General features: G+C 42.2%; 2 protein-coding genes across 2 annotated transcripts; one reads left to right on the forward strand and one right to left on the reverse strand.

Annotated features, from left to right (window-relative positions):
• Nucleotides 1-21823: 21823 nt before the first annotated feature.
• Nucleotides 21824-23005, reverse strand: LOC128740344 (uncharacterized). The gene has a single exon (XM_053835883.1). The coding sequence runs from the start codon at nucleotides 23003-23005 to the stop codon at nucleotides 21824-21826; it is 1182 nt and encodes a 393-aa protein (XP_053691858.1).
• Nucleotides 23006-24418: 1413 nt separating this feature from the next.
• LOC128740345 (uncharacterized) lies at nucleotides 24419-25507 on the forward strand. Its single transcript, XM_053835884.1, has one exon. It carries the CDS (start codon nucleotides 24419-24421, stop codon nucleotides 25505-25507), a length of 1089 nt encoding a protein of 362 aa, XP_053691859.1.
• The last annotated feature ends 46582 nt before the right edge of the window (nucleotides 25508-72089 follow it).

Genomic DNA, 72089 nt, shown 5'->3' on the forward strand with positions numbered 1-72089 from the left:
CCAGGCCGGGGATATGCTCAAAAAGGACCCAAAGGTCCAGAGCTCGAACTACAGGGAACTGGTTGAGCAGTACCTGGGCGAAGCTGTAAGTTTGTGAAAGCTCATACTGCCCTGCTGGCTCACTCTATCTTCTCAGGGTCGTAGCGTGTTCGGGGGACTCAGCACATTCGATTACTTACCGTCTCAATCAACCAAAGCGGAACAACGAAAGAGGGTTCAGAGGAAAAGGGATCGGCTCTTTAAACTTAAAATCTAGAACTCCATTTTACTTATTTATTAATCCGAGTTTAGAGTTGAAAATCACGTTGCGGTACCGGTCACGACGCGTTGGGGCCCATCGGCGACATGCAGGAAAACGGATGAAAGAGAGAGTACATACCTCGACCGCTTCACGGTCGATTTACAAGATGCTGGCACGATGACGTACTAGATCGAGGTTAAGGTTGACAGGAACTGTGCTTCCGGTGACTTCCGGGAATCAGGATGAGTAGTGTTGCACTTCGTTTTCCACCCTTCAGGAACACTAACGTTGCCTTAAGCTGTTTGCCGTCCAGAATGGCAACGGGGTCACACGTGGTTCCACGTAACACCTGCTATACGATGGCTGATTCCGCAGTTGAAATGGCTATGGGTCACTACGTCCGACTGCTTCTGGCCGCTGTCTGTCACATCCAATACGTTGGTACACGGACAGCCACACTGTCTTAGCCGAATGAATATGAATCCAGCTCTTCGGCTTTAAGAAAGACTACGCTTCGGATGACTAGGTAGTTTTGCACAGCTTTAAATTTTTAGCTCTCTGGCGTTGGGTGTAGTTCACCGTATGGTTCGAGCTCGACTGTCTCCTCCTTTTTGGGCCTTTCAACCTTCGACCTACCTTTATCCTATATCTCCCTCTCGTCGACTATCTCTCTTCTCCCTTCTCTCTATCCGGACACAGTGGGTTCGCTATCGAATTTCCCTTCGTTTGCTGCTAGGCGAACCGGTTGAGAGTTCCCAGGGTTGTGCCAGGATCAAAGGGTTAGATTATCATTTGAAAAGTTTAGTGCGGACTATTTTGCCGTCTTTTGCCGTTGCGGTTTTCCGGTACATGCCTTTAATTAAATTTGTGACCGTTTACAAGTTTTGGCTGCCCTCTGGGAAATAAATAACGGCTCGTTGTGAAGCACGTCCAACGCCCCAACGTCTGGTCTGCACGTTCCGGGGTGTGCTCAGAAGGCCTCTTTTGTTATCCCAGATTATCATGCGGCAGGGATCCCACGGACTTGTAAGCGGCCACAATACAATATTCATTTTTTCGCAATTTGTCGTTGCTTAATTATAGGGTTTTCTTTTATGTTAGTGTGTTAGTAAGGACTTAAACCTAGGTTAAACAAAAATAACAAATTTTAATAAGCAAAAGAAATTAACAAACTAAAGACAATAATTCAGAGCCAATCAAAACAAAACAAAATAATTACAAACTTAAAACTAAAACGCTAAACTGAACCAACTACTTCATTGTGCCGATCAATTTAAAAGTGATCGGTAACAAAGCGGGCCAGGTCAAGGCGCTGTCGCAGAGTGTTCTTGTCGAGTGTAAAAATCTCGACGAGATTACGACGGCAGTTGACCTGAATGATGCTCTGCGGGATCAGGATCAATTGATGTGGCACCCGCAGACATCCGGTTGCGGAAGGCATATGGCGATATGCAAACCGCAACCTTAAATGTGCCAGAGGTCATCGCGAACAAAATGTTGGCGTCTGGCAAAATTAAGGTAGGCTGGTCAGTCTGTACACTTGCGTCCAAACGGCGTATTGAACGCTGTTTCAGGTGTATGGGTTTCGTTTGCTGCGATGGGTAGATACCCCATCCAGCAGGTTGGTTCGTCCGACGTGGGATCCGTCAGTACCTTTTGTAGGGGGTACAATAATCGATATCACCTTCCGCAGCCCAACGTTGCTTGCCAACATGGGCTGGAGGGTGTCAGATGAGTACACGCATAGCAACCACTAAGCTATACGGTATACGATTGAACGATGGATGCCACGGCCACGCGGGTTGAAGTCGACAGGGAGGAGGTGGAAAGTGAAGTCCTTCGACAAAGACCTGTTCGTTGAAGCACTCAGCGCAAAGAGCAACCGCTCGAACCTGAGTGCCCGTGAGCTGACCAACGTTCTAGTACGGGCATGTGATACCACGATGCCTGTCCCGGGGCAGGCAGTGAACGGTCGTCGCTCGGTGTACTGGTAGAGCGAAACCATCGCTCTGCTCCGTTCCGGATGCCACAGGGCGAGAAGGCTTGCGCAGAGGGTCAGAACCGATGCTGATGTCGAAGCTAGGGGGACCGAACTTAGAGCGGTCAGGCTGGCGCTCAACAAGGAGGTTAGGCGTAGCAAGAAATTCTGTTTTCAGGAGTTATACCGCAATGCGGATTCGAACCCCTGGGTTGGTGCATACCAGGGATTCCGAACGAGGCACTCAAAGTGGCAATCCAAATATATCCCGATATGTTTAGAGAGACTCTTCAGAACTGTCTAGAGGTATGCGAATCTCCAGACAACTGGAAAGTCCAAAGATTGGTACTGCTGCCAGAGCCGGGGAAACCACCTGGTGATCCTTCGTCGTACAGGCTAATTTGCCTATTGGACACGTTAGGCAAATTGCTAGAGTGGGTAATCCTAAACAGACTGACGCCTGTGGTGGAGAGCGATGTCGGGCTGGCAAGCACGCAGTTTGGCTTCCGTAAAAGGAAGTCCACCGTAGACGCCATAAAGTCTGTGGTAGAGAGGACCGAGAAGCCTATGAGACGGAAAAGACGAGGCGACAGGTATTGTGCTATAGTCACAATCGATGTCAAAAACGCCTTTAACAGCGCGCATGGGGTGCCGTCGATAGGGCGGCAACGGACGTGATAACGGAGTTGCAACGGCTAGAACGTTTGCAACGACAGGGCCTGACATAGCTTAGCTAGGGTCAGTAATGGGCTGATTGGGCAGCCCTGGGCCCTAGGTGAAGGGTAGTGGCGGTATGAAGTGACAAGGGTGTTGTGTGAACCCGTACGGGATAAGACGGAGTGCTTATGCACGTCCTCCCTCCTGGAGTAAAACCTAACGGTAGTTACGGGAGGGGATCAGGAAATGGGGAGCAGGAGAGCACAGACTAACAGACGTAACACTGAAGCCTCATTCCATCGTCAATAAAAACGATCATTTCAAATTTTCGTTTAAGCCAAGACTCAACCAACAGTCGCTATGCGAGAACGCCGGTCGCCTGCGCTGGCTGATGTCAGATATTATACAAGTAAATTTAAAGCATTGCTAAATTTATAGTAACCTACTCTGCGTAGCGCGAAGACTGCACCAGGTGATGCTAGTGTTTATTCCAAATCTTAGGGGTGTCAATGAAACGATGTTTTGTTAGAAAATTTGTTCGAAGTGTTACGTCTGTTACGGAGAGTTTTTAGTAGGTAGGCGCATGTTGGCACCTTGCGAATCCTATTCGACACCGTGAAGGTGCTGTCTATGAAGATTTTCTCCCTGCACAATATAAAGAAAAAGACTATGCAGCCGGTTATTAGAGTACAGTACAATTACGGGACTGTTAAAGCCAGCATCGTACTCCGAAGCTAACTGGGCGGACTGAGATTCATGAGTAGAGAAAAGGTAAAATATACCGGATACCGGTCTACCGGAGAGAGCGATTAATACAGGTTCCGGTCAACGATATGCCTAACGGGAGAGGGCTGTTAAACGATCTTGTAGCTTACATGACGAAGCCTGGACTACATGCCTGGGTAAAAATGGAGAAACACGGCTATAAACTTGATGGCAGAGCATGAATTCAAATAGGTCGCCTAGGCTACATTGTATTTCAGCTGAGATGCTTAAAACTGACCCAAACATTTCAGCTCAGATGTACCCGCAATTCAGCAATATCTGGAAAATTGCAATATTTCCAGTGAACTGGAAGGGCGTCCTAATACTCCTAATCAGGGCCTTTAATTATCACCGAATTTCAAACAAAACAGAAAATCTTTTTTCTTAGCATACATTGTTTTTTATGCCTCTGAGTTTCGTATGTACAACTGCACAGTGATTTTCATCATAGTATACAAGTTCAATATATCGTGAAAATAGAACAGGAGAAAGTGATTTTCAAATCCAGAAGGTGATATTCACTTCAGGAAAAAAAACAATTTTAAATGCAGTAAATGAAAAGAAAAATCTTATGTCCAACAGCTGAACGCAATAGATGCTAAATAACAACATAAATTTTTTTTATTGATTTTCACTGCTCAAACGTGAATATCAGTTTGTTACAATATCACAGGGTGCTGATATTGTATATTCTCGTGCATGAAGTTCATGCTTGCTGCATTTAGTTATTATGTACGTTTGATCAAAGCAAGCAGATTTTCAATGCAAGGTAGACTGATAATCCAGAAGTTTGAACGCTATGCTGATGAATATTAACAGCACTGCTCCTAATCAATGCCCTTAAGAAAGAAGTTCCAACTAAATGCAGAAACTGACACGTCAGCACGTTGCTAAAGCTTGAGTTATTTAATATCTGGACGCATTGTTTATTTTAGGAGAACTGCACTTAGTGGTCGGATCTGGAATGTTTTGAAAGAAGTTTGTTATGAAATGTTTCCCCTTTAAGTGCTAAGTGGAACTAATAATCTGAAGCTGCATTTAAAGACGTTGAGAACGATCAGGGCAAACCCAGGACTGTCAGGTTGTAAAATCGCCAAGAAATTCAATGCCAGCCAAAGCACTGTCAGAAAGATTCGTGTGTGAGAAGGATTTCGTTCATTTCGGGTCAATAAGCAGCCAAATAGAAACACTAAAGCTGCATCTAGAGCTTAAAAGACGTGCCCGGAAATGGCACAATGAGGTTCTTATGAAATAGGAAGTATGCATTCTCGGAGGATGCATTCGGAGTATTTTTCTACCTGGATCAGGAAGGCTTGACCAACATCTAAATTGTTAACTCAAACGTTAAATCAGTATTATTGTATTCCTGCGAAACTATGTTTGTTTCAATGGAGTCATGGCAAAAATTGCAGGTATTCCCTAATCGCTGTCTACGATATATGCCGGCGCCCGCTTCAATGTCATCTACAAGTCCGCGACTGCTAGTAAGAGAAACCAGCCCCATCGATAGGCGAAGTCAAGGGGCCATCAAGCAGCTAACGAACAATAAATCGGCTGGGAAGAACAGCATCGGAGTGGAGTTTATTAAAATGAGACCGGATTAGCTGACCTGTTTTTACTGGAAAAGCGGAAGGAAGGGGTTATCTGCCCGATATACTAGAAAAGCGACAAACTGAACTGTGAGAGCTATCGTGCGACCACCGTTTTCAACACCACCTACAAAGTGTTGTCCCAAATCATTTTACGCCGATTATCATAAATTGTGAATAGATTAGTGGGGATTTATCAAGCCGGCTTCGTTGATGGAATGTCAACGACGTATCAAATCAAATCAAATTTACGCTGTGGAAGATCCTCCAAAAAGGCCTTGAATACAGACTTCCCACGCACCATTTGTTCGTTGACTTTAAAGCTCCATATGATTCCATCGACCGAACAGAATTATGGAAAACCATGGACGTGGATGGCTTCTCGGGGAAGCTGATCATACTGGGTAAATCTACGATGGATAGTACCAAAATCTGTCCTAAAATTAAATAAAAAAAGAAAACTTATTCAATTTATTTCTACTATGTATATTTTATTCACGACAGATACGTATTTCGCCTACGACTTGCAGGCTTCCTCAATGTCTGTTTTCGACACTGGCTTCAACCAAGATCTGTGTTTGGATTTCGGGTGTATTGTGGAGTTCATTCGAATCTTACAGAGGGCTTTACCGACGACATGGAAACGACACGATATTGTTGGCAGATCATTTGTGTCTGTTTAGGTTAGGCGGTAATGTATCGTTCGACGGCAATGATTTCAAGGTTGTTGACGATTTTGTCGAAGCTCGCGTACAAAGACGCTCATTACACCGGTTGTTCTTTACGAGCATGAAACGTGGAGAATTTGTGAGTCCTCGAAGATTTCGAGAAACGAACGACAGACAATCGCCCTGCGAATATGGGGTTTGCTTCAAATCTGGTAGGAACAAGACGACCAGGATAGCAGCGGGCAAGATGGTCAGACCAGGTAGACACACGATGTCCAAGAATTGGCAGCTCATAACCGAGTTGATTGGAGAAATTTCGTTCATCTGGCTATGTTTAAAGATAGAAAACCAATTAAATAACGAATAAAGAAGGTGAAAGCAAATAAGAGAGAGGCTAACTTTATCTTCAGAGAAGTAGTCGACTTAAAACTACAAGGAAAAGATAGAAGTGGCAAATCCCAAGGCTAATGGCGACGTAGCTTAGTCAATGACTTGCAGACATGACTGTGGTTTTACTTGTTAGATCTTTTCGGTTTTTTTCTTTCAAATAGGTCCATAGAACGCAGTATTTCTGAAAGAAATCGTTGCACAATTTTTCCCTAAACGGTATCGAAAAAAAATATAAAATACCTGCTTCGAAGTCTAAGCAATTAATTTTCAATGAAAGCATTATTTATTCGAATTTGCATGGTTGAAGCTTTCGGGCATAAAAAAGCACGAATCAACTTCGAAAGCACATATTCACTTGTTCGAATCAATTCGTTCCCCTGAAAGTATACTCCGTCGTAACGTTTCTCCTCCGTAGTAAACTGCTGCGAACCCACACAAGTGTGATACCGCAGTGGCCACGCCTGCTCCGTCAGAGCACACTAATACATACAGCGCTCCGGAATGCCCCTAGTGGCCTTTACACTTGCGGGGAATTTATTTATCGTCAATTCCCCCGCCACATCGCGCCCGACAGTCAGTCAGTCAGCCATTGTGCACCGTTCGAAGGCTGGTCTGGTTGGTTCGGAATCGTCGGAAGGGTATCGTTGGCATACTTTATCCTCTTCGCGTTCTTAGAAGTGATTGGATTCATTAAGGAAATCTATAAGGATAACGCATAATAATAGAGCCAACATAGTTGTGTTAGTTCAGGGTGGTTGCATCCCCTTTCTCCGATGTGGGCTTTGGGCTGGCTGCCGTAGATACAAGGGCGATGGCTAAGGCAAGGCGCTTCGTAATGGAATAAATGGAAGGCATATTAAGGCAAAGCATAAGAAAAATGAGAAAAGTAATTGTTTGATTGTGGCTTTCCCCGTAGCGGGTGGGTTATTTGCCTGGGGATATAAACGACTGACGATGAAGAAGGCTGCCACCCAAGAGAGGACGAAGAAGGGTGCATTGTTGTGTGTGATTGCCCAGTCCACTTGGGAGGCCAGGAGTTGTTCGTTGCGCGAAGACCGAGGCATAGCAGAGAAATGGAGAAATAAAATAAACCTAATTCAACGTTATAAATGATTGTAATTTATCTGAGTGGAAATGGGCTTCCTCCCGCTATTCTAACCGGTTAGTGCCGCATCTAGAAAGGCTAATAAATTTTGCGGATATTTTTTTACAGCTTGTTATTGAATTTCGCAATGGACGCTTCGCATTGGATGGATTGGATCGATGTTTACGGGGTTGAGTTGTTTTTCATTTCGAGATTAGGGCGTTCTTCACAGAAGTTGTCCATCGAACAGGAGGATTGGGGGTTTGGAACGATGGACATTATAGTTTGTATGAGGATAAAAGAAGACGATTGAGAGGGGCGTTGGTTGGGAATCGAAAAATACCGGACGTCCTTTGTGAACGACGCCTAGACATAAAATTGATATCCGACAGTTTATTTTTTGTTGCAAAGTAGGCATACTTACACAAAATTATGGTATTCAGAGAAAGAGTTATCTGTTTTATTTTGGTAGAATTGGCCGTGTTTCAATGTTCATTTTTTAGTAGAAATCTACTTTATTCATCAATATTATATGAAAATTGATTCCACCATTAATCAAAGTTCAATACATTTTCGTTGCCTTCCAGAACAATAACTCCAAAAATCAGTTGCCTGTCACATTAGATTTGAGCTTCTAAACTGACCGTAATCACCAGTGATTCCGTAAAGCATAGCGAGGCTCCAACCACCTTCTATCCTTCGGCACTGAGGCTGCTTTGTGACAATTTTATCTCCACCGTCTGGCGATCTTTTATTTATATTGTATTGAACGAATGGCTGAGTATAATAATCTGGTAACTAAAATAAAGCGCTACGGGTTTGAATCCAGGCTCGACAGAGGAGTCAACTTCGTGGAAGAGAAGAATGCAATAAAAGAAACGACCTCGTTTACCGGAAGAAGCATAGAAGACAAAAACCGGTCCCTTCTGCGGTCCCTGCGACCGCGACGGTAGAAACAACGAACGTCGAACTTTTCCTTGGCCATCTCTTTATCTCTTAGTTGGCGAAATATGTTTTAAATCCCTGACAAATTGACACGTAATTTCAGGCTAAACAAAATAAATGTGTCTTGGATTGCGTTTCATTGGCTTTTTTCATTAGATGGAAAAGTTTCGGTGATAAGTTGAGATGCTGGATTATGGAACGGAGGAATGAACTTGCTAAATCTAGACGTTATACGAACTGCGAACTGGATACGCTGCCTCAAATCTTCGAAAATTTTGAATTAAACGTTTCCTAATACTTAAGACAGTGTTAATATGAAGTGTACGGAAAAAATCTTCATTGTTGTTTTTATGCTAACAGTTTTCAATACCGTATCCTGTTTCACGATTAAAATAGAGTTCAATTCGGTTGTTAACAATGTCAAGAATAGACAAACACACAGCATTTCAATTTTTGATGATGTTCGATAATTTATATACTCATAAGCATACTCGATAATGTTTTGTAAAGGTTGAACACGAAAAAATCTGGACGCAAGAAAATTACTGCCATTTGTTTATTTTATAAAGAAAATTTACAAAAAAATATGCTAAGATGAGATAAATATCGAGCAACATGTGAAACATGTACAAATGAGAAATTCTCGTCGTGTCTCCTCTATTACGTTTATCACGGCGACATAAATGCATTCCAATGCAATTTTTCTTAACCAACAGCTAATTAATAATCCAGCAACCGTTTTATGCAAAATTAATCCGTTCAAGTGTGGAACGTCGAATCCGTTGCTTCGACGTGATAGCGGAAGGGCAGCGACGCGAGTAGAATCTATCATTTGCACATAGACCCTTTTCACATGTTGCTCTAGAAATACCAAGATGTCACATCCTCCTCCTGCATGAAATGAACAATTCAATATGATTTTATTTCAGGTTATTCAGGTTACTATAGATTATTTTTATTGCTGGTCAGTCGTGAAAATATTCTTGTTTGTTATATATATTCGTTGATCTCATACATAGCTTTGCCTCTTTGCCTTCATAGTCTCCGGTTTGTAATGTGATAACCTAAAATAGAAAATACTACTTGAACTTATGAACCTACTATGAACCGTACCATCCTGAAGTCGATGGTCATGATAGTCTATCTATCCTATGTTTGACGGTCAGGTATTAAAAAGGGTCGATTGCGTTAACGATCTTGATGTCACACTTGACTCGAAAATGACTTTTGATCGTCATCGTGTACAGATAATCTCAAAAGTTACGCGCCAGCTTGGATTTATAGTCAAAATTGGCCAAAATTCAATGATCTATTGACGCTTATGAATTTCTGCGCACCTGAAAGGACTTAGAGGCCGTCATCGTTCGTCGTTGTCATCACACTGAGTAGTGCAATTCGACTGCATCTTGAGCCACTCGTCGCCAATTTCGCAGTCTCAGAAGTCGCAAGTCACTTTCGACCTGGTCGAGCCATCTTGCACGTGGAGTCTGTTCCTGATGCTGGTGGAGTTGTTGAAGAGAACTGTTTTCGTCGCACAATAGCATACTGACTTTCGCAGATGACGATGGCAATCTCTCCAAATAGTGCTTGTAGCTCGTGATTCATACGTCTCCACCACTCTCCGCTTTAAGTTTGTACTCCGCCAAATATCGGCGTAGTAGCGTATGCTTCTGGATCGTAGTATTTTGCGACGGGCAAAGTAGGCCCGATTTCCAGCTTAAATGCGCCACTGGATCCCCTTACTAGTGTTGTTGTCCGTGGTCTCCAGCGTTCCCAAATACGCGAACTTATCTGCCACTGCTAGTTCGTCGCCGTCAAAGAGTTACTGTCCGCGGTAGGCACGCGTTTGTTTCCTTGGAGTCTGTTTCTTTTATGTATTTGGTCTTCGATGCATTTATGTTTAGCCCACTCTTCTTGACTCCGCTTTCGTCGGGTCACCCCCTCAAGGGCGTTGTAGAACAACATGCAAAATAAGGCGTCACCGCGTCTCAACCTTCGCCGCGTCTCAAAGAAACTCGAAAGTGTCACCGAGATGCACACGTAACATATCACTCAAACCAATGTAGCTCTGATCAGTTGAGGAAAACCGTGTTCCTGCATTATCTGCCATAGCTAGTCTCGATCGACTGTATCGTCTGTTGCTTTGAAATCAATAAAGATGTGATGCGTGGACCACGGGCGTAGCCAGAAAAGTTCCTTGGGGGGGGGGGGGGTTTACAAAACAAATCTGACATAGCCTAACCGCAAGCAGCTTATTCAGGAAATGGAGAAATATTTTCAGTTAAAAACTATTTTGGTTGAAATTGAGTATTCTTCATGAGACAAATGCCGTTTAGTTGGTTTCGAGGTACGATGCTGATCTAACAGGTAGGTAGTCGTCGCATGTTCGAATTTCGGCTAGGCGGTGCTGTTAGATAGAGTCAGTAGGATTTTTCACTAGCCCCGTAACTGTCCTGTACTCTAGTAGCCGACTGCGAAATCTGTCGATGAAAAAGGGTCAAGTCTTAGAAAGGACGTTTAATCCCATGGCTTTGCTTTGCTCATCAGACAAAAAATCAAATTGAAATAACAGAGTTAAAGTTATGGCTTCCCAGCCGGCATTGAGGTACGTTGTATGTTTGAATCTCGGCTGGGAGAGTCTGTTTAAGTCCATAGAACTGAGTCTCTTCGAGACGCAGCGAGGGTGCTGAAGAACAACTTATCCTGTATGATTCTCAACATCGCTATTAACCCGAATCATCCCAATGATGCCATATGGCATCATTTGACAAATTTTATATTTTTCGCTATAAAATGAAAACAAATCGCTATTTCCATAATTTGGTAACACCATTTCGAATGAAATAGATATAGTTCGACAAGAAATATCACATTAAGTATATAAACTCTGTACCATGATGCAATAGCATTTCAAAGTTGAAAATTTGCCTGATTTTGCGGGGTAATTCTGGGCTGATTCGGGTTAAGGTGATCCGATGATCAGATTTCGAAAAGGGAGGTTTGATTCTCAGTAAATGTAGCAAACTTCTTGGCTAATCAGATGACTTTGCCAGGTGGTAGAGATGGTCGGGTTTCATATTTTCCAAGCCCGAACCCGACCCGGGCCCGAAAATTTTTTTGCTGTCGAACCCGGACCCGACCCGAACCCGAATTTTTATTTTCTTTCAAACCCGAGCCCGACCCGAACCCGATATTTTATTTTCAGTCAAACCCGAACCCGACCCGAGCCCGGATTTATTTTTTTCGCTAAGCCCGAACCCGACCCGACCCGAACTTGAATTTTTTTTCGGCCAAACCAAAACCCGATCCGAACCCCAATTTTTATATTATGTTAAATTTGATCCCGCCCTGAACTTGAACTTTATATTAATTTTCATAAAACTCACACCTCGATTTAAACTCGGCAGTTTTCTTTTCGTATTCTCTATAACGTTCGAGCTCTAAAATTCATTTAAAATTTTAGGTTTTTTCACCTTTCTTTTGGAACTGAATTGAAAATTCTAAAAAATTAAAGTATACACTAGTATCGTTTATTTTACTTTTCGCAGGAATATCTCTTAAGTTTTCTATGAAACCTGCAAAAAACGAAAAAAAAAAATTTACATGAAAAAATATTTTGAAATGCTTGGATCTTGTTTCAATATGTTATACCGGTATCTAATAGCTGAAAGCTAGTTCTTAGTCTAAAGCACTAGCATCTTAGTTTAAAGGTAGCAAACATAAAAGGGATTGATTTTAACACTAAACATATCGACTTCACTCTATAAATATTTTTCGCGAGAAGACCGGAAAAGAAATGGGTCAAATGACCCCTTCACGACGATATGTTTAGTGTTAAAGACAGCTAAACTACAACTATTCCGAGGCACGAAACTTTTTGGAAATCGAAATAGAAACCAATAATTTATGATAGCAGACAACTGTAGTCTTCTGTCAGTCCACCCAATCACTAGTTTGGGCGCAGTTATGACATGAACCAACTAACGAATTCTGGATTATATAACTTTTGGTCTAAACTCGATCTAAATCTGAAAACACTAAACCGTCTAAAAAGCAACCAGTCCAGTGAAGCTGATATCTGAGTCATACTAAATATCATTGAAGTACTGTTTATTTTATTATGTTAAAATAATACTTTTACAAGAACTGAATGTGGATATGGTTCGGTTTCTCATTACCCAAACCCGAAACCCGGACTTATTTTGTTCGCTAAACCCGAACCCGACCCGAACCCGAATATTTTTTTTTGGCCAAACCCGAGCCCGACCCGAACCCGATACCTTGTAAAGGTGTCAAGCCCGTATCCGACCCGCGGTTTTTTTCGGGTTTCGGGTCTGAAAACCCGAGACCCGACCATCTCTACCAGGTGGCTAAGCAGGTGACAGAAGCTTTGCCACGACGAAGGCCGTCTGTGCTAGACTGAAAGCGGAGCCTAGCAGGATTAGGCTTTAAATCAATGCGTCGAAGACCAAATACATGAATGATAATAGCTCAAATGGTCGCTATTAAGTCAGACCGATCCAAGTGACAAAAATCTTATTTCGAGAAAAACGCGTCCAAAGTTTGCTGCTCTGTATAGTTTGTAGATATCAATTGTTCGAAATCATCTCATAACACTGGCTGTTTGCAACATTTATGTAGTCTTATTAGAGTAAAATGTAACTTAGAAAATTCTTGATCGTTTGCTGTCATTAACTCATTCTTTTAAAATTTTGCAATTTGGTCTGGTCTGATTTAACGCGGACCAAATGAAACGAACGTGCTTTTTTCGCGGACGGTAATCGTTGACGGCGACGAACCACAAGTGGTAGATGAGCCCGTGTATGTGGGATCGCTGGTAGCCGCGGACAACAACAACAATAAGGAGATCCAGCGGCATATTCAAGCAGGAAAAAACTGCGACTTCAGAGATGCCTGGAAAATGGGCGACAAGTAACCCAAGATCGAATTTAATGGGGCTCTAAACAGCACAAACCACCCCGGCTCTAAGTTCACGACGCCGACGGGGATCGTACAGTCAGCCCCATACATTTTCCTGTACTTTAAACAACAGCTGGCTGTGAAATTTCAAGCTTGAAAGTCTATAACAAATTTTCTCCTGGGGGGGTTTGAATCCCCAAACCCCTCCCCCCCCCCCCCCGTCGCTACGCCCATGGCGTGGACACGTTGTACCCGCCTGGTATTTCTCTACAAAACTTTATGCTATCGGTGACAGCCGGAGTAACAAGATCATAATGAAAATTTTTTGAAAGGCACCCCCTCCAGGGAAATTTTCTAGCTACGCCAATGTTTATCATCTTGACTCAGAAAACATACCTCATTTGGCAACTTAATCGAAGTTAACTGTTCCAGCATATTTATGGTCGCTACAGCTCTCGTCCATTTTCTGCTGCGAAACGTTTCAAATGAGCAGCACGTTAATATTGCGACGAGCAATCGAGTCGAGCGGGCGAATCGAGCAATCGAGACTAGCAGTCGAGTCTAGCAGTTGAGTCGAGCAGTCAAGCCGAACAGTCCAGTCGAGCAGTTGAATCAAGTTGTTGTCAAGCAGTCCAGTCGAGCAGTTGAATCGAGCTGTCAAGTCGAGTAGGTAAATCGAGTAGTCTAGTAAAGCAGTTGAATCGAGCAGTCCGGCCGAGTAGTAACTCGAGCTTGTCAAATCAAGCTTTTCAGTCAAGCAGTCCAGTCGAGCTGTCCAGTCGAGCAGTTGAGTTGAGCAGTCCAGTCGATCAGTTAATCGAATAGTGGAATCAAGGAGTCCAGTCGAGCAGTCGAATCGAACAGTTTAGTCATGCAGTCGGGTCGAGCGGATAAGTAGAGCAGCCGATTCGAATAGTCGAATTGAGCAGTTGAGTCAAGTTCAGTCGAGTATTTGAATAGTTTAATTGCAGTCGAGTCGATCAGTTCAGTCGAGAAGTCGAGTCCAGCGGTTGAATCGAGCATTCGAGTCGAGTAGTCCAGTCGAGCAGTTGCATCGAGTAGTTGAATCGAGCTGTCCAGTCGAGCAGATGAGTAGAACAGTCGACTCGAGTAGAGCAATGAAATCGAGCATTCTAGTCGAGCAGTTGAGTCGATCGGTCAAGTCGAGCTGTCGAACCGAACAGTCCAGTCGAGTAATAAGTCGAGCAGTCGAGTCAAATAACTAAGTCTTACAGTTAAATCGAGCAGTTGAGTCGAGTAGGTCAGTCGAGTAATTCAATCGAGTAGTCTAGTCGAGCAGTCGTATCGAACAGTCCAGTCAAGCTATTCAATCGACCAGTTGAGTCGAGCAATCAAATCGAGCAGTTGAATCTAGCTGTCCGGATCGAACCAATGTGCTGAGCAGTCGAATCAAGCAGTTAAGGCAAGTAAACCAGTCCTGCAGTTGAACGGACACGAAATTCGACGCGAAAATAAGGATTGGCATATTTTGTTTTACTCTCTCAAACGTTCTATCTCTGTTCTATTTCTTTTTGTTCTCTTCTCCAGTCCCGTTTTTCCTCTTATTGTTACAGTTTTTATCTTTTCTGTAGACCAACCACGTGTTTTTTGTTTTGACCTTGAAATGAGGTCAGGCATATTAACTTAATATTTTTTGGAACGGTAGTTCTTTTACAATTTGACGAAGGGACGGTAGAAGAAAGTTATGAAAATTGTTTCATAGTGAAGGAGAAAAAGCGGAAAGCTGAGAGTAAGAGAGAGAGAGGGTTATTAATAGCTACGCTTAAGTCGTTGTGACTCCTACCCTTTGTCCAATGCTGGGGGGTGCATGGGTCAAACCAAGCTATAATCAGAGATTATAACTGTGCGATATTTAATTACACTAGCACTAAGAATCGCTAAAGACTTACCACCTCCCCTCTTCTTACAAGGTAAAATGTGATGAAAAAAAATCTGAGGAGTTTTCCAAGCTGGTCAATCAGTTGGCGTCTGCCAAGCGAATGAAAACTTGGAGATGGCTTGGAGTTCTCCTCGTCTTGGAACTCCTTCGAACCGGGTTTTCATCCCTGTGATCTTCCTGCGGACTCACATGGGTAGCTGATTGACCACGCCATTTGAAGACTTGTTTGGTCTGGGAAACATGGCACTTAACAGTTCATCTGTCGTCATCTACCAGTACCAAACTCCCATTTTCCTCTTCCATGACCGCATACCGCTGAGTACCGAACCATTCCATTCTAAGCCATACAGAACTATTTTATTTACCTAAAGTCGTACCGAACCATTACAAAATGGTGGTCTATTTGTGGTGGGCTATTTGTGGTCATACCGAGCCACTTCATTTACTAATGATCCTGTCAAACAATTATTTCTTTTCATTTAACTATGGTCGTACCGAACCATATACTTTTTCGAGCAATGACCGTACCGAATCATTTCATTTGTCAATGGTCGTACCGAACCATTTTGTCTATCTGTGGTCGTACCGAGCCACTTCAATTACTAATGATCATGTCAAACACCAATTCGTATCCTTTCACCCAACTATGACCGCACCGGCCCACACACTTCCACTCTGCCCGAATCATGTCACTCTGTCAATGGTCGCACCGAAATACTCAATTCCAAACCTTACAGGACCATTGCATTTACCAATGTTTGTACCGCACCTTTTTTTTTATCCAACGATGACCGCATCGAATTGTTAAACCTATATTCGGAGCTCGGCGTATCGAGACCTCCCTTTATAATCCATGTTGATCATGTGGACCAAAGGAAAAAAAGAAAGGAAACAAAGTAACAAACAAGCACTATAAAAACAGTCATTCAAGTCAAAGTTCCTATCCATTCTGTAATAATAGAACATGGATAAAATCATTTTCCCACAATGCACCCATGCATTCAAAACAAACAGCATCTGAAACAACAAGCAATGATATGTACGAATTGTATATGGAACACTCCCCACACTCGCAGTTTAAGACGGCCGAATTCAGCCCTGACCCCTGCAATCTCTGATAATGATAACCTATTTAGTATCACTGCACTAATAATACTATTAGCTACATTTTGTTTCGTTTCCCCCATGTTATCAGCATAAGAGCAAAAACGAATTTGTGTAAAGAAAACGGACACCTAGATATATTACCACGCTATGCAGCTTTTGCTTAAAAAAATAATCCAACCACTTGCGCTCGCCAGCTGCGCAACTGCCACTCGCGCCTGCCCGTCGGTTTGTGAGTATGCACAAACTTTGCAAGTATCACATACTCACCATTAAGCGGCCGGCCTGTACCAGCACACAAAGTGTGCAATACTCTCCTTTTTTGCTCCCAGAGTAGAAGCAAAGTCATAAGAAGATAACTCATTTCAACATTGACCAAGATAACAAAGACCTGACTTACCTACTTCGGCAACGTTGTGAGATTCGCGATCAAGTCCACTCTCCGACGCTTCACCAAGATGCAAAGCAGAAAGAACGACGATGGGCACCAGATTCGCTCCGCTCCACAATCACACACGGCTAGCAGCTTGCTTACCGAGGGACAGCAAAAAAAAACCCGAATTAATCCACCTAGCGGCGTGACCTAGCCTTTCTACTGCCACAATAATCATTATTTAATTTCTCAGGAACATCTATTTATAATTAACTTGACTATATTTTTAAATATCCGTTCCGTATTCCTCAAAATCCTTATTTGCCAGTAAAATTCCCAACGTATTGCGTAGAATAATTAAATTTTCTTTCCTTGGGTGCGTAAATACTTGTAACACCTTATTTAGTTTTATAATCGGTCGGCGTTAACTTTCGGGCTTCAGAGCCACATATGAAACTTGTTTTGAATTGACTATATAAAATATGTGTTCACAGCAGATTTTTTGATATTTTGATATTAATACCATGCGTTCAAAAGCTAGCATCTTTGAAAAACAAGAGTTCAGAAAAATTATTATTATACTTCGCTTTTGAAGAAAAAGGATATCGACAACAAAATGATTAATCTAAAAATTTTACTATTAGTTTGCTTCGCTTCAATTTTGCAATATATCTGAATTAGAAAAAATAACTGAATAGAGCATTAGATATGAAAAAGAGAAATTGAACTTTTTCTTAGCTGTCGCTCATTCAGATAATTATTTTTGCACGAAAATCAAAACTTAAGCTTCTTTTGAATGTACTTTCATGCAAAGATAATCATTAGCTTGATCGCATCGTTTTTACAATGTTTGAGGGTTAGGAAAACAAGATGAGGTCGAAAAATAGTGCAAAAGCTGCGTCACAAACATGCTTGAGAATGGGAAATATGATCGATATGGTTTCCAGTGCTTGTCATTTTTGATTTATTTATTAAAACATGATACATGACATAAGGCATCTGTCCTTTACAATGTCACTAACGAAAACAAATCTTACAAAATTACTACCGTGCAACGTTTACTTCTTATTTTTCATATAACATTTCTAAGCTCTAGTATCTATTGATTAAAAAGAGCATCTATTGATGCGCAAAATTTGTTTGAAATTTGTATAAATTTATTTGGAAAAATCAACTCACTAGTATTTTTAATCCTATATACCACTATACCTACATGCTTAATTTAACTTCTTTTCTTCGCTTTTTGCTTTTCTTGTACAATTGTGAGTAACAGCAAGTGAACAAAATGACAATTGAAATCTGAAATCAAAGAAAAGAAAAAACTTTTCGATTGAATCCCACTATTTAATATTTATTTGCAACAGATACGTAGTTCGCCTACGACGTGCAGGCTTCATCAGTGTCTTATTTCAAAGCGTATACGTATCTGTCGCGAATAAATATTAAATAGTGGAATTTAGTCGGTAAAAGTTTTTTCTTTTCTTTAATTTCAAAGTTCGTATTCCACTAAGAGGCTTCAAAAACTTCAGACAATTGACATGTTTCTTACTTTTCTTGAATTTAAATGCAAATTTAAAAATTGCGAATTGTCACCCATACACACACACATACATACATACATACATACATACATACATACATACATACATACATACATACATACATACATACATACATACATACATACATACATACATACATACATACACACATACATACATACATACATGCATACATACATACATACATACAGACATACATACATACATACACACATACACACACACATTGAATACTATCAACATTTGTTTTGATTTCACACGTTTTAACGGTTTAATATACGGTGCTTAAATGTTAAAGTTTAAATAACTTTTGAATGAACCGTCCGATTTTCAATAACTTGGTTTTGTTTGATAGATCTCAGCAGTAATTTTCAAATAATAATAAAATGTGTGATGTTTTTCATTGAATTAATGCTTATATGTTACAAAAATATGTTTTAAATACTATTTTTTCACATTTCTTTATGTAACTTTCAAACTACAAGTCCAATCATCATGAAATTTGGAAGTTAAGGGTTTGCAAGGCTCCTCTTTCATATGCAATCAATTTTGTTCAAATCGGTTAAGGGACCTATGAGATAATGAAGTCCCATATTTTTCGTATTTTTATACATAACTTTTGAACTAAAAGTCCGATCAGTATGAAATTCAATAGCGACCAATGGGACACCTAGACCTTTCATTTGACACTAAGAACATTAAAATCGGTCCAGCCATCTCCGAGAAAAGTGAGTGAGATTAAAAGCGTCACATACACACACACACACACATACACACACACACACACACACACACACACACACACACACACACACACACACACACACACACACACACACACACACACACACACACACACACACACACACACACACACACACACACACACACACACACACACACACACACACACACACACACACACACACACACACACACACACACACACACACACACACACACACACACACACACACACACACACACATACATACACACACACAGAAAATGCTCAGTTTTCGAAACTGAGTCGAATGGTATATGACATTCGGCCCGCAGGACCTTCTTTCCATTTCCGGTTTTCCAAGTGATTTCTATACCTTTATCTATACCTATAAAGAAGGGTTTCTGTCTGTCTGTCTGTCTGTCTGTCTGTCTGTCTGTCTGTCTGTCTGTCTGTCTGTCTGTCTGTCTGTCTGTCTGTCTGTCTGTCTGTCTGTCTGTCTGTCTGTCTGTCTGTCTGTCTGTCTGTCTGTCTGTCTGTCTGTCTGTCTGTCTGTCTGTCTGTCTGTCTGTCTGTCTGTCTGTCTGTCTGTCTGTCTGTCTGTCTGTCTGTCTGTCTGTCTGTCTGTCTGTCTGTCTGTCTGTCTGTCTGTCTGTCTGTCTGTCTGTCTGTCTGTCTGTCTGTCTGTCTGTCTGTCTGTCTGTCTGTCTGTCTGTCTGTCTGTCTGTCTGTCTGTCTGTCTGTCTGTCTGTCTGTCTGTCTGTCTGTCTGTCTGTCTGTCTGTCTGTCTGTCTGTCTGTCTGTCTGTCTGTCTGTCTGTCTGTCTGTCTGTCTGTCTGTCTGTCTGTCTGTCTGTCTGTCTGTCTGTCTGTCTGTCTGTCTGTCTGTCTGTCTGTCTGTCTGTCTGTCTGTCTGTCTGTCTGTCTGTCTGTCTGTCTGTCTGTCTGTCTGTCTGTCTGTCTGTCTGTCTGTCTGTCTGTCTGTCTGTCTGTCTGTCTGTCTGTCTGTCTGTCTGTCTGTCTGTCTGTCTGTCTGTCTGTCTGTCTGTCTGTCTGTCTGTCTGTCTGTCTGTCTGTCTGTCTGTCTGTCTGTCTGTCTGTCTGTCTGTCTGTCTGTCTGTCTGTCTGTCTGTCTGTCTGTCTGTCTGTCTGTCTGTCTGTCTGTCTGTCTGTCTGTCTGTCTGTCTGTCTGTCTGTCTGTCTGTCTGTCTGTCTGTCTGTCTGTCTGTCTGTCTGTCTGTCTGTCTGTCTGTCTGTCTGTCTGTCTGTCTGTCTGTCTGTCTGTCTGTCTGTCTGTCTGTCTGTCTGTCTGTCTGTCTGTCTGTCTGTCTGTCTGTCTGTCTGTCTGTCTGTCTGTCTGTCTGTCTGTCTGTCTGTCTGTCTGTCTGTCTGTCTGTCTGTCTGTCTGTCTGTCTGTCTGTCTGTCTGTCTGTCTGTCTGTCTGTCTGTCTGTCTGTCTGTCTGTCTGTCTGTCTGTCTGTCTGTCTGTCTGTCTGTCTGTCTGTCTGTCTGTCTGTCTGTCTGTCTGTCTGTCTGTCTGTCTGTCTGTCTGTCTGTCTGTCTGTCTGTCTGTCTGTCTGTCTGTCTGTCTGTCTGTCTGTCTGTCTGTCTGTCTGTCTGTCTGTCTGTCTGTCTACTTTTTATTTTCCGTCACCGTAACAATTTTAATAATATGTTTCATTGATATTTTTCGGTGAAATAAAACCCTTCTTTTCTCGATCTGCGTAACGTTTCTGGCTACTATGCTTCGCCTATCGTCAGACGCCTGGAAAATTTTATTTTTGGTCAACTAATTTATACAAATTTTAAACACATTTTTCTTTTCACAAATTTACATTACAACAACAAATAAAAAGCTTACATTTTCGTCACTCTATTTTCTTAGCACATTGCTAATGCTGCGTCCGCTGCCGACGAGTACATTACAACAACAAATAAAAAGCTTACATTTTCGTCACTCTATTTTCTTAGCACATTGCTAATGCTGCGTCCGCTGCCGACGAGTAACCATTGCCTGCTTACTTTGTTCACACTGCCGTAGCTTAGTGACCAGACCGTTATACATTGCATTGAATGTTCCACATTCACGCTGTAGGTTTACAGTTTTTTCTTCCCCCAGTATCTTTATGTGGAACATCTCCGCGGTTTCTCTGCTCTCCTGGTTCTCGACTCTTTCTAGTATGCGTGTATTATCAAAGTCGAATATGTGTCCGCTCTGGATAGTGTGCTGTGCTAGTCCGGATTTTGCTTCTTTTTTCTTTGCGTCGTTCTTATGTTCAGCTATTCTCGTCTCCAACCGTCTTCCCGTTTGTCCAATGTACACTTTGCCGTCATCTGTACCACATGGTATAGAGTACACTACATTTTTCTGTTTACTTGGTGGGATCGGGTCTTTCAGCTTACTAAACACACGATGCTTGATCTTATCTAGTGGTTTGAAAGCTAGCTCTACATTATGTTTCCTTAGGATTTTGTGCAGTTTCTCACTCAGACCCGGTATATACGCAGAAGAAGCAAACTTAATGTTTTCTTCTGTTTGCTTAGTAATTTCGAGCGTGTTATAAAACTTGTGAACTCTAGCTTTTAGTATTTTTTGAACAAACCACTCGGGATAATGGTTAATTTTTAATATGCTTTTTACAGTTTTAATGGCGCATGGCCGATTTTTTGGATCCGATAATTTAATCGCTCGATCGATTAGCGCTATTGCCGTATTGCATTTGTGTGCGTACGGGCTTTGCGAATGGAAGTCGAGATATTTGCCATCGACTTGTTTCGGCAACCATGACTTTTCCAGCTTACCGTTGTTTCTAGTCAGCATCATGTCCAGGAATTTTATGCTGTTATTCGCCTCCATTTCTATGGTGAATTGCAGCCTGTCGTGAAAACTGTTGAATGTCGCCAGTATTTCGTTGATTTGTTCCTCAGTAGAAGCAGTCGTCCACGTACCGGCGGTATGTTGTTAGATTGATGTTTTTCTTCTCTAATTCAGCTATGCAGTGTTGTTCCAGTTTTTCCATTACCAGGTTTGCAATTACAGGTGATAAAGGTGAACCCATTGGGACCCCGAAACATTGAGAGTATGTAGTACCTTGGTAGACGAAGAAGGTTGAATCTAATACGAGCCTGACTGCTGCTATGAAGCTGCCTTGATCGATGTTGGTATGTTTCCCAATTTCGTTCCATCTTTCATTGATACAAATGATTGCATCTTCGATTGGAATGTTTGTGTACAGCGACGTTACATCCAGCGAAAAGAGTACAGCACCTTCAGCAATCTGCGTCCCTGTTATTTCTTCTGCAAACTCGAAGCTATTTCGTACGTGGAAAGTGGTTTTTCCAACGACTTTTCCTAGGATTTCTGCCAAAAATTGTGCCAAGTTGTACGTAGCTGATCCGATTGTTGATACCACTGGTCGCATAGGTCTATCTTGTTTATGTATTTTCGGCAGTCCGTAGATCCGTGGTGGGTTGCAGCTAGTCACTTTTAGTTTTCTGTGTACCTTAGTTTCTATGTACTTTTTATCACGCCATGCATCTACTATCACGCCGATTTTCTTAATTATTTTTGTTGTTGGATCCCCCTTTAGCTTTTTGTATGTATTTTCATCATCGATAAGATTTTGCATCTTTTCCTTGTATTCGTTTGCAGACAGGACTACCGTTTTGTTGCCTTTTAAAAACCTTTGGCTTTTTTTCACATCTTTCGTGATCCACTCGTGCTCATGATGTCTTGGCTGTTTTTTGAAATTAATGTGGTTTATTATTGCCGTTGCTACATCGGCTCTAATATCATCCGCTGCTACTTGGTATTTAATAGCTTTCTCTATTTCAGCGACAACCGCAACATACGGTATTTTCTCGTTGTTTTGTACGTTAAAGTTTGGTCCGAGTTTTAGCGTTCTTTCTAGATAGTCTGGTATGGGTGTGGTTGTGGTGTTCTCAACACACTGTTGTCCGCTAGTGAGAGCGTTAATTCGTCTGTTTTTAAGTACTTCGATTTTTCGTTGCTCTCTCTTTTTCACGGAGAAATGTACCACTACAGCCTTATGTTCCGCTATATCTTTCACTCGTTTTGTGTCTTCTTCTTCCCAGCTCTCGTTCATTTGCTTTTCAAGAAAAACATGGCGTTGCTTTAAATCTACTAGCGATCTATTAGCGTCACTGATCATTACACTAATTATGCGGATTTTTTGTTTCAGCAAAACTTTCTCCAACTCCCTTTGCGATCGCTCACAGTTTAAATTTATTCGGACTTTGTAATTTAAGCACTTTGGTATTATCTTGCATTTTCGGCAGTTCAGCAAAAACTTAATGCGGTTATTTGTTTTTGCGATTTTGATGGATACTTTCACATATTTGTGCAACAATTCCTTGCCACCGAAGCCATATTTGGCGGCTAATTCTTTGGCAATTAACATTTTGCCTTTGTTGGATCAACTGGTATTTACTTTTTATTTTCCGTCACCGTAACAATTTTAATAATATGTTTCATTGATATTTTTCGGTGAAATAAAACCCTTCTTTTCTCGATCTGCGTAACGTTTCTGGCTACTATGCTTCGCCTATCGTCAGACGCCTGGAAAATTTTATTTTTGGTCAACTAATTTATACAAATTTTAAACACATTTTTCTTTTCACAAATTTACATTACAACAACAAATAAAAAGCTTACATTTTCGTCACTCTATTTTCTTAGCACATTGCTAATGCTGCGTCCGCTGCCGACGAGTAACCATTGCCTGCTTACTTTGTTCACACTGCCGTAGCTTAGTGACCAGACCGTTATACATTGCATTGAATGTTCCACATTCACGCTGTAGGTTTACAGTTTTTTCTTCCCCCAGTATCTTTATGTGGAACATCTCCGCGGTTTCTCTGCTCTCCTGGTTCTCGACTCTTTCTAGTATGCGTGTATTATCAAAGTCGAATATGTGTCCGCTCTGGATAGTGTGCTGTGCTAGTCCGGATTTTGCTTCTTTTTTCTTTGCGTCGTTCTTATGTTCAGCTATTCTCGTCTCCAACCGTCTTCCCGTTTGTCCAATGTACACTTTGCCGTCATCTGTACCACATGGTATAGAGTACACTACATTTTTCTGTTTACTTGGTGGGATCGGATCTACGGACTGCCGAAAATACATAAACAAGATAGACCTATGCGACCAGTGGTATCAACAATCGGATCAGCTACGTACAACTTGGCACAATTTTTGGCAGAAATCCTAGGAAAAGTCGTTGGAAAAACCACTTTCCACGTACGAAATAGCTTCGAGTTTGCAGAAGAAATAACAGGGACGCAGATTGCTGAAGGTGCTGTACTCTTTTCGCTGGATGTAACGTCGCTGTACACAAACATTCCAATCGAAGATGCAATCATTTGTATCAATGAAAGATGGAACGAAATTGGGAAACATACCAACATCGATCAAGGCAGCTTCATAGCAGCAGTCAGGCTCGTATTAGATTCAACCTTCTTCGTCTACCAAGGTACTACATACTCTCAATGTTTCGGGGTCCCAATGGGTTCACCTTTATCACCTGTAATTGCAAACCTGGTAATGGAAAAACTGGAACAACACTGCATAGCTGAATTAGAGAAGAAAAACATCAATCTAACAACATACCGCCGGTACGTGGACGACTGCTTCTGTGTGGCTACTGAGGAACAAATCAACGAAATACTGGCGACATTCAACAGTTTTCACGACAGGCTGCAATTCACCATAGAAATGGAGGCGAATAACAGCATAAAATTCCTGGACATGATGCTGACTAGAAACAACGGTAAGCTGGAAAAGTCATGGTTGCCGAAACAAGTCGATGGCAAATATCTCGACTTCCATTCGCAAAGCCCGTACGCACACAAATGCAATACGGCAATAGCGCTAATCGATCGAGCGATTAAATTATCGGATCCAAAAAATCGGCCATGCGCCATTAAAACTGTAAAAAGCATATTAAAAATTAACCATTATCCCGAGTGGTTTGTTCAAAAAATACTAAAAGCTAGAGTTCACAAGTTTTATAACACGCTCGAAATTACTAAGCAAACAGAAGAAAACATTAAGTTTGCTTCTTCTGCGTATATACCGGGTCTGAGTGAGAAACTGCACAAAATCCTAAGGAAACATAATGTAGAGCTAGCTTTCAAACCACTAGATAAGATCAAGCATCGTGTGTTTAGTAAGCTGAAAGACCCGATCCCACCAAGTAAACAGAAAAATGTAGTGTACTCTATACCATGTGGTACAGATGACGGCAAAGTGTACATTGGACAAACGGGAAGACGGTTGGAGACGAGAATAGCTGAACATAAGAACGACGCAAAGAAAAAAGAAGCAAAATCCGGACTAGCACAGCACACTATCCAGAGCGGACACATATTCGACTTTGATAATACACGCATACTAGAAAGAGTCGAGAACCAGGAGAGCAGAGAAACCGCGGAGATGTTCCACATAAAGATACTGGGGGAAGAAAAAACTGTAAACCTACAGCGTGAATGTGGAACATTCAATGCAATGTATAACGGTCTGGTCACTAAGCTACGGCAGTGTGAACAAAGTAAGCAGGCAATGGTTACTCGTCGGCAGCGGACGCAGCATTAGCAATGTGCTAAGAAAATAGAGTGACGAAAATGTAAGCTTTTTATTTGTTGTTGTAATGTAAATTTGTGAAAAGAAAAATGTGTTTAAAATTTGTATAAATTAGTTGACCAAAAATAAAATTTTCCAGGCGTCTGACGATAGGCGAAGCATAGTAGCCAGAAACGTTACGCAGATCGAGAAAAGAAGGGTTTTATTTCACCGAAAAATATCAATGAAACATATTATTGTCTGTCTGTCTGTCTGTCTGTCTGTCTGTCTGTCTGTCTGTCTGTCTGTCTGTCTGTCTGTCTGTCTGTCTGTCTGTCTGTCTGTCTGTCTGTCTGTCTGTCTGTCTGTCTGTCTGTCTGTCTGTCTGTCTGTCTGTCTGTCTGTCTGTCTGTCTGTCTGTCTGTCTGTCTGTCTGTCTGTCTGTCTGTCTGTCTGTCTGTCTGTCTGTCTGTCTGTCTGTCTGTCTGTCTGTCTGTCTGTCTGTCTGTCTGTCTGTCTGTCTGTCTGTCTGTCTGTCTGTCTGTCTGTCTGTCTGTCTGTCTGTCTGTCTGTCTGTCTGTCTGTCTGTCTGTCTGTCTGTCTGTCTGTCTGTCTGTCTGTCTGTCTGTCTGTCTGTCTGTCTGTCTGTCTGTCTGTCTGTCTGTCTGTCTGTCTGTCTGTCTGTCTGTCTGTCTGTCTGTCTGTCTGTCTGTCTGTCTGTCTGTCTGTCTGTCTGTCTGTCTGTCTGTCTGTCTGTCTGTCTGTCTGTCTGTCTGTCTGTCTGTCTGTCTGTCTGTCTGTCTGTCTGTCTGTCTGTCTGTCTGTCTGTCTGTCTGTCTGTCTGTCTGTCTGTCTGTCTGTCTGTCTGTCTGTCTGTCTGTCTGTCTGTCTGTCTGTCTGTCTGTCTGTCTGTCTGTCTGTCTGTCTGTCTGTCTGTCTGTCTGTCTGTCTGTCTGTCTGTCTGTCTGTCTGTCTGTCTGTCTGTCTGTCTGTCTGTCTGTCTGTCTGTCTGTCTGTCTGTCTGTCTGTCTGTCTGTCTGTCTGTCTGTCTGTCTGTCTGTCTGTCTGTCTGTCTGTCTGTCTGTCTGTCTGTCTGTCTGTCTGTCTGTCTGTCTGTCTGTCTGTCTGTCTGTCTGTCTGTCTGTCTGTCTGTCTGTCTGTCTGTCTGTCTGTCTGTCTGTCTGTCTGTCTGTCTGTCTGTCTGTCTGTCTGTCTGTCTGTCTGTCTGTCTGTCTGTCTGTCTGTCTGTCTGTCTGTCTGTCTGTCTGTCTGTCTGTCTGTCTGTCTGTCTGTCTGTCTGTCTGTCTGTCTGTCTGTCTGTCTGTCTGTCTGTCTGTCTGTCTGTCTGTCTGTCTGTCTGTCTGTCTGTCTGTCTGTCTGTCTGTCTGTCTGTCTGTCTGTCTGTCTGTCTGTCTGTCTGTCTGTCTGTCTGTCTGTCTGTCTGTCTGTCTGTCTGTCTGTCTGTCTGTCTGTCTGTCTGTCTGTCTGTCTGTCTGTCTGTCTGTCTGTCTGTCTGTCTGTCTGTCTGTCTGTCTGTCTGTCTGTCTGTCTGTCTGTCTGTCTGTCTGTCTGTCTGTCTGTCTGTCTGTCTGTCTGTCTGTCTGTCTGTCTGTCTGTCTGTCTGTCTGTCTGTCTGTCTGTCTGTCTGTCTGTCTGTCTGTCTGTCTGTCTGTCTGTCTGTCTGTCTGTCTGTCTGTCTGTCTGTCTGTCTGTCTGTCTGTCTGTCTGTCTGTCTGTCTGTCTGTCTGTCTGTCTGTCTGTCTGTCTGTCTGTCTGTCTGTCTGTCTGTCTGTCTGTCTGTCTGTCTGTCTGTCTGTCTGTCTGTCTGTCTGTCTGTCTGTCTGTCTGTCTGTCTGTCTGTCTGTCTGTCTGTCTGTCTGTCTGTCTGTCTGTCTGTCTGTCTGTCTGTCTGTCTGTCTGTCTGTCTGTCTGTCTGTCTGTCTGTCTGTCTGTCTGTCTGTCTGTCTGTCTGTCTGTCTGTCTGTCTGTCTGTCTGTCTGTCTGTCTGTCTGTCTGTCTGTCTGTCTGTCTGTCTGTCTGTCTGTCTGTCTGTCTGTCTGTCTGTCTGTCTGTCTGTCTGTCTGTCTGTCTGTCTGTCTGTCTGTCTGTCTGTCTGTCTGTCTGTCTGTCTGTCTGTCTGTCTGTCTGTCTGTCTGTCTGTCTGTCTGTCTGTCTGTCTGTCTGTCTGTCTGTCTGTCTGTCTGTCTGTCTGTCTGTCTGTCTGTCTGTCTGTCTGTCTGTCTGTCTGTCTGTCTGTCTGTCTGTCTGTCTGTCTGTCTGTCTGTCTGTCTGTCTGTCTGTCTGTCTGTCTGTCTGTCTGTCTGTCTGTCTGTCTGTCTGTCTGTCTGTCTGTCTGTCTGTCTGTCTGTCTGTCTGTCTGTCTGTCTGTCTGTCTGTCTGTCTGTCTGTCTGTCTGTCTGTCTGTCTGTCTGTCTGTCTGTCTGTCTGTCTGTCTGTCTGTCTGTCTGTCTGTCTGTCTGTCTGTCTGTCTGTCTGTCTGTCTGTCTGTCTGTCTGTCTGTCTGTCTGTCTGTCTGTCTGTCTGTCTGTCTGTCTGTCTGTCTGTCTGTCTGTCTGTCTGTCTGTCTGTCTGTCTGTCTGTCTGTCTGTCTGTCTGTCTGTCTGTCTGTCTGTCTGTCTGTCTGTCTGTCTGTCTGTCTGTCTGTCTGTCTGTCTGTCTGTCTGTCTGTCTGTCTGTCTGTCTGTCTGTCTGTCTGTCTGTCTGTCTGTCTGTCTGTCTGTCTGTCTGTCTGTCTGTCTGTCTGTCTGTCTGTCTGTCTGTCTGTCTGTCTGTCTGTCTGTCTGTCTGTCTGTCTGTCTGTCTGTCTGTCTGTCTGTCTGTCTGTCTGTCTGTCTGTCTGTCTGTCTGTCTGTCTGTCTGTCTGTCTGTCTGTCTGTCTGTCTGTCTGTCTGTCTGTCTGTCTGTCTGTCTGTCTGTCTGTCTGTCTGTCTGTCTGTCTGTCTGTCTGTCTGTCTGTCTGTCTGTCTGTCTGTCTGTCTGTCTGTCTGTCTGTCTGTCTGTCTGTCTGTCTGTCTGTCTGTCTGTCTGTCTGTCTGTCTGTCTGTCTGTCTGTCTGTCTGTCTGTCTGTCTGTCTGTCTGTCTGTCTGTCTGTCTGTCTGTCTGTCTGTCTGTCTGTCTGTCTGTCTGTCTGTCTGTCTGTCTGTCTGTCTGTCTGTCTGTCTGTCTGTCTGTCTGTCTGTCTGTCTGTCTGTCTGTCTGTCTGTCTGTCTGTCTGTCTGTCTGTCTGTCTGTCTGTCTGTCTGTCTGTCTGTCTGTCTGTCTGTCTGTCTGTCTGTCTGTCTGTCTGTCTGTCTGTCTGTCTGTCTGTCTGTCTGTCTGTCTGTCTGTCTGTCTGTCTGTCTGTCTGTCTGTCTGTCTGTCTGTCTGTCTGTCTGTCTGTCTGTCTGTCTGTCTGTCTGTCTGTCTGTCTGTCTGTCTGTCTGTCTGTCTGTCTGTCTGTCTGTCTGTCTGTCTGTCTGTCTGTCTGTCTGTCTGTCTGTCTGTCTGTCTGTCTGTCTGTCTGTCTGTCTGTCTGTCTGTCTGTCTGTCTGTCTGTCTGTCTGTCTGTCTGTCTGTCTGTCTGTCTGTCTGTCTGTCTGTCTGTCTGTCTGTCTGTCTGTCTGTCTGTCTGTCCTGTGTTCCTTATAGAATCAAAAACTACTGAACCAATCGGCGTGAAAATTTGCATGTAGAGGTTTTTGGGGCCAGGAAAAGTTTTAGTGATGGTTAGAGACCCCTCCCCTCACTAAGAGGGGGGGCTCCCATACAAATGAAACACAAATTTCTGCATAACTCGAGAACTAATCAAGCAAATAGAACCAAATTTGGCATGTGGGTGTTTTCGGTGACAAGAATTTATTCTAGGGTAATTTGAGACCCCTCCCCTCTTTATAAGGGGAATTATAACTCCTCTCCCCTTTAAGAGGGGGGGTTTCCATACAAATTTCCTCATAACTCGAGAACTAATCAAGCAAATGGAACCAAATTTGGCATGTGAAGGTTTTCGAGGGCAAGAAAATTTTCTATGTTGAATTAGGACCCCTCCTCACTTTAAGACGGGGGGCTCCTGTACAAATGAAATACCAATTTCCTCATAACTCGAGAACTAATCAAGCAAATAGAACCAAATTTGGCATGTGGGTGTTTTCGGTGACAAGAATTTATTCTAGGGTAATTTGAGACCCCTCCCCTCTTTATAAGGGGAATTATAACTCCTCTCCCCTTTAAGAGGGGGGGTTTCCATACAAATTTCCTCATAACTCGAGAACTAATCAAGCAAATGGAACCAAATTTGGCATGTGAAGGTTTTCGAGGGCAAGAAAATTTTCTATGTTGAATTAGGACCCCTCCTCACTTTAAGACGGGGGGCTCCTGTACAAATGAAATACCAATTTCCTCATAACTCGAGAACTAATCAAGCAAATGGAACCAAATTTGGCATGTGTGTGTTTTTGAAGACAAAATTTTTTTCTATGATAAATTGGGACCCCTCCCTACTTTAAGAGGGGGGGGGCTCCTATACAAACGAAATACAAATTTCCTTATAACTCGAGAGCTAATCCAGCAAATGGAACCAAATTTGGCATGTAGGTGTTTTTGGAGGCAAGAATGTTTTCTATGATGAATAAGAACCTCTCCCCACTTTAGGAGGGGGGGCTCCTATACAAATGAAATACAAATTTCCTCATAACTCGAGAACTAATCAAGCAAATAGAACCAAATTTGGCAGGTGGGTGTTTTCGGTGACAAGAATTTATTCTATGGTAAATTGAGACCCCTCCCTCTTTATAAGGGGAATTGTAACTCCTCTCCCCTTTAAGAGGGGGGGCTTCCATACAAATTTCCTCATAACTCGAGAACTAATCAAGCAAATGGAACCAACTTTGGCATGTGAAGGTTTTCGAGGGCAAGAAAATTTTCTTCGGTGAATTAGGACCCCTCCCCACTCTAAGAGGGGGGGCTCCTGTACAAATGAAATACAAATTTCCTCCTAACTCGAGAACTAATCAAGCAAATAGAACAACATTTGGCATGTGGGTGTTTATTTTGGTGACAAGAATTTATTCTATGGTGAATTGAGACCCCTCCCCTCTTTATAAGAGGAATTATAACTCCTCTCCCCTTTAAGAGGGGGGACTTCCATACAAATTTCCTCATAACTCGAGAACTAATCAAGCAAATGCAACCAAATTTGGCATGTGAAGGTTTTCGAGAGCAAGAAAATTTTCTATGGTGAATTAGGACCCCTCCCCACTTTAAGAGGAGGGGCTCCTGTACAAATGAAATACAAATTTCCTCATAACTCGAGAACTAATCAAGCGAATTGAACCAAATTTGGCATGTGTGTGTTTTTGGAGACAATTTTTTTTTCAATGATGAATTGGGACCCCTCCCCACTTTAGGAGGGGGGGTCCTATACAAACGAAATACAAATTTCCTCATAACTCGAGAACTAATCCAGCAAATGGAACCAAATTTGGCGTGTAGGTGTTTTTGGAGGCAAGAATTTTTTCTGTGATGAATTAGGACCTCTTCCCACATTAGGAGGGGGGGCTCCAATACAAATGAAATACAAATTTCCCCATAACTCGAGAACTAATCAAGCAAATAGAACCAAATTCGGCATGTGAAGGTTTTTGGAGGCAAAAATATTTTCTACGGTGAATTAGGATCCTTCCACACTTCAAGAGGGGGGGCTTCTACACAAATGAAATACAAATTTCCTCATAATTCGAGAACTAATCAAGCAAATGGAACCATATTTGGCATGTGGGTGGTTTTGGAGGCAACCATTTTTCCCATGATGAATTAGGACTTCTTACCTTTTTAGGAGGGGGGGGGGCTCCCATTCAAACGAAATACAAATTTGCTCATAACTTTAGAACTAATCAAGCAAATGGAACCAAATTTGGCATGTGAGAGTTTTAGATGGCAGAATTTTTTTTCTGTGGTGTATTACGACCCCTTTCCCTTTTAAGAGGGTGGGCATACAAATGAAATACAAATTTCCTTATAATTTGAGTACTAATCAAGCAAATGGAACCAAATTTAGCATGTAGGAGATTTTTGAGTCTTGAATTTATTTTATGATAGTTAGAGACCTCTCACCCCTGTGGTAGGGGGATATGGACTCTCATACAAATAAAATAGAAATTTTAGTGAAACTCAAAAACTAATCCAACTCGAGAAATTCGAGACTCTTCCATAAAACATTAGTCAATAACAAGACCACAAAAACTATCTATAGTAACACTAGATCATTCAGGACGAGCCGGTCGCGAGTGTTGCCGGTGACCCGCCGTCGGAAGCGCCGCCCACTGGGGGGCTTGCAAAACTCGAGAAGTGACAATGATCATCCGAGATTCATGATTTATGTACAACACAGGTTAATTTGTGGCAATACGAAGTTTGTCGGGTCAGCTAGTACTATATATTTATATAGTAGAAAGGCAAAACATCATACGGCGATCATACAAAAACTTTTTTTTGCCTCTCTGTAGAATCACGATCGGTCTCTCTCGAAGGTTTCACTCTATCTCAAAACGGCGCACAAGATTCACTGGATATGGCGCTATAACATGAATTCAGAAAAGCACAATAACTGGAAAAAAGCACCACCTCAAAAACTATCACAAACGTAGTATTTGTTCACCCGGTGTTCCGAGATACCAACCGAGATACAGATTCTATTAGGTAAAGAACTGTCCTGTCACTGTCGCCATTTGTGCGATGTATAATTACACTAGCACTAAGAATCGGCCAAGACTTACCAGTTACCACCTCGGATGGTTGCGCACGACTGCCGGCTGCTTAGCAATCAGCACTATCGACGCGAGTGGAAATGCCGGCGATACCGATGGCTGCTGACACGATAGCGAACCGAACGCATGGTATTCGTCGCGATGTTAGCCCGGGGTATCACTGCAAAGAGCTGTATGATGCTCGCTCCGACTACGATAATTCAATGTGATATTCTATTCCAGGTACTCAACCCCCACAATAACCAGAAAAAAAATTTTCTTTTCCATACAATTTTTTTGGCTTTTACACTCAATTTTCGTCGTTTTTCGTTCCTGTTTTCCTTTCCATTTTTGTTTCCTCCATTTTTCTTCGTTTCCAGCCCCTTTTTTATTTTTAGTTTTGTTTTTCTTCTTGTTTTCAGTAATTTTTTGTAATTATCTCTCCCATTTTCTGTTTTTTCTCTTCCTTTTGTTCGTTCCCAGTTTTCGTCTTTCTCTTCCTTTTTACCTTTGTTTTCTTCTCGTTTTGATCTTCGCATGTTCTGTTTTTCCTCTATTAATGCCTCTTTTCTGTCACGTTTCTTCTGTTTTAGAATCTTTTTATTTTAGCATTGGTTCGCAGTGGTTTTCCTTCCTTCTCTCCCATTTTTCTATTTGTTTTTCAGTCTAGTTCTATTTTTATTATAGATCCGTTTTTCCTGTTTTTCTTTTCTTCTTTTTCTGTTTCCTTTACCCCTTCCATTCCCATTTGGTCCCATCCTTTTCCTTTTATATCCCGTTTGCCTTTTTTCCATTTTGTATTTCAGTGTCAATTGATATCACAACTAAAGTTCCGCAAGGCTTCATTCTTAGACCAAAACACTTACACACAGGAACGCGTTAAGCAATGTTGCCTGGGTTGTAAGTTTTGACGCCATAAGATACCGGAATGTCTCTTTTTAAGCGATATACTCCATCCCAAAAAACGATGAAGCGAGAGTATTTTAAAAGTGAATATGTTTTTCAAAGTGACTGACTGCGAACTTTTCCAAAAACATACAACTTATAATTTTTCAGTCACAAAGTATTAGTTTCTGGAATTGCTAGCTTTTACAAATTTAACTATTTTTACCTTATCAGTAAATATTTTGGAAAATGCAACTAAGAATGAACCGATAAATAAATAATTAACATAAAATAAATCCGTAATGGTGATAAATAAGGGTGTGCAACATGTTTGACATAGGGTTTTGAATGATGAGATGTGTAATTTAATGCAAATGATGGTTAATATATAAACTTCTGTTGAAGAATAATACATCCAATAAACGCACACAGGAATTTCTCTCAATCATCCCTTATCAACCCGGCGTGGAATGGATTGAAACGAGCTCGATTGCTTCGCCCCTGGAACGACCAACGGATTCGGAAGCTGGAGCACACTTAATAGGAGAAAGGGCGGAAAGAAACCATCGTCAATGACTTCCGTGCAAAGTAAGTGCGAGAAAGTAAGCTAAAAGCACCGATCATATCACAGAAGCAAAACTAGACACGGTTCACCGAGTCAGCATCAGAAGCACGATATGTGTGTGCCCGTGTGTGGATAAGCAGGACGATTATTCTTGCTCCGACCACGTTTGGAGCATTCATTCTGGTACTCTACAACCCACTCTGTCTGCCCGAGAAAAAAGGATAAGAAATTGTATCTACAACGTTAAAATATAATAAAAATAAATCAAGTGAATTTTCCTTAGTTTGGGTTTCCGTTTCTTGGAAAATTGTTTAACACACTAAATTATAGCTATTTCTCATGCTGAGAGCTGCCACCCAGACTCACGTTTTCTAGCTTCGGTTGCAAACGAAAAAGAAGGTTGGAATAGATATTTTATACGAGTAGATATCGCTACATATAAATAGCGATCTTGCGCTGCAGGGCTCTTACCGAAATGAACAAATGTTGAAGCAGGAAAAAATCCTCCAAATCCTCCTATCAGAGCGGTAATTTATGCCATCGTTTAGTGACCAATCGCACGATTACAAGAGAGTTTCTTTTCGTCAGAACTGTACCGGATAGAAATAATCGCCACTCGAAAGGATGTCGGCCCGGCTTAGAAGAAATGAACGGACGAGCAAGCGAGAGTCGATATAAAAATGTTTCCTCTGACCGGAAGTCAAATGAGTTTGGCCTGCGTGCTCTTTGTCGGGAGGGTCGGAATCCGTCGGAGCGAGTTAGGGAAAGTGCTTGTGCCTTGCCGGGCGGTGCTGTCTATCGGGTGGAAAATTTCACTCGGATCCGGACCAAAAAAGGATGCTTTCGTTGTGATGCGCTATCGGCAATCAGCATTCAAATTAGGGCGATGCTACGCCTCCCGCTGCTGGCTGGTTGGCTGGCTGGCTGGTGCCTGTTGGCGATGTTGGCGCGCGCTGTTATGCTGCGGCAAACCACTCGGGAATATGTGGATTCTTCGGTTTGTGTAATAAACTGACTAAGTTGAATGTTTACTCGAATAATGGCGAATAATGTAATCGTGGTGGCATTTGTTCTACCGAGTTCGCTGTTGATGATTCAGTCGGGAATAGTTGGAAGCTACTGAAAATCTGCCACCGGTGTTGCTGTTCGTGGTCGTATTACTTGCCGAATAAAAATACCTACTGTCTAACAGAAAGTCATTATTTGCATTTCAATTTTGCTTGAAGAACGCAGAATACAAATTATTAGTCTTGGTTTACCCCAGTTAATGTCTCAGATATTGAATCAATATTATGATAAATGATGTGTACGCTTAATTGATGATTGGTTTTCTCAGATCGACGAAACCCACATGCTGCAATATAATTTACTTCAATCAATCAATCCCCAGTGTACCAGCCTAATAGACGATACCAAACAAACAGCTGCAGCAACTTTTCCTATATCTGGATTAAAAAGTTTCGCTTTCTCATCGAATTTATCAGACGAGATTTATGATATATAGGTAGCTAGAGATAAAAAAGGGGATTGAAAAGAGCAAAATGCCACGCTGTCCATGTTTGACAACGTCTCAGCTTGATAAATGCATTTCCCCAAAGAAGCGCTCCCTATCTCAATCATCCTGGAGGTGACAATTTTGCGACATCCCCCCAAAAATCAATACCAGATAATAGACACTTCTAGACTGCAGAGCTCCCTCGAACCGGTGTGCTATAATCCTCTAGTAAATGAATTAAGATTCAAAACCAAATTACGAATGCATGAGCCAAATTAATTGAATACACGTAAGGTGATCAATCCATCCGATTCTAATTTGATTTATCAACACCTATGGTGCACCTGGTCTGAGAGTCTGCCTTGCTCTTCCTACTAACTAATGGATCACGGCCGGCCGGGCCGTACGGTCAAACTGTAGAACCGTGTCGTCCAGCTTCTAAGACCTCGAAATAAATACCCGTCGACGAGGAACTGAACGTGTTGATAGACAATCATTAAACATTCAGTAATCTATGGTCAGCTCTAGTGATTTGTCTAATTGAATTTTCCGCCTGCCCTTCGTCGCCGTGGACGCTGTGGATGCATCACGCTGGCTGGCCGGAATTGTCTTGACCTGCTCTAGTTTGACTTCAGCTCTCTGAAGTGGAAAATTTAATACGACACAATCCCTAGTCCCGGGTACTATCGATTTTCCGTCTGTCTGAGCTAGGTATTTCAGCAACGGCTGCTGGTTTTGGAACCTCTGCCGTAGTTGCATTCACGACGGAGGAGAAAAATGAAATTTGACTATAAAATCGTAGAACCTTTTCTCTTGTACCTACCTAGTTGCTTTGAAAATTCGATGGTTTTCATTTATAATCATGCGATACAAAAAAAAACAAAAAAAAAATCCCAATACCACTGAGCAAAATCAAATTAGCTGAAACATTTCTACGAAAGGCCAATCTAATCCGGAAGAATCCTTTGGGCATTGGGATTTACCGTGACGGGGCTTCTGTTTTCCATTCTGCACTTTTTAATCCCATTCGGTTTGACAAGGATGAAAGCCAACCGTAACTTTGTTAGAAGCTAAATGAACGAAGGAAAATTATTAATTCAATAAATATAAACACAAACATGCAAACCTCGGGTGGTGGTCTTCGGTTGTCTACCCCGCTACCCTTCTCCCTACCTTGGGCGAACTTAGAGGTGAACGAGAGTGCGAAAACAGACAGTGCTACGGCTATGGCTTTGATTTATCGCACATACACAAACTTCCTTTAACTTTGCCGAAAGCCTAGGAAACTACGTACACTACCAACAAGGAGGTACGGATCGTAAGCTGGCCTAAACGATTCCATAACACCAGGCTCAAATCTTGGAAGCTGTCTAGTGTATATGTTTACACAAAACATCAAAAGTTTTACTTATTAAATAATTAATTGAATAAACCACCGACGGAATGGATATTGCACAATCTGCGATGTATGTATAAGGAGCAAAGGTTGGGGCTATCGTATTCATGGTCCAGCAGTTGTTTCAGAAACGTTGGTATCTGTAAGAAAATAATGAAGAAAAGGTGTATTCTTTGTATCGAAGATGCAGTTTAGAAGTGTATATTGGTAAGAATTAGTGATAATTTTCTCCGAGAATATGGAGAACAGAGGGTAAACCCTGAACAGAAGTAAGCTAGAGAACTGGTGCCGTGCCCTAGTTTACATTAGAAAAATTGTCATTTACTTACTTAGACCGACAATTCGCTAAAGGCAGTCGATGCCCCAACCCTCTCAGATATACCTTTGTAAATCTGCTGACAGCCACCCAAATCTGGGAGTTAATTTTCTTTGAACTGATCTTTGGTCAAAAACAAGAAAAATATTATCAGAACTTGTTGATTCTTTTCGGTGAAAATCAAAAACTATTGATTTGGTGTGACGTTTCTGCCTACTCTTTTCCTTCGGCCATCATCAGACGTAATAACGCGTCAATTCTGCATCATCACTCACAACCAATGATGATGCACAATTGACGCGTTATTACGTCTGATGATGGCCGAAGGAAAACAGTAGGCAGAAACGTCACACCAAATCAATAGTTTTTGATTTTCACCGAAAAAAATCAACAAGTTCTAATAATATTAGTGTCACGGTGATCTAAATAAACAAACAAAAACAAGAAAACCAAAAATAGAAAACAGAAAACAACAAAGTATCGAAGTGGCACCTCGCAGCTTCCCGAGGCCTGGTGATCCGAAGCACCATTTTCCCGCGCAAGGATATCCACAAAGCCACCTGGAGATCACCTGACCAACGTACAATGAACCAAATTGACCACGTTCTGATAGAGGGCCGGTTTTCTCTAACATCACGAACGTACGATCCCGTCGGGGTGCGGATATTGATTCTGACCATTACCTAGTAGCAGTACATGTGCGCTCAAAGCTGTCCACCGTATACCGGACACGTCAAAGCCGCCCTCCTCGGCTGAACATCAGGCAGCTAGATAACCCACAAGCTGCCGTGAACTACGCGCGACCACTGAATGAGGCACTGCCTTCTTCCGAGGAGTTAGGTGCTGCAAACCTCGAAGACGGTTGGGGCAGAATACGCTCGGCCATCGGAGAGGCCGCTATCGCGGTACTAGGTATTGAGCCTCGGAGTACACAAAATGATTGGTTTGATGGGGAATGCCAACAAGCGGTGGAGGAGAAAAAAAAATGCTTGGAAAAATTATCTAAGTATTGCCACTAGACAGAGCCTGGCCAAATACCGACGAGCTAGGAACCAGTTGACCACGATCCTGAGGAGGAAAAAGCGCCAAAAGGAGGACAGAGATCGTGAAGAATTAGAGCAACTATTCCGAGCTAATGACACGCGCAAGTTTTATGTGAAGGTGAACCAAACTCGGAAGGGCTACACACCGAAACCTGACATGTGTAGGGACGAGGGAGGGAATCTAATTACAAACGAGCGCGAGGTGGTCGACAGGTGGAAGCAGTTCTTCGATGAACACCTCAATGGCGAAGTCGCAGAGGAGGCGGAACGGAAATTAACCTAGGAGCGCCCATGGAAGATAGTGATGTCCTAGCACCTGATCTCCAAAAAGTCAAACGAGAAATCAGGCTGCTGAAGACCAATAAAGCCGCTGGGAAGGACCGCCTACCGGCAGAGCTTTATAAACATGGCGGAAAAACGCTAGCAAAGGCTCTACACTGGGTTATTTCGAGGATTTGGGAGGAGGAAAAGCTACCGGAGGAATGGATGGAAGGAGTGGTTTGTCCCATCTACAAAAAGGGTGATCGGCTAGACTTCTGCAACTATCGTGGTATTACGCTGGTAAACGCCGCCTACAAGGTACTCTCCCAGATTCTGTTACGCCGGCTGTCACCGATAGCACAAGGTTTCGTAAGGAATTATCAAGCGGGTTTCATGGGGGCTCGCGCAACTACGGACCTAATTTTTACTATCCGACAGATCTTGCAGAAATGTCGGGAGTACAACGTGCCCACGCATCACATCTTTATTGATTTCAAAGCAGCATACGATACAGTCGATCGAGACAAGCTATGGCAGTTAATGCACGAATACGGTTTTCCGGACAAACTGACGCGATTGATCAGAGCTACATTGGATCGAGTGATGTGTTTCGTACGCATCTCTGGGACACTCTCGAGTCCCTTCGAGACGCGACGAGGGTTGAGACAAGGTGACGGTCTATCCTGCATGCTATTCAACATCGCTCTTGAGGGGGTGATCCGACGAGCGGGCATCGAAACGCGAGGCACGATTTTTACCAAGAGTAATCAACTTCTAGGCTTTGCAGATGACTTCGATATCATTGCCAGGAACTTTGCGACGGCGGAGGCAGTCTTCGCCAGACTGAAAGCGGAGTCTAGGAGAATTGGGCTAAAAATAAATGCGTCGAAGACCAAATACATGAAAGGAAGAGGCTCAAAGGAAACAAATGCGCGTCTCCCACGGACGGCGCGCATTTGCTTCCTTTGAGCCTCTTCGCGCCCCTTGACGGCGATGAACTAGAAGTGGTAGAGGAGTTCGTGTATTTGGGATCGCTGGTGACCACGGAGAACAACACTAGTAAGGAGATCCAGCGGCGCATCCAAGCGGGAAATCGGGCCTACTTTGCCCTTCGTAAAACGCTACGATCAGGAAGCATACGCCGCCGCACGAAGCTAACAATGTACAAAACCATTATTAGACCGGTAGTTCTTTATGGACTTGAAGCCGTGACGCTGCTTACGGAGGACATACGCGCCCTTGCCGTGTTTGAGCGGAGAGTGCTGCGGACGATATTTGGCGGAGTACAAACTGAAAGCGGAGAGTGGCGGAGGCGTATGAATCACGAGCTACAGGCACTGCTTGAGGAGACTCCCATCGTACATCTAACGAAAGTTAGCAGGCTACGGTGAGCCGGGCACGTCGTAAGGATGCCGGACGACAGTGCGACGAAAATAGTACTCTTCAACAACACCACCGGCACCAGGATCAGGGGGGCCCAACGTGCACGATGGCTCGAGCAGGTCGAAAGCGATTTGCGACTTCTGAGACGACTAGGGAATTGGCGACGAGTGGCCCAAGACCGAGTTGAATGGAGACGAGTGCTTGAAACAGCACGAGCCACCCCGGCTCTATGCTGCTGAAGAAGAAGAAGAACACAAAAAATGTATCACTTGTATTTTAACATTTTTCAACAGCTTGAATCTGGCATTGATTTTGAAAATGATCTTGGCTTAAGGTTAAGGTCGTCAGAGCCAACTAAAGTAGCACACTTTTGTCATTTCTGGTCGCTGCAACCTTTTTATGACTGAAATTAGTCGTTAATCGGTAACCACAACTAGTTCATAACAACTGTGCTAGTATGGGAGCTGCTTTTTAACTGATTCCAGTATTTGTTGCCACTAGCGTTTTGTTTATGCTACAGGCACTCCAGGAGAGCAGAGTTGCTAGCAGTAGGTAATAATCTGTTATGAACAATGAACAAACAGCTCAATCTCAAACTCTTGTGAGCTGTTTGCGAAGTTTTTTGCTTCCGTTTTCGCGGATAATACCGCCTCTGATGGTGATGCTGATGTAGCGGCAGCGCATGTACCGGTTAATTTGGCGGATTTGAGCTTATTTACTATTACTACCGAAATGGTGTTAACTGCCACCAAAAAACTCAAGCGTTCTTTCTCTGCGGGACCTGATGGCATCCCAGCCGTAGTTTTGAGCCGTTGTATAGAAGTGTTGGCTGAGCCGTTATGCGCAATATTTAATAAATCTTTCGAACAAAGTAAATTTCCCGATATTTGGAAGCAATCGCTTATGTTTCCAGTATATAAATCGGGCGATCGCCGTGATGTAAGGAACTACCGCGGAATTACTAGTCTCTCCGCGGCATCAAAATTGTTTGAGATAATTGTGAGCGGTGTAATACTGTCCCGAACTAAAAACTATATATCCACTGTTCAACACGGCTTTATGCCTGGTCGATCTGCCTGTACTAATCTGTTAGAGTTTACCTCGACGTGTATTTTGCAAATGGAAGAGAAAAAACAGGTTGATGTCATCTATACCGACCTGAAAGCGGCTTTCGATCGGATTGACCATGTAATACTTTTGCGAAAGCTCCAACGACTTGGTGCATCCCAGAAAACGATTGATTGGCTTCACTCATATCTTAGCGATAGAGTACTACGTGTGAAACTAGGATCCAGTACTTCGTCAGTGTTTAGCAACAAATCTGGAGTTCCTCAAGGTAGCAACTTGGGTCCTTTGCTTTTCTCATTGTTCTTCAATGATGTTGCGATTCTGCTAGAACACGGCTGCAAGTTAGTTTACGGTACGCCGATGACCTGAAACTATTTGCTACGATAGATAATGAAGATGACTGCCGCCGTTTGCAACATTTGCTCAATCTATTTACTGAATGGTGCAGACTTAATTGGCTTATCATCAGCATTTCAAAGTGTGAAGTTATGAGTTTTTACCGGATTAAAAATTCAATTTGCTTCGGTTATACTATCGACGACATTGAACTTCGCAGAGTGGATCAAGTTAGCGACCTGGGTGTCTTGCTGGACACTAAATTGACATTCAATCTACACTGTGAATCAGTCATTTCCAAGGCGACCCGACAACTTGGATTTATTGCTAAGATTGGACGGAACTTTAGAGATGTTTACTGCCTGAAATCATGATATTGCGCTTTGGTTCGTCCGCTATTTGAGTGCTGTAATTTGGTTTGGTCCCCCAGTCATCTTACTTGGAACCTACGGATCGAACGTGTGCAACGTAGGTTTATTCGGCTGGCTCTACGACATCTCCCATGGCGGCATCCTGATAACCTGCCACCTTACCCGAATAGATGTCGTCTACTTGACCTCGATACACTCGAACGCAGGCGTAAAATGCACCAGGCTATATTCGTGGCTAAACTTATCAACGGCGAAATTGATTCTCCAAAATTGCTATCTATGCTTAACTTTCGGGCATCGCAACGGACATTACGCTCAACTGGCTTGCTGCAAATACCGTTTCATCGTACCGCGTTTGGAGCTAATGAACCGATTACGGAATGCATTAGGTTGTTCTCAAAACTCGAAGAACTATTTGACTTCGGTATGCCTTCGCACTTATTCGCGCAAAAGATAAGAAGATCGAATTTACTGTAATCTGTAATCAATTTTATTCATGTAGACCATTTATAGTCAGATGAAGTACTCAAATAAATAACAAATAACAAATTATGAAACGTAGAATCGCGTATCTATTTTTGCTGTTGAACTAGATCCGACAGTAATTCTACCACATAAAATTTCGTTTACGGTGAATTTTATTTGTATTAGTGAATTTTATAAGTATACTAGCTGACCCGACAAACTTCGTATTGCCACAAATTAAACTGTGTTGTACATAAATCCTGAATCGGATGACCTTTATCACAATCTCGAGTTTTGCAAGTGTCTGAGGTGTTTTAATATACAAATTTTCCTCACAGTAAAGTAGAAAACAACTCCGCCCATTGCTTAGTCTGATAAAATAAAGCGGATAGCATTTAAATATTCGCATTTAAATATATATATTACAAACCATGTCGCCGAATACCATTTTGCGGAACACCAATTCTCATGATCATAACGCGGAATATAGAGGTTAGCGAAAAACCTTACGCGGGATGCACCATTTCACGGAAAATCTTCTCGTAGAAAGTACCATTTCGCAGGAGTGACCCAACTGAAGGAAAGTAATAGAGATCAGTAGATCTAGGAATATATTTAAACCTAGATAGAGGTGATCTCTACAAAAATTTCTATTTTATTTGTATGAGAGTCCTTATCCCCGTAGCACAGGGGCGAAGTCAAACCATCATAAAAAAAATTCCTGCCTCCAAAACCCCCCACATGCCAAATTTGGTTCCATTTGCTTGATTAGTTCTCTAGTTATGAGGATATCTGTATTTCATTTGTATAGGAGCCCCTCCACTATTGAAGAGGGGAGGGGTCATAATTCCCCTCCCAAAAAGGGGATTTCATTTGTATAGGAGCCCCTCCACTATTGAAGAGGGGAGGGGTCATAATTCCCCTCCCAAAAAGGGGATTTCATTTGTATAGGAGCCGCTCCTCCTAACGTCGGGAGGGGTCATAATTCCCCTTCTAAAGGGGAGAGGGGTCTCAATTCACCATAGAAAAAAAATCATGTCTCCAAAAACACCCACATGCCAAATTTAGATCTATTTGCTTGATTAGTTCTCGAGCTATGCAGCAATTTGTGTTTCATTTGTATGGGACCACCCCGTCTTCGTGAGGGGAGAGGTCTCTAACCCTCATAAGAACCTTCCCTGGCCACAAAAACCCCTACATGCAAATTTTCACGCCGATCGGTTCAGTAGTTTTCGATTCTATAAGGAACGTACCGACAGGCAGACAGAAATCCATCTTATATATAAGACTAGCTGACCCGACAAACTTCGTATTGCCACAAATTAACCTGTGTTGTACATAAATCATGAATCTCGGATGATCTTTATCACTTCTCGAGTTTTGCAAGTCCCCCAGTGGGCGGCGCTTCCGACGGCGGGTCACCGGCAACACTCGCGACCGGCTCGTCCTGAATGATCTAGTGTTACTATAGATAGTTTTTGTGGTCTTGTTATTGATTAATGTTTTATGGAAGAGTCTCGAATTTCTCGAGTTGGATTAGTTTTTGAGTTTCGCCAAAATTTCTGTTTTATTTGTATGAGAGTCCATATCCCCCTACCACAGGGGTGAGAGGTCTCTAACTATCATAAAATAAATTCAAGACTCAAAAATCTCCTACATGCTAAATTTGGTTCCATTTGCTTGATTAGTACTCAAATTATAAGGAAATTTGTATTTCATTTGTATGGAAGCCCACCCTCTTAAAAGGGAAAGGGGTCGTAATACACCACAGAAAAAAAATTCTGCCATTTAAAACTCTCACATGCCAAATTTGGTTCCATTTACTTGATTAGTTCTAAAGTTATGAGCAAATTTGTATTTCGTTTGAATGCCCAATTAACACACTTGGTTTTAAATAAGAATTGACAACGGATTTAAAACAAATCGAATTGCTAACATTTCGTTTCCACATACTTAATTACGACCGGATTAACACTGAAACAGCGCAAGAAACGAGCTAAAATGTAACATGTTTGTGAAATATTTCAAAGTGACGCCTATGCGTTGCATGGTTTTTGTACTACCAACTGAAAAGCTTAATCGCACTGTTGACAGGAATTTTTTTTTCTGATATTTCCCTGAAGTTATATTTACATTTACAAGCAAATAATGACAGACATTTTTCGCAAGATAAAATGGCTAAAGTTATATTTCGGTAATTCATCAATCACTCAAAGCAACATTGTAGCCTTCAAATAACCCAAACTAAAGTGCAATTTTAAATTTATCGTGAACTTTGCCATTCTACTTCCGAAAAATTGATGCGCTCAAGATTTACTTTTATAAGCAAAAGTTGAGTGGAATCGAAATAAATATCATTTTTTGACAATCTCACAAAACATGCTAATCTCTTTGAAACCCGGTGGGATATTTTATATTAATTATGTTATATGTCCCTTGTATATATAAAATCATCCTACAACACAAAAATAATGATCTATTACATTATATTTTGGCGCAGTCATCGGCCATGTTTATACAAGATTGCGTTCAAATGAGCACACCGATAACTGAAAAATTCGAAACCAATAAAAAGCTTTACTGTATGCATTTTGTTTCGCGTTAACTTACAACTGATTCACAGTTAATTTTTATTTATGAAAGAACTTAAATTGCGATCAAAAAATACCCAGAATACTCATAAATTGGAGCATTTAAGCTCAATAAAATATTGCAATGTTGCGAAAATGTGTCAAAATTATGGATCTGTGCTGTACTCATTGTCATCGCTTCGCCGCTGTTCAATGCCGGCAATTCGCCACTACGAAGTTGCTGATATTGGTTTGATTTTTGTGTGAGAAAAAAAGAGAAGGAAGTATTTTTGCTTTTGTTTTCACGTAAGTTTTGACAATTCGGCTTGGAGTTTCGTGTGAGTGCGAACAGGCTTAGAAATCTCTTTTACTTTCGTAGTCGCGAATACTCAGTTGTAAATGTTCAATAAAAACTTAGCTTTACAACCGAAATGCAACTTTAACCTGTCATTCTGGCTGAAAACATCGGCGTTAGAAATAAAACATTTTTATAACATCTTGTTTTCCATGAAACTTATTTATAATTTAAATGCAACTGTTTTCTGAATATTTTTCTAAAAATCATGTTGCAAGTGTTACTTGGGTGGGAGCCCCCCCCCCTCCTAAAAAGGTAAGAAGTCCTAATTCATCATGGGAAAAATGGTTGCCTCCAAAAACACCCACATGCCAAATGTTGTTCTATTTGCTTGATTAGTTCTCGAGTTAGGAGGAAATTTGTATTTCATTTGTACAGGAGCCCTCCCTCTTAGAGTGGGGAGGGGTCCTAATTCACCGTAGAAAATTTTCTTGCCCTCGAAAACCTTCACATGCCAAAGTTGGTTCCATTTGCTTGATTAGTTCTCGAGTTATGGTGAAATTTGTATTTCATTTGTATTGGAGCCCCCCCTCCTAATGTGGGAAGAGGTCCTAATTCATCACAGAAAAAATTCTTGCCTCCAAAAACACCTACATGCCAAATTTGGTTCCATTTGCTGGATTAGTTCTCGAGTTATGAGGAAATTTGTATCTCGTTTGTACAGGACCCCCCCTCCTAAAGTAGGGACGGGTCCCAATTCATCATTGAAAAAAAAATTGTCTCCAAAAACACACACATGCCAAATTTGGTTCAATTCGCTTGATTAGTTCTCGAGTTATGAGGAAATTGGTATTTCATTTGTACAGGAGCCCCTCCTCTTAAAGTGGGGAGGGGTCCTAATTCACCATAGAAAATTTTCTTGCTCTCGAAAACCTTCACATGCCAAATTTGGTTGCATTTGCTTGATTAGTTCTCGAGTTATGAGGAAATTTGTATTTCATTTGTACAGGAGCCCCCCCTCTTAGAGTGGGGAGGGGTCCTAATTCACCGTAGAAAATTTTCTTGCCCTCGAAAACCTTCACATGCCAAAGTTGGTTCCATTTGCTTGATTAGTTCTCGAGTTATGAGGAAATTTGTATGACAGCCCCCCCTCTTAAAGGAGAGAGGAGTTACAATTCCTCTTATAAAGAGGGAGGGGTCTCAATTTACCATAGAATAAATTCTTGTCACCGAAAACACCCACATGCCAAATTTGGTTCTATTTGCTTGATTAGTTCTCGAGTTATGAGGAAATTGGTATGGAAACCCCCCCTCTTAAAGGAGAGAGGAGTTATAATTCCCCTTATAAAGAGGGGAGGGGTCTCAAATTACCCTAGAATAAATTCTTGTCACCGAAAACACCCACATGCCAAATTTGGTTCTATTTGCTTAATTAGTTCTCGAATTATGCAGAAATTTGTGTTTCATTTGTATGGGAGCCCCCCCTCTTAGTGGGGGGAGGGGTCTCTAACCATCACTAAAACCTTTCCTGGCCCTAAAAACCTCTACATGCAAATTTTCACGCCGATTGGTTCAGTAGTTTTTGATTCTATAAGGAACACAAAACAGACAGACAGACAGACAGACAGACAGACAGACAGACAGACAGACAGAAATCCTTCTTTATAGGTATAGATTAACGACACTTTACGACCCTTAATGTAATAGCGAGAATAATTGGCCAATTTCATCCTCAAATGTATACGTTGGCAGCATTCCATATACAGGGTGTTCAATTGGTTCGAATACAACTTTTCATCGTTGTGTAAGTGCGCCTCATGTGCATTCTGTGTATTGATATTGGTGTCAGCTTTAGCCTTATATATAAGCTAACCAACGCGCAAGGTGTCGACTTGATGTCATTTGTTATTTACAGCAGTCCCCCGAATAACGCGGTTTCGAATAAGGACGTTTCCATTAAGGACGGTCTCGAGTGATTCCATTAACGCGGTCGAACGTCCTTATTGGAGTCTACGTAGTATATGGGAATTAACCTAATTGGTTCCAACATGGAATAACTCGTGATCCTGACCTAATAGACGGTTGGTGTCTTCGACAAAGTTGTTCAGTACATCAACGGGTTTTCATTGGCTTATAGTATTGCGGAATTGTCTCACAACGTGGCGCTAGCGTATATGTAATATTTTTGTATAGGCTGCATCTGGCACTGCAGGCTATCTAGAAAGTTGCGGCCTTCGGGAAGGTTGCTCAAATGGCTGCCACCTTCAAGATGGCATGGAAAAGAGCACAGAACTGACTCACTACGTGGCGCTAGTGTATATGTAATCCTCTTATGCAGGATGTATTTCACGCTGCTGATTATCTAGCAAGTTGCGGTCTTCGAGAAGGTTATTCATATGACTGCGACCTTCAAGAAGGGATGGAAAATATTGCAGAATTGCCTCACTACGTGGCGCTGGCATATATGTAATCTTCTTAAGCAGGCTGTATCACGCGCTGCTGATTGTCTGAAAAGTTGCGGTCTTCGGGAAGATTATTCATAAAACTGCCACCTTCAAGATGGTATGAAAAATATTGCAGAATTGCTTCACTACGTGGCGCTAGTGCATATGTAACATTCTTAACCAGGCTGTCTTTTGCCCTGCAGGCTATCTAAAAAGTTGCGGTCTTCGGGAAGGTTATTCATATGACTGAGGCCTTCAAGAAGGGATGGAAAATATTACAGAATTGCCTCACTACGTGGCGCTAGCATATATGTAATCTTCTTAAGCGGGCTGTATCACGCGCTGCTGACTGTATACCAAGTTGCGGTCTTTGAGAAGGTTATTCAAATGGTGAGATTTTTCTGGCCATTTAGGAAGTAGCATTTACGGATAGATGGTAGACTAACCCGATGGATTTCTTTTGCGAGGACTGTGGGAGATATACGAGTTTCTTCTAAAAAAAGCATGCTGAACATAATAGCATAAACATAAAGGTCAGCATTGATTTGCAATTGTGGAGCCCCACCTCTGGGCACGCCGGTGAGCAGATGCGTTCCATGTAAAAAAGTTGTAGGGACCTAAACTGCCATTTTCAAAAGATGATTAGATTTCGTGGTTACCGTTGAACCACTATTATGAAACTGGTTCATCTCTACCAGGATGCTTACCAGGATGAGTCCAAAAATTTTGCTTTGTTAGGTTTCAACAAAAATTTAAGTAATGTACAAAATTTTTGTATTTAATTTTTAATATATGGAAAAATAAACACTGGTTTTTTCTTTTTTGTTTAGTTATTGACGGTCTGATGTTATTATCTTTTTCTTGCCCCCCTCTTCAAAAAAAATTCCAGACCAGGACACCTAAGTAGCACACTTTCGTCACTTCTGGTTGCTGCAACCTATTTATGACTGAAATCAGTCATTAATTGGTTACCACAACTAGTTTATAACAACTGTGCTAGTAGGGCATAAACTGTTTTACAAATTTGTATAAGCTTTATTAAACTTATTATTAGAATGAATTGGTTGCATGGTTTTAACAGATATTTTGTATTCACTGCAGCGCAACATAAAGCCTTCACAAGAAGATTACATATACACGCGCCACGTAGTGAGACAATTCTGCAATAACTTTCTCGAAGGCCGCAACTTACTAGATAGCCAGCAGCGAGAGATACAGCCTGCCTAAGCGGATTAAATGTACACTAGCGCCACGTAGTGAGACAATTCTGCAATATTTTCCATACCATCTTTAAGCTGGCAGTCATATGAATAACCTTCCCGAAGACCACAACTTGCCAGATAGTCATCATCGCAAGATACAGCCTGTATAAGAATGTTACATATATGCTAGCGCCACCTAGTGAAACAATTTTGCAATATTTTCCATACCATCTTTAAGGTGGCAGTCATATGAATAACTTTCCCGAAGACCACAACTTTCCAGATAGTCATCATCGCAAGATACAGCCTGTATAAGAATGTTACATGTACACTAGCACCACGTAGTGAAGAAATTCTGCAATATTTTTTATACCATCTTGAAGGTGGCAGTCATATGAATAACCTTCCCGAAGGCCACAGCTTTCCAGACAGTCAACAGCGCAAGATACAGCCTATACAAGAATGTTACATATATGCTAGCGCCACGTAGTGAATTAATTCTGCAATATTTTCCATCCCTACTTGAAGGTCTCAGTCATATGAATAACCTTCTCGAAGACCGCAACTTGCTAGATAGTCAGCAGCGTGAGATACAGCCTGCATAAGAGGATTACATATACACTAGCGCCACGTAGTGAGTTAGTTCTGCGCTCTTTTCCATGCCATCTTGAAGGTGGTAGTCATTTGAGCAACCTTCCCGAAGGCCGCAACTTTCTAGATAGCCTACAGCGCCAGATACAGCCTATACAAAAATATTACATATACGCTAGCGCCACGTAGTGAGACAAATCCGCAATACTATAATCTACTGAAAACCCGTTAATGTACTGAACAACTTTGTCGAAGACACCAACCGTCTATACGGTCAGGATCACGAGTTATTCCATGTTGGAACCAATTAAGTCAATTCCCATATGCTACGTAGACTCCATTAACACGGTTTCCATTAACGCGGTCCCTATTAGCGTCCTTATTGGGGGGACTACTGTATTTATCGCGCGCGATGAAGGAGTACCGCAACGGCGTAGTAAAGTTGTTTGCGAGAGGTGAACGACCCGGCGACATATTTCGGCGGTTGAAATCCCACGGGGTGAAGCGAAATTTCATCTATGACACCATTTGTCGATACCGGGAGACAGGCTCGGCCAAAGACCGTGCTAGACCCGGGTGGCCGCGTTCGGCGAGGACGCCAGCAGCCATCAAGGTGGTGAGGGAGCGAGTTCGTCAAAAAATGAACCGCTCGATCCGGAAGACCGCTGTTGACAGGGATGTGTCGATCGGGACTATCCTGACCATCATGGCGAAGGACCTGGGATGCAAGCCGTACAAGAAATGCAAGATTCACGGGATAACGGAGGCTACAACGAACAAGTGGCTGGATAGAGCAAAACTGATACTTTCGCAGCACGCTGGTCAGGAGTTCGTGTTTTCTGATGGGAAACTCTTCATCTTGCAACAGTCGCACAATGTCCAAAAAAATCGGCTTTGTGCGTGGACCACAGAGAACAGACATCCAAGCGAAAGGCCCCCACTTGGATAAAACATATGTCAAATTAGTTAGGAAACTATAGTGATGATGTCGCTAAAGGCGCATAAAATTCTACACTAAACTCACAACAGCTAGCTTCTGGCGCTAGCATAACGGTTACAGTCCATATATACTAGCGCCAGAGGAGCTAAAGGTTGTCAGTGTACAAATCAAAAGAATCATTTAGTTGGGAAACTATAGTGGTGGCGACGCTAGCATATTAGGTGATTTTAATTTGAATTTTTTTCCAAGAATTCCCGAAAAATTTGTTCCTGAATGGAAGTCTGTTCTCTGTGCGTGGACGTTGGCCATCATCCCCCGTCTCACATAAACACCCCCGCGGTTCCAGAGCGCCGCGTCGGTGATGGTTTGGGGGGCCGTATCCAAGCGTGGGAAGCTTCCACTGGTGTTTATCGAGAAAAACGAGAAAATCAACGCCGCGTACTATAAAGGCCCCCATACACGTACGCATATGTTGGGTTGGAAATGAACAAAATGTTGGAGGGTCATTCCGGTCGAGCGTCGAGCCGAATATTTTCTTCTGTCAGTTTGGTTCGTGGCACTCACACACCGGCGAGCGTGTTGGACGAACATAAATTCACCAAAATTTTCAGCCAACATGTACGTACGTGTATGGGGGCCGTAAGACCGAGGTTCTGGAGAAGGTTGTGGCCCCGGCACTTCGTGACCTCTACGGGAAAGATCATTACGTATTTCAACAGGACGGCGCACCTGCCCACACAACGAATATCGTGCAAACGTGATGTCGGGAGAATTTGACTGATTTTCTCGATAAGACTTTGTGGCCTCCCAGCTCTCGGATCTTAATCCCCTGGACTTTTATGTATGGTCGTACATGCTGGACAAGCAGAGCGAATATAAAGTGAGCTCTATGGATCAATTTAAGAAACTCATTTCCAAGATCTGGGGCGAGATGCCCATGGACCAGGTGCGTGTCGCATGTGATTCTTAAAGTGCGCAAACGTCTCAAGGTCGTCATAAAGCACAAAGGGTGGAGGAGGGGGGGGGGTGTGCTTCCACCAAATATGTCGTAAAGGTTCTCAATAATCATATAGAACAAGTTCTTGGGAGTAATGGTACCCAGGTAACCAACAAGCATTACTATAAGCAGTAAATCAATCGTTTATTAGCATCCCTGGCGTTTTATATTGCAGATTGCCGTGTATCAACCTTTTGACTGCATAACTGTTGTAAATTGGCATCCACAATTCTATTTAAAATCTTCTTGTCGGTAACTAGCTGCAAATAAGCATAGTCAGCACTATAAGAGGGCAAGCAGTAAAGTAGCCGCATATTTTGCCAAAATAGCATTTAAGGCAACTTAAATGCTTATTGGCGTGCATTAAAATTGCATTGTAAATGCTTTTTGGTTACCTGGGTAGTTATATTACATCATTTAAAATTAAAGCATTATTTGCTAAAATACTGATTTCCTAAAATCTAACACAACTAAAGGCGCAGTTGAAACGCACAACTGTAGGCGCTCATGTCTACAGTTGCGCTACAATGTTTTTCACTTAACAACCAGGCGACGTATCCACCTTTCGCGCGCGTAATGGCGGTTTGTGGGTACACTTTTCAAAAACGTTTATCTGCTTTTGACAACTTCGCACACGTACGCTTCATAGCTTTACAACAATAATCAACGGTGGAAATGTTAAATTGATGTGAATAAAGTTGCCAAAGGCTTGCTAATATTTTCCGAAGATTGTACCCACTAGCCGCCATTACGCACGCGAAAAGGTGGATATGAAACAACGCAATTACAGGAACGCCAAACTCAATCGAAGAAAAATTGGGACAACTACACACTCAAATTTTATCACCGAGTACGGTAAAATAAATTTCCGAGATCCCAACAGCTGAGATCTCGGTACAAATCACGGTTAAGTACTAAATCACCAAGATCTCGGAAATCCAAGCAAATGTCAAACTTAACCGAGAATCTCGGTATTTTTCCGCTGAGAGACTCGGTAATCAGTACCGACAAAGTACCGAGGAGTTCGGAAAAATATTGAATTAAAATACCGTAATTCGGCAGAAACTTTTTAGGTTAATTTTTATTGCAAGTTTATGAAAAATTTATTTATTTTAATTACACATCAATATACTTGCTATTTTTAAATATAATTAAAGATTCTCGTGCTACCGCGGCTTTATAACGGGTACACTTAGATTTTGTCGCAGGGATTTTAGTTGGACATAATAAGCTGAATCCCGAGATCTGCAACAATGTATTGTGTATTATAAAGGGGGCATCCATAAAGTACGTCACGCTTATAGGGGGAGGGGGGGGGGGTTTGATCTAATCGTGACGATTTGTGACGTAGGGGGGAGGGGGGGTATAAAGTTATGTGACGTCACATGAAAAAAATCAAATGGAAAATTTATTCGGGAAATTATAATTTAGCCTTCATTTTAAAATACAACTATTGAAGGCTTCTATAAAATTAACGTACTGATGGATTTTAAAATAAATAGTTAAATTTTTTGAATGAACACTTTTTTTAACATATATATGTGAACAGGACTCATTTATTCTATGTAGTATGAACTCTCCATTAAGGCTTTACAGAATATGCAGTACACCGCTGAAGAGCTGCTTGAGTACCGTCCTGCCTAAAAGATCTTTGCAACCGCAAATAGCAGTCACACAAACTCCTGAAGGGTTACGGGATGCTACCAGAGACCCATGACAATGTTTTCCCTTGATATTCGTGCTGAACTCAATCGATGAACAAAAACTCATACGGAAGTTCCACGGCTGCTTTTAAAGTTTTTCGGTATAATTTATACTGCCCCTCACTCAAAAGCTCTCTGAAGGATAGAGTTTAAGCCACTTGCGGATTAAATTTCGCATCTAAGGTAGTCTGAAGTTTTTGGAGCGTCTTAGTAGAATACGAAACCTAAAATTAAAAAAGAAGAAAACTTATCCAATTTAATTCTACTATGTCTAAGTTTTCTTCTTTTTAAATTGAAGATCTAAGGTAGTGTTGAATGACTACACGATTGAAGAACTACAAAAAAATCCGTCAGGAAAGTTCTTCTAAGGCGTGTTGCTGCAAGACGTCAGCAGGAAGCCCTGATTCTTTCAACTAGATAAGACGAATTCGAGTGGATGAATGTAAAGGGCGTGGATATGCGCGAAACATTAATCGACGACACATCAGCGACTTCTGAAGCGAATCCGATTGCAGCAATTGAAGATCATCTTCAAAATCCGCGAATCGATGACTTATAAGCTCGAAAATTTTCCATTTTTTATTTGCTGAAATTCATTTGATAGCTTTAAATAAAAAGGGTGGAATGAATATTTAATTTTTTTGTTGTGAAGGGGGGGGGGATTGTCGTGACGTGACGTACTTTCTCAGGGAGGGGGTCACGAATGTGTAACGAAATATGACAAGGGGGGGGTGGGGGGTTTGATTTTGGTCAAAATTTGCGTGACGTACTAAATGGATGTCGCCAAATATGAAAATATAGATTTGTAAAATATCGACTTACCATCTCCAAATATGTCGTATGTAAGGTATCGTCTTATAAAACTTCAGTTTTCATTAATCTTCATTGTAAAACATTTATATTTTTAAACTCTAGAACCGCGAACATATGAGCCGTTCCGAATTATAGTGGTCTATTGACCATTTTTGTCAAAAATGATATTTTTGCATAAATCGCATCTTTATCGATAGATGTACTATATAAACACTAAAAATTACAAAATAGTAGGTTTTCAACCTGCTTTTTTCATGATGAATTTTTGGTCCGGAACAGAATGATCATTCTGTTCCGCATTATAGTGGTCTATGTACAAGTAGGCGACGCCAAAAAAACGTTACAAACAGCGACAAAAATGCCAAAAAAGCCATAAAAAACGATGAAAGGCTGTAAATAGATGTTGTCTTTAGTTAAAGCTATTGGAGAAACAAATAAAAGTCAGCAAAACAGTGACAAGCTATGCCAAAAAAGACACTATAATGACGATGCCATCAAACCAAAATACCACAAACAGCAATAAAAAACCACTGAAAAGACCCAAAAAGACGGTGATAGAATACCATATGTTAAAATAACCAAAAACGACCAACAAACGTTAAAAGTCAACAAAAAAACAAGGGGTCAACACGGTGTAATGGTTAGCATTCATATCTCTTACGCCGAGGACTCGGGTTCAAACTCTAGTCCAACAGAAACCACGAACGACCCAAGCTATTAAAGTGACTATAATCACATTAAAACAAACAAAAAACGACAATAAGATGATAGGAACGTCGGAAAACTTGACGGTGTACACTTAGCAAAACAAAAAAACGAAAAATTAAAGACAAAATACAAAATAACCAAACGACGAAAAATGAAAGAATTCAGGAAAATAAAGGCAAAAGACGAATGACGAAAGTCAAGATTATGCGTTCTTGAAGAGGAAATTTGAAATGTATCATGAACTGATTCGATTCAAAAAAGTATTAATTTGTTTCAAATGCAATAAAGAATACCTATGCGACATAAAATGTAACTTTTTAGCAAAACTGAGAAACACTTTATAGCTGGTCTCGATCGACTCTATCGTATGCTGCTTTGAAGGTAATAATGATGTGATGCTTGGGCACGTTATATTTCCGATATTTATGAAAAGATCTATCATATGATAAAAATTTCATCCGTAGAGCCGTGGGCTCCCATTAAACCCGCTTGATAATTCTCTACGAAACCTTGTGCTATCTATCCATGACAGTTGCCGGAACAGGATCTGGGACATTCCTAGGTTAACTGCGTTCTACCTCTTTTTGTAACTTTGGCATTGGATGCTTATCGAAAAACTCATCGATGAAACCAATGTCACATCAAACTAATCGACCAGCAACGATCGGCCGGAGATTACGTTTGTTGACCCGTTATACTGTTAATTAGCGTCTAATTGATTATGATCCTAATATTCAGGCGCAACTCGCTTTCAAGGTGCTGCACATTGGATTGTGTTTTTTGGCAAAACAGTATGAAAACGGCTTCTAAAAATCATTTCGTTGCAGTCGGTTGTGATACTTACCCAAACCCTTGCATGCGAGATCCTTTTCCACTTCAACGTGATCGTCGGCCAATCAACACGACCAACCTATCATTTAGCGAAAGTGTTTTTAATGACTTCCGAAACGACGGGCGGTTCTCGCTGGTTGACACACGCGCTGTACCTCCCGTCGTTAGTAAATGCCCGATTTTACAGTCCAAATCGACCTTCTCGCCACAATCAGAGCATTAAAAATGGTAAGTAGCATAACGCTAACCGAATGGCAACAAGAACATAAATAAAATCACCCGGATGAAGCCATCCCACCAGCAAAACAAAAAAACTCTAAATCTGTTTTGAATAGTAAATGGAGCATGGACAAGCCTTAATGCGATGAATTGAAATGCTTGAAGGGGGTGCGCTCAACTTGATACAGTAGAAAATATTATCGCGTACGAAACAACATTAGCCTGAAGGGTCCTTATAGAGCGGTATAACAGCAGTTATAGTTCACCCTCTTGTAGGCAGTAACGGTACGGTTGTGGTAGCAAACAGCAGAACCAGGGATTTACCATCCGCAGTCACCGCAAATATGCTTTCCTTTTCTCTACTTTTGCTGCAACTGAAGCAAGTTGTAATTCGGACACCGCACACAAAACAAGCAAAGATATAGATGAATAAAAAAATCTACTTAGGGTGAGAGGATCATTTAGGGTAAACCGACAAAACAACAATGATGACGATGATGAGGAAATAATCGAAAGCTAACGTTGTTGCAGAAGGACGAAAACAACACTTTCAACAAAGCGCGCGCGGAAAAGTGGGAAAATATTATTAATAGTCACTGGAAGCACGCGTTTCGGTTTTTTATTGCTGTTTGTCAGCTTCCGGAGGATTTTCGCCTAAGTGAGTTGTTTGGTTTGCTTTATTGTTATTGTCATTCAAATTGATACGGCTCAGGGTCGATTTGGAGAAACTTCGTGACAGCGAGGCCGAAAAAATGTGCTCAGCTTGAAATGCCTTTGTTATATAAAATTGTGGAGAACAGTAAAATTTGGAAAGCAAAATGAAAACTTGTTCTTTTTACTAATATTTCAATTTTACAGTTCATTCACAATTTACATTTACGATTGCTAAAAAGAAGTGAAGAAGCTTAGAACCGTATTCTTTTGCCGGATTATAGAAATATTTACAGCGCAGTAATTCCAGTTAAAATATGAAAAAAAGAATACTTCTTCGTTTGTTCAATATACAATGTAGTTTATTTCCGATTAAATAAACAAATTTTGCGGATATTACTATTCTATAATGTCAACAATAACAATAACAAAAATAATAATAACAGGAACAAGATCAACAAAAGTCACCGCTTCGTAACCTAACAGACATAAGAGCGTCGCTTACACTTTGACTGCATCCACTCCCGTTTGGCGCAGGCAAGCGACCATGACCCCCTTCCGAAAGGCATTGTGGTGCATTGTTCGGAAGGACCAGGCACAGCTCAGCTCAGCACAGCGGAAGCCCACCGTCCCACCGGGAGGTTCGAGCAATTAACGTCAATATTGAAACATGTTTTTGCACAACACATCCCAACTCCCAACATGGCACGGCACGGTACCGGGGTTCGCTTGCGTCATGTACGCCACTTGAGCTAAACCGGCAAATCGTCCCTCTGTTGACATCGCCAGTTAGACACGCGTTCGAGACACGGAGGACGATGCTGGTTGCGATGCGATATAAAAACAATTCTCACCCGGAGGCTGCAAAGCTAATGATGAGGATGATTTAGCGCCGTAGTTATGCTACCGAAGCGAAGAAGCTCTTCCACGTCGTCGTCGTCGTCACCCAATGAATAATGGTTGCAAACTCGGTCCATTTGACGGAACACGAAAGGTTTTGTCCTTTCCCTCTTTTGTGACAGCTAGTACGAGCACGTGGCACCGTAATTGTGTTTGCTAAAATTGTCACAGGGATATAGATTTCCTTAGTGGATCGACTTTGTACATCGACAAAGCGATGATCCCCTGCTCTTAACGTAATTCATTCAGATTTAATTTTCTTTCTTAACGTTAGACATCGTTAAATCTTTTGATGGTTTTAACAGTGAGACTAGCCTGAAATTTGTTATTTTTTTGTTATCTAAGATCTGTCAGCCAACCAATTTACTTATATGATTGCCCCTACTCGAAGGCCCGATTCCCAGCTGAGTAATTAATTTAAATTGCCGCTAATAGAATTAATTCTCTCGTCATCAATGTTAGTACAAACATGCGTGCATATCCAAATGATGATGAATTTGAGTCGCATAAACCTGCAGCGAGGAAAGAGGAGCAGAGAAATGATGTTGGCACTTTGATTGTGGTATTTTGGTAGATTAAAGTTAGTCAGATCAATAGCCACTATGGCAATCTTCATGAGGGCATATCTGGAATGCATGACGCCGATGACGAATTTCACGTCAACTCGACCAGAGGTTGGCATAACCCTCTCAGAATTACATGAAACTTTATGTGTGTAAAGAGTTCATATAAATAAGCAACTTTTCAAACTCAGTTTTTTTCAAAATTAATCCAGACTAACTTTTGGAAAGGACTTTGTTTTAATAAAAGATATAACTTGAAAACTATAGGACCTGCAAAAAAAAAGATCTATAAGCGATTTTTAGAAAATATTCTGAATTTCTGAAATCAAGATTTTTTTTGAAATTTGTTAATTTGGCAGACCATCTGTGGGAGCGGAAACTGTGCCTAATTTAAAAATTTTGGGTCATCATGCAGGTCACACTTCGCAAACCGTTTGTTGACATTTTGCGACTTACGTCGCTTTGAAAAATTTCCCGAGAATTGTTCTTAGGTTTACACATCTGCTTACATCTCATCTTACCCCATACCTACGCCCCTTTTTCATTTGTCGGGATCGATAATTTTTCCATCGTAAAAAGGTGAATAGATCTATTTACTTGTTTGTCCCCATGATTTGAGATTGAATGCAGTGGTCCAACCGCCGAAGACGTTAACAGAAGCCGATTGAGTTGCGCGAATCAATTGGGATTTAGTGAGGCAACTGATCTGCTGTTTGTTTTGCACGAGATAGATTTGGGAGTATTTGCCTGCAATCGCGCACCGAGGAGTCAGAGTGACTGAAAATATGAGACGGATGGGTATTGTGGACGAATGAACTCGCAACGGTTGCAATATCCGATGTCGGATTACTTCCGTAATTCCGGGACGCGATGAAATCAAGCATGGAACATCAACTGGGTTGCTAGAACAGCCAGTTTTCGACCTACTCGAGATCTTCAAAGCTCATATGATGCATCCACTTTTCAGCAGTACATTTATGGTTAACACCACTTTTGTGGTGGACTGGATGCAGGACGTATTGGTCAAAGTTCCTAAAAAATGAGATCTAAATGAATGTGCTAATTAGCATGACATCACGTTGAACTGTAGTACTCTGAAAGTATTCTGTAAGGTAATCCTTAGCCGGATTCAAGAAAAGATCGACGCTAATCTCCGGTGGTAGCAAGCTAGATTCCGTGCTGGCTGATCATGTGAAGACCATATCACAACGCTCCGCATTATATTGGAGCAGATCAACGAATTTCAGGACTGCCTTCTGCTGGTGTTCGTTGACTTTGAAAAGGAGTTCCAGATAAGCTAGTCTTTTTCAACCCTATAAGGGTTACTGATGGTGTGAGACAGGGTTGCATATTATCACCACTGCTGTTTCTCAACGTCATGGAAGAGGCATTAGTTGGAGCCATTGACGGTAGACCAAATCGAGGATTACTTTAGAATATTCTAATGAAGAATCAAATGACTTTCACCTAACCGACGATATTGTCTTACTCGCACAACACTGAAACGATATGCAGAGCAAGTTAAACCTGTCCGAGAGTACCCAGGCAGTAGGTCTCACAGTCCATGTAGCAAAGACTAAGTCTATGGTAGTGAACACTGTCAATCCCACCAACTTCACAGTAGGAAGCCTTTCAATACCTTGGGCAACCCGACAACGATCGATGGTGGCACTAAGGAAGACTGATCTAACCACACAGATCAGGTAGGCCGGGGGTACTTTTGCAGGTCTGCGAAACATCTGGCGGTTAAACCAGATCACTCTACATACCAAACCTCGAATTTCCAACTCGTCCGTTTTTCTGTACGCCTGCGAAACGCTGCTTAGTTGGTTTCGAGGTACGATTCTGGTCTAACAAGCCAGTCGTCGTAGGTTCGAATCTCGGCTAGGCTGTGCTGTTAGATAGAGTCAGTAGGATCATTGCACTAACCCCGTAACTGTCCTGTACTCTAATAGCAGGCTGCGAAGTCTGTCGATAAAGAAGGGTCAAGTTCTCAACAGGACGTTTATACCCATGGCTTTGCTTGGCTTTGCTGCGAAACGTGAGACAGGGAAGGAGTCACACGTGAGGTGGTCGACAGCTGAAAGCAGTTCTTAGATGGCCCAGTAAACCATTTGGTTTCTACATCTCGATTGCAACTGAGAAATACGACATCATATCTGAACGAAAAAGTTATATTTCACGCCATATAAGAACATATAAGTACCAAAGTGGAGGCAATATACGTGCGAAAATTTTGGCAATTATTTGTAATTCCATCTTGCATTTTATACATTGGTTTTTATAACACGCAACTTAATACTCCTGAATATATGATTAAGATATTACTTAATATCGCAATCATCTATACTGCTTTATAATTCACAATCATAAGTTGTATAAGAGGACACGCACGACTGCAAAACAACTTAATGTTCACTTTGTATTGACATACTCTAATCATTATACAATCCCAATGTGAAATTGACATGCATACGATTTAATGTGAACTTTCTATTACGATGTTGTGTTATGTGGGGGCATCTCAATAGCGATATAATAGAAAGAGATGGAACGAAAGTTAACGTACGAGTGTTGGACAGCTAAGCTACCAGAAATGACACCCGGACGAACTCTTGAAATACGGCAAGAAACCAATAATAACGGTACTTCACTAGATGATTTCAAGGATTTCGGAGGAAGAAAAACAACCGGAGAAATGAAGGACTTATCCCATCTACAAAAAAACCAACTGTAATTACTGTGGCATTACGCTGATCAACACTGCTTACAAAGTGCTCTTCCAGAGCAGCATCACGCAGGTTTCAAATTTTCGCTTCGAGAAATCCTCTAAAAATGACGAGACTCCAACGTATTCATGCATCACATTTTTGTGGGTTTCAGAGCAGCATTCGATACAGTCAAGCGTGAACAGTTATATGGAATGCGCGAGAACGGGGTTTCGGACAAGTTGACGCAGCTGATCAAAGCTATCCTATAGAGCGAGGGTTTTTTTTAAGGGAAATCTGCTATCAGACACCTGACTCAGGGAGTGGGGTTTGGTATCCCGACCCCCCTACTGGGGCGTGAGGATCCAGACCCACTAAAATCCTACTCGAGTCTCCAGCCTCAATCCCCCACCTGGCACCACCTTATCGGTATTACTTCAGGGAGGGGCTATTGTGCTTAACGCACGCTCTTAGATAACTACTGGACTATGGTAGTTAGGCTGTTTATTCGCCGTTGATCGGCTTTCCAGCGGTTTTGTAGCTCAAGTACGATCTGGGTAGCAGCCGCATTGACCGCTCCCCAGACGTCTGAACTAGAACACATCCTTTGGACTAAGTCATCTGGAGTAGTGTCCTGTCCGCTCACTGCCATCATGTTGCTTCTCACGCTCGCGAAACGAGGGCAAGAAAGCATGTTCTGCAGTTTCCTCAACGTCCACGCATTCGGAATACGCGGGGGACTCCGCATGCCCAAACTTGTGCAGATACTGTCTAAAACAACCTTGCACTGACAGAATCTGTGTCAGGTGGAAGTTGACTTCGCCGTGGCGCCTGTTGACCCACCCGGATAGTTCCGGGATAAGTCGATGAGTCCACCGGCCTTTTGTGGAATTAGACCATGCCCGCTGCCATGTGATCATCAAGGCCGATCTTGTGGTACTCCGTATGCCTCTAGTTCCACGTTGGTTGAAGCACTCTACGTCCTCGCTGATGATGATACCAATAGGCATCATACCCACTAAGACGCAGATTGCGTCATGTGAAACAGTGCGATACGCACTCGCCACTCTTAAGCACATGAGACGATAGGTGCTTTCCAGCTTGGCTAGATAGCTTTTGGTACCTAACGCCGATGACCACACCGGCCCGCCATACCTGAGTTGGCTGGACTGGACTGGACTGGACTGGACCACGTTGGCTAATAGCCTTCGCTTGCTGCCATATACCGCAGAGCTATTAGACATCATACGAGACAATGCCGAAATAGCTGTGGAAGCTTTGTTGCAGGCATAGTCGACGTGGCTCCCGAACTTGAGCTTGTCGTCGACCATGACTCCCAGGAGTTTTAAGGACCGCGTTGACGAAATAGTGCAGTCCCCGACGCTGATATTTGCTTGCTGCACCGACTTGCGGTTGTTCACCACGATAACCTCCGTTTTATGATGCGCTAGGTCCAGTTTCCCGGATCGCATCCAATCTTCAACAATGCTTATAGAGTGGGCAGCCGTCAACTCAACCTCTCTGATAGATTCACCGTAGACTTCCAAGGTGATATCGTCCGCAAAGCCGAAAATCACCACTCCTACCGGGAACTTTAGCTTCAACACCTCGTCATACATGACGTTCCACAACACCGGGCCCAGTATGGAACCTTGCGGAACCCCTGAGGTGATTGGAACGCATTTCTGACCCTCCTCCGTGTTGTAGCATAGCACACGATTCTGGAAATAATTTTCCAGAATTCTGTACAGCGACACCGGCACTTGGACGTTCCGTAGCGAGTTGGCTATGGAGTCCCAGCTAGCGCTATTAAACGCATTTCTCACGTCGAGCGTGACAATTGCGCAATTACGGATACCCGTCCTCTTGGGCTGGATTGCCACCTCGGCTGTCTTAGTGACAGACAAGATGGCATCCACAGTAGATTTGCCTTTTCGGAAGCCGAATTGATTCCTTGACAGACCGTTTGTACCCTCCGTGTACTGTACGAGTCTGTTAAGGATAACCCTCTCCAGTACCTTGCCGGCAGTATCGAGCAGACAGATCGGCCTATATGACGAGGGGACACCAGGAGGTTTTCCCGGCTTCGGCAATAGGACCAGGTTCTGTCGCTTCCATCTGTCCGGGAAATGGCCATCTTCCAGGCATCTACTCATTACTGCTCCGAATAATTCGGGAGCCTCTAGAATAGCCGCTTTAATGGCCATATTCGGGATACCGTCTGGCCCCGGTGCCTTGCTCACCTTTAGGGATTTAGCGATTTCAATGAGTTCCTCGTTCGTAACCGTCACTTCCTTCCCGACCTCCAAACCGCCGTCGCCCGCGTTACTTTGGATGTTCGGCTGGGAGGACGCCCATCATACGCTATGGTCTGAGATACTGGAACGTCGGCCGTGGGACGACTCAGCGGCCTGGGGCCAGGGCCTTGGCTCGTGGCGCGGAAAGAGGCCCTCAATGATCCGCTCCAGCATCTCTGGCGATTGCTCTGCAGGCGCCATCACGCCCTTGGTCTTTGCCATTACGACCCTGTAGGCATCACCCCACGGGTTCGCATTGGCACAAGCACATAACATTGCGAAGCAGGCTCGTTTACTAGCTTTTATCCCACTCTTAAGCGCTGCGCGTGCAGCAACAAGTGCTACTCGTCATTCAGCCCTGCCTTCGTCCGAACGAGCTCTTTGCATAATTCTCCTCGCACGAAAGCACGCTCCGCGGAGTTCCGCAATTTCAGCTGTCCACCAGTAAGCCGGTGACCTGCCATACCTAGGTCGACCTTTCCTAGGCATGGTAGCGTCACACGATCGCGACAGTACCTCAACCAAATGATCAGCGTTCGGATCAGGCATACCGCGATCACCGCACTCTCTCCGGATCGCTTCCACAAATACTTCGGGATCGAAGTATGATGTCTTCCATCCACGGGTGGTTGGAGAGTCGGCTCTACTCGCCACCTGCCGCCTCGTTATCTGACCGACACCATAGCGGACCGCCTGATGGTCACTGTGAGTGTAGCCATTGTCGAGCCTCCAGTTTCCTATCAGACCAGGACTGCCGAATGTCACGTCGATGATAGACTCCGCACCGTTCCTACTGAAGGTACTTGTGGCGCCGACGTTGGCCAAATCTACGTTTAGCTTTGCCAAAGCCTCAAGCAGAATCCGTCCCCTATGGTTCGTGCGACGACTTCCCCACTCTACCGCTCAAGCGTTAAAGTCTCCCGCCACAACCACCGGCCTTAGACCAGTCAGCACAACTGACACTCGGTCTACTATGCGCGTAAACTGCTCGATAGACCATCTCGGCGGAGCATAACAGCTGCAGTAGAACACTCCACCCACTTTGGCAACCGCAAATCCCTCGTCTGCGGTTGACACAACCTCTTGAACCGGGAACCTGCTTGTCGTCCATATAGCCGCCGTCCCGGACCCATCCGAGACCCAATTGCCGTTTCCGGAAGGGAAGCGATACGGGTTCGAGATGATGGCAATGTCCGTTGTCGACTCGGAAACTGCTTGGTGTAACAGCTGCTGAGCCGTGCTGCAGTGGTTCAGGTTGAGTTGTGTTCCTTGCACTATGATCGTGGCTTGGTCGCCGGCACACCAGCCGGGCACCTTGGACCTCCCGTTACGTGCTTTGCGTCCCGTTTACCGGTACAGATCAAGCACTTGGGCGGCTCCGCGCAGTCCCTTGCTTTATGGCCAGCATTGCCACCTCCTGCATAATTGACTCCTATCTGGCCCCTTGCAGTTCCAGGCCTTATGCCCGTGCTCGAAGCACCGGAAGCAAGCCTCCGACTGCTTGACCACGCTCAGTGGGTATATCGACCACCCCACTTTTAGAGGGGAGCGAGGGGTGTATCAGGTGCGTATTTCTGGGGCTCTCTCGAATCTTTCCGAATCACGCAGAGAGTTGTGACAAGGAGAAGGATAGTTCTGATCAATGTTACCCTGTATTACGGTACTAATATTACTAATATCTTGGCTTTACTATGAATAGTTAACAGATTATAAACAACACTCATACTGAGAGAATTTGCGTACGCATATACTCAAAAAATCGACACGTCGCATCCAAGTGAAAAATCATGTAAACTTCTGTACAACAACTTACATGAACTTAACGGAAAATTAGCAATCATTGACTTTTCGTCGGGGTGCCCAATTTCGGAAGCAGTTTTTGGGCCCAAAAGCGGGGTTCTTTTTGTAAAAATGTAAAAACTGCATTCTTCTTGCCAATCTGAACACAGCGAATATATTTTTATAAACAGAATTTTTGTTTCAAACAAGAAAACTGCTTTTGAAATTGGCAAAATCGATGACTGCTAATTTCACCTTAATGTACTAGTTAATGGGAAAGTTGATAAAATTTACCGGGACCGCACGTAAACTAGTTAGTACGAGTGCAAGTTACCAATAATTCACGTGAGAGTTACGTGAAAAGTGTGATGGATGATAATTACCTATGCTTTCACGTAAACTTGACGTGCCGATTTTTTTAAATCTGTGGAAGCAGCAAGAATGATAAAATATCTAACCAGCTTAAATGGCAGTATTCCATCCCAGGCCTCGAAAAGTGTAAGGGCGGGAGGTGCTCTGATGTAATGTGTAAAAATTCGTCACTCAACAACCACCGCAATAATTATAATTAGCATTAGCATATATGCGAAGTGGTACCGCCCCCTTCATGACAGGTTTAAATCCTAATGCGACAACACTCGTTCAACTTCTACAGCTACAAATTGTATGCAAATTGGATAAAAATTTGGGGCCTGTAATGATAAAATTTCACTTCATACAGCTAGGAAGTGTAAGGCGATGGCATACTCATGAATATGACAGCAACACGTATGGTAAAAGTGATGATTATTTTAAAAGTTGCCTCTTCTGCCGGTGATCCCAGCATAATGAATTGACTGAATGTAGGAGGATGAATTTTACAGTAGCAATTTGCAGAATTATTTTTCTATAACACTCTTGCGAGCAGTTTACGTGGCTTTCGAAAGTATTCAGTTACTTTTTTATCAGTATTGTAACGATGTAAGTCTAATAATAGCTTCTAAATACAGCACAAAGCTTCTTTTTTTTGTTTGCACCCAAAGCAAATATTTGTTCTCAATTTCGTAAACCGTAATCTTCTAAAATCACCTCAAGAAACGAGAAATTAGGACGCGCAAAATGTAATATCATCGTTGATTGAATTTTATGTCAAGCAAATCCTCTGCCAGAACGATATAATTGGAAACATGAAGGATCATTGTCTTCCAAGAGACAATCCCAGCCAGGACGATTCCGACCGCACCCAGGCAGCGCGCGAACCCTGCTTGTTGCGTGGGGGCGCAGAGGAAAATTGAAATTTTCCACTGCCACAGAGCTAAGCCAAACACAAAGTACAATTAAAATTTCAACAATAAATTTCTCCAAAATATAATTACCGAGGCGTGGGATTGCAAATTAAATTCTTCATCATCTCGGTCGCCGGCAGCGAAGGCGGAGAGTTTTCAGAACTCGGAGGTAACGAACACGCGCAGGAGCGCGTTCGAGAAAATCATGGCATATTTTCCTCGTCCAACTGATGATGCGTCGGTTCACGGTGGGAGCGAATGCTAACGGTTGTTGGACACACAAGCCACTATCCGGGAGGCAACCCAATTGTGTTAAATTCGAAAACATAATTTCACTGTGCACCCACAGACACCGCTACCGGCTGCGATGGGAGGGAAACTTGTTATAAGCTAACCGAATGCGAGCCCGCGGTACGGGGACGGTTTGAGTGCGGGTTTGATTCCCTAAATTATACCCGCGGGCATCTCGCAGCCGCATCCAGTGATCGGAAACGGAACAGAAGGGGTTGCACGGCGGATTCTCCGCTCGTGGTATAATATAACAGCTTAATCCAATCCAAAGTTTTGGTTTCGATGTCGTAGTTTCCATTGTCTGCTGGGCTGGCACCCTTGTGCTCGGTTGGCCATTCGATGTAAGAGTTCAGTATCGGCGAGAGAGCTGCGGTGTTGGTAATGAAATTCACAACGCAACGTAATTTTATCTTGCCTTCAAGCTAATAGAAAATTATTAGCATTTTCAGATTACTTCGACGTTTCAGTTGGCCAACGGGAACGCCTTTTCGAGGTCGGTGGAAGATGACAAATGGAGAATTTAGTCACTGCGTACCTTAGAAGCATAAGCATAGGATGCCGTCGGTGTGCTGCAACTCCGTTATTGACCAGAACCGATGAAAATTGCAAAATGATGGCTGCTAAAAGCATACTTGGGACAGCCCGCCATTTTTCATCGTGCAACCTTATTAGGTCCCTGCATGCTGATCAATACTGACACCGGTCACATCCAAATGCGGATCCTGGTGGGATGGGGAGGAATGTTAGTCCAATACTTGTTGCTACTAGAGACCAAAAAGTCCTCTGTATCTTCACACACAAGCATTTCGGGAAAAGAATTGTTGTTAGTAGAACGGAGGTGGGGGGATGATGATCCATCTCAATGGATAATGTAATCTGTCGAAAGCTACGCGCGGTTTCGGTATGGTTTCATAAAACGCCCGCGATGTCTCTTAGTACCGCCTAACTCGGTAATATTCGATTATTTCAATCGAGTACATAGTGATAATCTGCTTAGTATATCCCAAACAAATTAAATTTCGACTATTGGTATCATTTAGTGTTGTTTGCTTATCACTATCCTGCGGATCTGTCGAAAATTCCAAATATTTTTAGCAACTGTTTGTTTATAATAAACTCTTGAAAACAATTGGTGGTTTGGGGGTAAAATGAACACCTTACTATGGGGGCAAAATGAACAGTGTGTATAGTGATGTTTTTTTTTTCATTTATCAGCACACATGATCTAATTACAATTCAAGCAATAAAAATGATCGAGTCTTTCGAAAAATTACGGAAAATGACCGATGAAGCGAATTGAAAGTCAAGCATTGTATGAACGTGGCGAAGATACATTATGTTAACTTTGTGCGCAATGTTGCTATTCATCGTTAAAAGTCCTGATTCGGTTCGAAACACACTCAAAGGTGATTCCATAACGTCAAATTCTCTAGCAATGCTTTTCTAGCTGAGAATTGAGCTTGCTGACGTTTATCGTACGCACACATCGACGCGCGATTTGTTGTTGCTGTTGTTAGATTTAACATTGATTTTACACGTTTGTTTTTGTTTTTCCCCAGTTATACCCCGGTAAAAAAACATACGTTTGAGTGATAAACGATAAATTTTTGTAGCCTTTTGCACTGGGCTTAGCAAGCTCTATTATTTAATGAGGGTGAGAGAAAAGCGAATTACAACTCACTTTTTTTCATGCAATGATTTGATCGGTAGTGATGCCAATCAAAAACGAATACCTCGCCTATTGACTCATTGCGATGAGTAGCTATGATTTATCAATTTTGGAAAACAGGCAAAAGCGCTATTGGATATTGAATTAGGTATACCGTCAAAAAACATGTACCTAACATTTATGTTGGTTTTTCAGTTCGACTACTAGCACCTGAGATACTTGGAATATACATTTTTGCGACATCTATACCTATAAAGAAGGATTTCTGTCTGTCTGTCTGTCTGTCTGTCCGTATGTTCCTTATAGAATCGAAAACTACTGAACCAATCGGCATGAAAATATGCATGTAGAGGTTTTTTGGGGCCAGGAAAGGTTTTAGTGATGGTTAGAAACCCCTCCCCCCACTAAGAGGGGGGCTCCCATACAAATGAAACACAAATTTCTGCATAACTCGACAACTCATCAAGCAAATAGAACAAAATTTGGCATGTGGGTGTTTTCGGTGACAAGAATTTATTCTATGGTAAATTGAGACCACTCCCTTCTTTATAAGGGGAATTATAACTCCTCTCCTCTTTAAAAGGGGGGGCTTCCATACGAATTTTCTCATAACTCGAGAACTAATCAAGCAAATGGAACCAAATTTGGCATGTGAAGGTTTTCGAGGGCAAGAATATTTTCTATAGTAAATTAGGACCCCTCCCCACTTTAAGAGGGGAGGGGGGGGCTCCTGTACCAAAGAAACACAATTTTCCTCATAACTCGAGAACTAATCAAGCAAATGGAACCAAATTTGGCATGTGGGTGTTTTTGGAGACAAAAATTTTTTCTATGATGAATTGGGACCCCTCCCCGTTTTAGGAAGGGGGGATCCTATGCACATGAAATACAAATTTCCTCATAACTGAAGAACTAACCAAGCAAATGGAACAAAATTTGGCATGTGAAAGTTTTCGAGGGCAAGAATATTTTCTATGGTAAATAAGGACCCCTCCCCACTTTAAGAGGGGGGGGCTCCTATACAAACGAAATACAAATTTCCTCATAACTCGAGAACTAATCAAGCAAATGGAACAAAATTTGGCGCGTGAGTGGTTTTGGAGACAAAATTTTTTTCTATGATAAATTGGGACCCCTCCCCACTTTAGGAAGGGGGGCTCTTATACAAATGAAATGCAAATTTCCTCATAACTCGAGAACTAATCAAGCAAATGGAACCAAATTTGGCATGTGAAAGTTTTCTAGGGCATGAATATTTTCCATTGTTGTATTAGAACCCCTCCCCACTTTAAGAGAGGGGGCTCCTATACAAACGAAATACAAATTTCCTCATAACTCTAGAACTAATCAAGCAAATGGAACCAAATTTATCATGTGAGTGTTTTTGTAGGCAAGAATATTTTCTATGGTATATTTTCTATGGATTTCCCCACTTTAAGAGGGGGGGGCTCCTATACAAATGAAAAACAAATTTCCTCATAACTCGAGAACTAATCAAGCAAATGGAACCAAATTTGACATGTAAGTGGTTTTGGGCGCAAGATTTTTTTCTATGGTGAATTGAGACCCATCTCTTCTTTAGAAAGCGAGTTATGGCCCATCTCCCCTTTAAGAGGGTGGGCTTCCATACAAATGAAATGCAAATTTCCTCTTATCTCGAGAACTAATCAATCAAATGGAACCAAATTTGGCATGTGGGAGTTTTAGATGGCAGAAATTTTTTCTATGGTGAATTACGACCCCTTCCCCTTTTAAGAGGGGAGCTCCCATACAAATGAAATTCAAATTTCCTTATAACTTGAGAACTAATCAAGCAAATGGAACCAAATTTGGCATGTGGGAGATTTTGGAGTCTTGAATTTATTTTACGATAGTTAGAGACCTCTCACCCCTGTGGTAGGGGGATATGGACTCTCATACAAATAAAACAGAAATTTTTGCGAAACTCAAAAACTAATCGAACTCGAGAAATTCGAGACTCTTCCATAAAACATTAATCAATAACAAGACCACAAAAACTATCTATAGTAACACTAGATCATTCAGGACGAGACGGTCGCGAGTGTTGCCGGTGACCCGCCGTCGGAAGCGCCGCCCACTGGGGGGGCTTGCAAAACTCGAGATTGTGACAAAGATCATCGGAGATTCATGATTTATGTACAACACAGGTTAATTTGTGGCAATACGAAGTTTGTCGGGTCAGCTAGTAATACATAAATACACTTTAAAACATCAACGTTCTTCTACACCCAGAAGACTTTTAATCTCATAAAATTATTTTAACATGCTATTCATAATTTTTCAACATTCACGTTGAGTGCAGCATAAGTCTTTTTTTCGTGACAATGACAAGCACCAGGATCAAATTTTGAACAGTAGCCGACGATATTTTTATTACCAGCCTTCATCGCTAGTCACACAAGAAGAAGATGTTTGTGGAGTCCCATTTTAATTCCAACAGCCCTGTTGAATGTCTACAGCTTATGTAAAACAATGATAATGTAAATGTAATGTTTAATTTAACCAAACTGTATGTTAACTTTAGTTTTCTATGACATGTTCAATTTACCCTCACTGCATGTTAATTTTACCCAAACGAAAAATAAATCAGGCTCGAATGTGACGCTTTCGAAAATAAGGAATTTTTCAAGACAAATCGTCCTTTTTCAAACATCTTTAGAAATTGCTACGTGGAATATGAATCCAGCTTTTAGATCATGTAGTACGTTTAGCATTTCGTTGGTTCCTGGGGGAGCTAATGACGAAATTGCTAAGGGTGTTCGTTTTACCCCCAGTTCCCCTACTTATCTCAGGCTCCGAATAGATTTAAATTCTGGTGTCAGGTCAGTAGGTCTTCCTATTGTTTTTTTCAATTCCTCTTCGTACGAATAAAGCAGAGTATAGGGTTTATTTCTAATTCCCGTCGTAGTAAGTAAAGCCATTCTAATTTTCATCATTTTTTGGATGGATTTAATGAATACTCCAAAAATTCTTGTGCTGATTTGACTAAAACACACTTACCTTCCGATCCGTGAACTTTGAAATCACTGAAAAGCGATTATTAAAGCATTCTATTGAAATTACGCAACTGACTTTATTTCTTAAATTCGTCGTACTGTTTTTAACGTACTGTCGTACTGTCGACGGATTTTAACGTCCATCAAAAATTTTCATCGTCCTAACTAAAAATCACAACAATGTTTACGAAGCTAACGCACATGTATTTGTGTAGGACAGCATCACAAATGTTATCCTGCAAAATGTCTGCAGGTCAGGCAAATTTTCCTGGCTGTAGAATAACGACAATGCCTTGCGTGAGTTATTTTCATTTATGAATGACGGAAATTAAAACGATTAGCCGACATTTTCTTCTTCGTCGTACGAAAAAACGTAGAAAATTTGGCTGGTAGGACTTCTTTAATGATAAAAAGCATTTAAAACGATCTCAGCTCACTTTGATTGATCGCGTATGATAGACAACAAACTAAAATATTAGGGAATAACTAGTTTTGCATTGTGTGTCTTAAAAATGCTGATATTTTTAATAATTTGTGTTGGATAGAACGGGAATAGGCAATTACGACGAAGCAGCAACATACCCTATGTCGCGCTCCCGTCCAGATTAACTTTTATCCAGGCTTTATTTATTTATTTATATTAGTCTCTCTCACCAATTGTGGACATATTTGTGTATCTATCAAGTCGGTTTCGTTCATGGATAGCTAACAATGAAGCTCACAAATATTTTCACTGCGTCAGATCATCCAAAAAGGTAGTGAATACAGAGTTCTCAAAACCAGCTTTTCCGTGAATCTAACGAAACTGATTAAGGCTGCGATGGATGGAACGCGGTACTGTGGGCGCATTTCGGGTTGGTTGTCGACTTTACTCTATAAATGCCCCATATATAATATTTTCGAATTTTGCTTGGCTGAAGTGCTACAGTTAAAAAAGCAATTAACCATTAGTGGACCATTTAGTGCTTGAGTGGCTTTCTTCCATGAAATATTTTTGACTGGCAACGCCAGACACGCAACAGATGGCACTTACAATACGAGTAACCTTCGATTAACGCTAAAAAATATGAATTTATGTTGCAAATCTCTATATTTTCCACTTTTTTTAAAATAAATTAAAATGTGAGTTTTCCTTTTATGGACTCTTTGGTTTACAATAGGATAGCGACCGGGTCCATTATAGGAACTCTAGCGCATTTTGCATGACGAGGGTCCACTAATAGCGACATATTTTGCATTGATAGCCGTATAATGGACCCACATTTGCTGAAAATGTCAATTTGAAGGCATTAATCATCAAATATCATTAATCATCAAATATCATCTTTGTAATCTGAACTGTGTGGCATGATTAGTACTTTCTGTTTCATGTCATATATCCTCGGAATTAAGAAGTACAAGCTAATAAACGCCGAAACTCTACCCGGGGTCCGTTATAGGTAAAGGGTCCACTATAGGAAAACTTACCCTAAGTTCACTAAGTGCAGGACAAGCCTGCTCACAGGTGACTTCGTCGGCTGGTAAACGGCTAAATAATGCGTACCGTCGGTGCCATGCGAACCTGTAGGCGTGAAATAGACCCTACAGTAGTTCACAGCCTCTTGTTCAGCAATTACTATCTCTGCTTCCTCGTGGTACCAGTCGGGATACGAACAACCTTAGAGGAGTTCGTGTAACCAACCCCGGTGGAAGCCAATGTCGTATACTGGCAGGGAAGGAGGGCTCTTTCGAGCTTTGTTCGTCCTCCGACGAAACAAGGGATCGGTGTTGCAGGTTCTGTAGATCGCCACCACGAAAAACTGTTAAGCAATGAACAAAAGACAGGGAAACTTGGACT

Source organism: Sabethes cyaneus, chromosome 3 (assembly GCF_943734655.1).
Source record: "Sabethes cyaneus chromosome 3, idSabCyanKW18_F2, whole genome shotgun sequence".
Lineage (NCBI taxonomy): Eukaryota > Metazoa > Arthropoda > Insecta > Diptera > Culicidae > Sabethes > Sabethes cyaneus.

Bases quoted from the DNA above. Each gene is read 5' to 3' on its own strand.
- LOC128740344 (XM_053835883.1), bottom strand. From the start codon at position 23,005: ATGAACGAGAGCTGGGAAGAAGAAGACACAAAACGAGTGAAAGATATA.
- LOC128740345 (XM_053835884.1), top strand. From the start codon at position 24,419: ATGGGTTCACCTTTATCACCTGTAATTGCAAACCTGGTAATGGAAAAA.